Source organism: Mercurialis annua, linkage group LG3 (genome assembly GCF_937616625.2).
Source record: "Mercurialis annua linkage group LG3, ddMerAnnu1.2, whole genome shotgun sequence".
NCBI classification, from domain to species: domain Eukaryota; kingdom Viridiplantae; phylum Streptophyta; class Magnoliopsida; order Malpighiales; family Euphorbiaceae; genus Mercurialis; species Mercurialis annua.
In genome coordinates, this window is record NC_065572.1 from 43,292,393 (window position 1) to 43,364,481 (window position 72,089).

Consider the following 72,089-nt stretch of genomic DNA (forward strand, 5'->3'; position numbering starts at 1 on the left):
GGAACATCTCACATGTTCCCTCGTTAGCGTCGCGTTTCAAACAAAAGAACATTTCATATGTTCTTGATCAAACATCACATATACTCTACACACGTATACAGGCTGCTACTTATAGCTGAATGTTTTCAACGACTGAAAACTGATCAAGACATGACTCGAATCCTATGTTGCTGCAATAGTCTACTAAGAATCCCAACAATTCCTAACACAACTTACTTAACAGTATCAGTAACAGTACTTCGGATGGTCGAGTACTTAAAACGTTGCTCTGATACCACATTTGTCACGACCCGAATTCCACCCTAATCCAAGTCACGACCGGCGTTAGGGAATGGGAATGGTTGTTCCGAAACCCGTAGCAAGCCTAGAACCTCTAGAAATTCTTCGCAAATATTATTACTGGATCGTACCTCGCGTACGATCCGTTTTCAGAAAATACCGTTATTCTTTTCTCGTTTTATGCAAACACATTTCTGAAAATATACATATAAGCAAAATCTAGTTTTCAGAAGTACTGGTTGGATAACCTCGTTATCTCAACGCTCGCTTCCTTCTGAAAACCTGGCGTATAGGCATTGGAAAGCCAGGGACTTATCTTTTGCTTGCCTCAACACATAGGCATCCCTTTTCCAACCATACGCCACTGTTAATATGTTTAATAAAATAAAGCGGACACCTCTGCGTCTCGCAACGGTGGTATTAAACATATTAAAATACACAGCGGACCGGATACACATAGCCGGCGTATATAAAACATATTGTTTTTGAACCTCATAAAAACACATGAGGCCGACTCGGTAACTAGATAAAATATGCCACTAAGCAGCCACCCGAAAGGTATACATGTGCACTAGATCCTATCAGAGTGTCTGAACAGAGGACTAGTGGCACGATTGCTGGCACACTACACTTATACTATTGCAGCATACTAAGAGTACAAAATCCTATGTACTTTACCAAAGAAGAGCTTTCCTGAAGAAAGGATGTGGAAGCTCGACTGACCTCAAAGCTCGTTTCTTGAAAATAGGGAAACAACAACGGAGTCAGAAATATAAATATTTCTGAGTGAGTAAACAGTTTACAGATAAATACCAAAATCGCATTATATATATAAAACAGTTATATATAAAATATGACCAATTACGTCGATCCATATGAAACCCTAGTTCACAAATGTCCTAACAGACACACTCATCTTACGAGCTTATGGACAACAAAATAAAGACCGTGAACTGAATCACTGCCGTCCAATTCTGTATCTCTGGTACCTGGACCGTAATCAGAAACTGCCTTCGCGGCTTATTCCGCGACCGTAACTGTATTACTGCCGTCTCAGGGTTTACCCGTGAAGTCAGGGCATCTAATTTCCCAATGACTTACACGACATGCATACCTCTATACCTCGACAAAAGTACATCTAAAAATCGGTGTTGGTGATCACGCAACCCTATTGTTGCCCAATAGGTAGCTCGTTCCAATGGACCTCTCTTGGCTAGTTTATACTACTGCGATTTATGGATTTAAAATAATTGAATACTGATATTCAAAAGTAAACACGTAAACTCACAGTACTGCTAAGTTACTACTTAGCCCTGCCGTATGTTTGACAGACTCCCTGGAGTCCTGGTCTGACTGCTGGACAGCTAGTCGGATCAAACATACAAAATACACAAGACAATACATCAATATCTATTTCTGGTATAAACATCTAGGTCCTGAAACCTAGGTCCAGACAAATCACACAAACATATAACATATAACACTTATGGTCCTTTTTATTTTTAAAAACCATTTGCATCGTTTTCATCTCGAGAAAACGTTTAATTCTCTCTAGAAGTCATTTTAGGTATAGAAATACCTAATTAAAATCATTTAATAGTATAGACTTGATTGTCAAAACAATTCACAGTCGTATACTAATTATTTAGCAAAGCCGATTGCTAAATCTTTTAAACTGGTTAAACGTCGACTCTAACTCTTTTAAAGTCCTTTTTAAACGTTTAACTTTACTTTTAAAATCTCATTTTAAAAGTCTTTATCTTAGATTTAAAAACATTTCTTTAAAACGTTTTAGATTAGGTCGGAAAACATCTCGGGTTATTAAGCGAAAACCCCTTGGAATCGCCCCCGTCAAAGTCCGACAAAATCCCCACGTATGCGCTCGAGGAACTATCAATGCGGGCGAGCCGCCGGCCTGTGCGGGCGCATCGCACAAACTGGGCAGGCGCGTCGCCCGCTTGTGCGGGCGCACACCGCACAAACTATGCGGGCGCGTCGCCCACTTGTGCGGGCGCACGCCGCACGCCGCCCCGGGAAAATCAATTCCCGGACCGTTCCGACGTGCTTTTTTTAGTTCGAAACGTCCAAAAATGCAAATTTAACGTCCTATAACACATATACACAATCCAATTATAAATCGGACGTTTAAATCGATCGTTCGATACGGTAACCGTTTATAAACGAATATATATTCGAATTATATCGAAATATATTAAAATAAATGTTTAATACGGGATTAATACCTCCATTACTCGAGTAATCGTCGAAGAAACGGAGTTAAAATCGAGAAACGGACGGAATCGCATCGAAACACTATCTCACGTCGCCTGAGAGAGAGAGAGCTTCTACTCTTTCATTTCTTTGGCAAGTGAAGAAATGAATTTGCTGTCTAAATTCATTCCAATTCAAGTTATATATATAAGTTTTGGTTAAAATATTACTTTAACTCAAATTCTTGAATTGTCGTCCGTAACTTAAACGGAAACGACTTTTAAATTTCGTAAAATTTTACCCAAAAATCTAATAAAATCTAATAAGAATAATCCGACTTATATTTTATCTTTAATAAATCTCTGAAGATTTATTAGGTGCAAATCAGTCCCACTTGATTAAACTTTCTACGTCCAAATTTCATGAAACTTTGACGATAGCTTCGTCAAATTATTTCGCGAATAATGACACCAAAATTATTCGCTCGGAACATATAAATTATTTTATTTGAATTTTTACTAACAAATAATACTTAATTAGTTTATAATAAAAAATTAATTGAAGTAAAAGTTCAGGGATCAAAATTGCCCTTTTTCATTACTCGGTTACCACTTCATCACCGCCTCACTATAATTCATTTCCTTTTTTTTTTAAAATTTCTTATTTTATATAATATATATTTATATATTTATATATATCTTTAACTTATATTCGTTAATTACACGTCGAGACTTCCGAGCATCGACATTTTAATTTCGGGGTTTTGTCCGAAATATTAAACTCTCCACTTAGAGTGGTATATTGATATATTAATTATCAATATATTTTTATCTTATGACTCCAGTCGTATTTCTTATATTATTACTCCCATTCATATCCCTTTATTAAAATTTAAATCTACGTTTTAAATTTTAAATTTCTATTATTACAATATACTTTTAGGGATACTTATATATTAAATTTACTTTTAAATTTAATATACGTATTCCCGGCTAATAAAATCCTTACACGTGGCTTATAAGAATACGGGGTATTACAGTTTCGTAACGTTTGTTAACGTTTGGTTAAAATTGCTAAAAAGGTTAAACGCTTGGATTTTTTTCTTGACGTATGTAAACGTTTGGCATATATTGCTAAAAAGGGGAAATCCTTGGATTTGCTTCGTAACGTTTATAAATGTTTGGCTTAAATTGCTAAAAAGGTGAAAAATTTGGATTTGTTTCGAAACCTTTGTAAATATTTGGCTTATATCGTTAAAAAAGTGAAACATTTGGATTTGTTTCATATGTTTGTAAACGTTTGGCTTAAATCGCTAAAAAGGTGAAATGTTGGGATTTATTTCGAAAATTTTGTAAACGTTTGGCTTAAATTTATAAAAAGGTGAAACGCTTGGATTTGTTTTGTAACGTTTATTAACGTTTGACTTAAATTGCTAAAAAGGTGAAACACTTGGATTTGTTTCATAATATTTGTAAACGTTTTGCTTAAATCGCTGAAAAGGTGAAACGTTTGGATTTGTTTCATACGCCTGTAAACGTTTGGCTTAAACCGCTAAAAAGGTAAAATGTTTGGATTTGTTTCATAACGTTTGTAAACGTTTGGCTTAAATTGCTAAAAAGGTAAAACGCTTGGATTTTTTTCGTAACGTTTGTAAACGTTTGGCTTAAATTGCTAAAAAGGTGAAAAATTTAGATTTGTTTCGTAATCTTTGTAAACGTTTGGCTTAAATTACTAAAAAGGTGAAACTTTTGGATTTGTTTCATACGTTTGTAAACGTATAGCTTAAATCGTTAAAAAGGTGAAATGTTTGGATTTGTTCCGTAACGTTTGTAAATGTTTGGCTTAAATTGCTAAAAAGGTGAAACGCTTGGATTTGTTTCGTAACGTGTGTAAACGTTTGGCTTAAATTGCTAAAAAGGAGAAACACTTGGATTTATTTCGTAACGTTTGTAAACGTTTGGCTTAAATTGCTAAAAATGTGAAAACTTTGGATTTGTTTTGTAACCTTTGTAAACGTTTTCCTTAAATCGCAAAAAAGGTGAAACGTTCCGATTTGTTTCATACGTTTGTAAACGTTTGGCTTAAATCACTAAAAAGGGGAAATATTTGGATTTGCTTCGTGACGTTTATAAACGTTTGGCTTAAATTGCTAAAAAGGCGAAACGCTTGGATTTGTTTCGTAACGTTTATAAACGTTAGGCTTAAATTTCTAAACAGGACAAACGCGTGGATTTCTTTCGTAATATTTGTAAACATTTGGCTTAAATTGCTAAAAAGGTGAAACGCATGGTTTTGTTATGCTTGTAAACGTTTGGCTAAAATTGCTAAAATTGTGAAACGTTTGGATTTGTTTCATAACGTTGTACACGTTTTGTTTTGTTTTAAAACGTTTGTAAACTTTTGGCTTAAATTGTTAAAAAGGTGAAACGTTTGGATTTGTTCCATAACGTTAGTAAACATTTTCTTAAATTGCTAAAAATGTGAAAAATTTGGATTTGTTTCGTAACCTTTGTAAACGTTTAGCTTAAATCGTTCTAAAGGTGAAACGTTTGGATTTGTTTCATACATTTGTAAACGTTTGGCTTAAATCGCTAAAAAGGTGAAATGTTTGGATTTGTTTCGTAATGTTTGTAAACGTTTGGCTTAAATCTATTAAAAGGAGAAACATATGGATTTGTTTCGTAACGTTTGTTAACAGCTTGGATTTATTTTGTAATGTTTTTAAACCTTTGGCTTAAATCGCTAAAAAGGTGAAATGCTTGGATTTGTTTCATAACATTTGCAAACATTTGGCTTAAATCGCTAAAAAGGTGAAACGTTTGGATTTGTTTCGTAACGTTTGTTAACGTTTGGCTTAAATTGCTAAAAAGGTGAAACGCTTGAATTTGTTTCGTAACGTTTGTAAACGTTTGACATAAATCGCTAAAATGGTGAAATGTGTGGATTTGTTTCGTAACGTTTGTAAACGTTTTGCTTAAATCGCTAAAAAGGTGAAACGCCTGGATTTGTTTCGTAACCTTTGCAAACGTTTTGCTTAAATCGTTAAAAAGAGGATACATTTGGATTTGTTTCGTAACGTTTGTAAGCGTTTGGCTTAACTTGTTAAAAATGTGACAATTTTTGATTTGTTTCGTAACTTTTGTAAAGGTTTGGCTTAAATCGCGAAAAAGGCAAAACGTTTTGATTCTTTTCATACGCTTGTAAAATTTTGGCTTAAATCGCTAAAAAGGTGAAATGTTTGAATTTGTTGCGTAACGTTTGTAAACGTATGGCTTCAATTGCTAAAAAAGGTAAAAAATATGGATTTGTTTCGTAACCTTTGTAAACGTTTGGCTTAAATCGGTAAAAAGGTGAAACGTTTGGATTTGTTTCGTAATGTTTGTTAACATTTGGCCTAAATCGCTAAAAAGGTGAAACGCTTGGATTTATCTAGTAATGTTGGTAAACGTTTTACTTAAATTGCTAAAAAGGTGAAATGCTTGGATTTGTTTCGTAACGTTTGTAAACTTGGCTTAAATCGCTAAAAAGGTGAAACGTTTTGAATTATTTTGTAACGTTTGTTAACGTTTGGCTTAAATTGCTAAAAAGGTGAAACACTTGGATTTGTTTTGTAACATTGGTAAAAGTTTGGCATAAATAGCTAAAACGGTGGAACGCTTGGATTTGTTTCACAGCGTTTGTATATTTGGCTTAAATCTCTAAAAAGGTGAAACGTTTGGATTTGTTTCGTAACGTATGTAAACGTTTGGCTTAAATCGTTAAAAAGGTGTAACATTTGGATTTGTTTCGTAACCATTGTAAACGTTTGGCTTAAATTGCTAAAAAGCTGAAAGGCATGGATTTGTTTCGTAACATTTTTTCAAGCTTCGCTTAAACTGCTAAAAAGGTGAAACGCTTTGATTGGTTTCGTAACGTTTGTAAACGTTTCGCATAAATTGGTAAAAAAGTGAAAAATTGGATTTGTTTCATAGCCTTTGTAAACGTTTGGTTTAAATCGCTAAAAAAGTGAAACGTTTGGATTTGTTTCATACGTTTGTAAACGTTTGGATTAAATCGCTAAAAAGGTGAAATGTTTGAACTTGTTTCGTAGCGTTTGTAAACGTTTGGCTTAAATTGCTAAAAGGACGAAACACTTGGAGCTGTTTCGTAACGTTTATAAACATTTTACTTAAATTACTAAAAAGGAGAACCGATTGGATTTGTTTCGTAACGTTTGTAAACGTTTGGCTTAAATTGCAAAAAAGGTGAAACGCTTGGTTTTGTTTCGTAACGTTTGTAAACAGTTTGGCTTAAATCGCTAAAAATGGGAAACGTTTGGATTTGTTTCGTAACGTTGTAAACTTTGGTTTTGTTTCGTAACATTTGTAAATGTTTGGCTTAAGTTGCTAAAAAGGTGAAACGCTTGGATTTGTTTCGCAACGTTTGTAAACTTTTGGCATAAGTCGCTAAAAAGGTGTAACGTTTGGTTTTGTTTAGTAACGTTTGTAAACGTTTGACTTAAATTGCTATAAAGGTGAAACGCTTGAATTTGTTTTGTAATGTTTGTAAACTTTTGGCTTTGTTTAGAAATGTTTGTTAACGTTTGGCTTAAATCGTTAAAAAGATGAAACGTTTGAATTTGCTTCGTAACGTTTTAAACGTTTGGATTTGTTTCAAAACGTTTCGGTTTGTTTCGTAACATTTATAAACGTTTGGCTTCAATCACTAAAAATGTGAAATGTTAGGATTTGTTTCGTAACGTTTCTAAACGTTTGGCTTAAATTGCTAAACAAGTGAAACGCTTGGATTTGTTTCGTAAAGTTTGTAAACGTTTGGCTTAAATTGCTAAAAAGGTGAAACGCTTTGATTTGTTTCGTAATGTTTGTAAACATTTGGCCTAAATTGCTAAAAAGGTGAAACGCTTGGTTTTGTTCCGTAACGTTTGTAAACGTTTGGCTTAACTCGCTAAAAATGTGAAACGTTTGGATTTGTTTCGTAACGTCTTAAACGTTTGGTTTTATTTCGTAAGGTTTGTAAACGTTTGGCTTAAATCGCTAAAAATATGAAACGTTTGAATTTATGTCGTAACGTTTGTAAACGTTTGGCATAAGTCGCTAAGATGGTGAAACGGTTTGATTTGTTTCGTAACGTTTGTAAATGTTTGGCCTAAATTTCTAAAAAGGTTAAATGTTTGGAGTTGTTTCATAACGTTTACTAACGTTTGACTTAAATTGCTAAAAAGGTGAAACACTTGGATTTGTTTCGTAATGTTTGTAAACGTTTTGCTTAAATCGCCGAAAAGGTGAAACGTTTGGATTTGTTTCATACGCTTGTAAACGTTTGGCTTAAACCGCTAAAAAGGGGAAATGTTTCGTTTTTTTTCGTAACGTTTGTAAACATTTGGCATAAATTTGTAAAAAGGTGAAACTCTTGTATTTGTTTCGTAACGTTTGTACACGTTTGGCTTAAATTGCTAAAAGGTGAAAACTTTGGATTTGGTTCGTAATCTTTGTAAACGTTTGGCTTAAATCTAAAAAGGTGAAACTTTTGGATTTGTTTCATACGTTTGTAAACGTTTGGCTTAAATCGTTAAAACGGTGAAATGTTTGGATTTGTCTCGTAACGTTTGTAAACGTTTGGCTTAAATTTCTAAAAAGGTGAAACGCTTGGATTTGTTTCGTAACGCGTGTAAACATTTGGCTTAAATTGCTAAAAAGGAGAAACACTTGGATTTATTTCGTAACGTTTGGCTTAAATTGCTAAAAATGTGAAAACTTTGGATTTGTTTCGTAACCTTTGTAAACGTTTTTCTTAAATCGCAAAAAAGGTGAAACGTTTGGATTTGTTTCGTAACGTTTGTAAACGTTTGGTTTAAATTGCTAAAAACGTTAAACGCTTGGATTTTTTTCTTGACGTTTGGCAAAAATTGCTAAAAAGGTGAAACCCTCGGATTTGTTTCGTAACGTTTGTAAACGTTTGGCTTAAATTGCTAAAAAGGTGAAAAACTTGGATTTGTTTCGTAACGTTTGTAAACGTTTGGCTTATATCGCTAAAAAGGTGAAACATTTGGATTTGTTTCATACGTTTGTAAACGTTTGGCTTAAATCGCTAAAAAGGTGAAATTCTTAGATTTGTTTCGTAACGTTTGTAAACGTCTGGCTTAAATTGCTAAAAAGGGGAAACGCTTGGATTTGTTTTGTAACGTTTATTAAAGTTTGATTTAAATTGCTAAAAAGGTGAAACGCTTGGATGTTTTTCATAATGTTTGCAAACGTTTTGCTTAAATCGCTAAAAAGGTGAAATGTTTAGATTTATTTCGTAACGTTTGTAAACGTTTGGCTTAAATCGCTAAAAAGGTGAAACGTTTAGATTTATTTCTTAACGTTTGTTAATGTTTTGCTTAAATTGCTAAAAAGGTGAAACGCTTGAATTTGTTTCGTAACGTTTGTAAACGTTAGGCATAAATCGCTAAAAAGGTGAAATGTGTGGATTTGTTTCGTAACGTTTGTAAACGTTTTACTTAAATCGCTAAAAAGGTGAAACGCCTGGATTGGTTTCGTAACCTTTGTAAACGTTTGGCTTAAATCGCTAAAACGGGAATATATTTGGATTTGTTTCGTAACGTTTGTAAACGTTTGGCTTCAATTGCAAAAAAAGGTGAAAAATTTGGATTTGTTTCGTAACCTTTGTAAACATTTGGCTTAAATCGCTAAAAAGGGGATACATTTGGATTTGTTTCATAACGTTTGTAAATGTTTGGCTTCAATTGCTGAAAAAGGTGAAAAATTTGGATTTGTTTTGTAACCTTACGTTTGGCTTAAATCGCTAAAAAGGTGAAATGTTTGGATTTGTTTCGTAATGTTTGTTTACATTTGGCTTAAATCGCTAAAAAGGTGAAACGCTTTGATTTATCTCGTAATGTTGGTAAACGTTTGGCTTAAATTGCTAAAAAGGTGAAATCCTTGGATTTGTTTCGTAACGTTTGTAAACGTTTGGCTTAAATCGCTAAAAATGTGAAACGTTTTGAATTATTTCGTAACGTTTGTTAACGTTTGACTTAAATTGCTAAAAAGGTGAAACGCTTGGGTTTGTTTTGTAACGTTTGTAAGAGTTTGGCATAAATAGCTAAAAAGGTGAAACACTTGGATTTGTTTCGTAACGTTTGTATACGTTTGGCTTAAATCTCTAAAAAGGTGAAACGTTTGGATTTGTTTCGTAACGTTTGTAAACGTTTGGCTTAAATCGCTAAAAAGGTGTAACATTTGGATTTGTTTCGTAACGTTTGTAAACGTTTGGCTTAAATTGCTCAAAAGCTGAAAGGCTTCGATTTGTTTCGTAATGTTTGTTCACGCTTGGCTTAAACTGCTAAAAAGGTGAAACGCTTTGATTGGTTTCGTAACGTTTGTAAACGTATGGCATAAATTGCTAAAAATGTGAAAAAAATGGATTTGTTTCGTAACCTTTGTAAACGTTTGGCTTAAATCGCTAAAAAAGTGAAACGTTTGGATTTGTTTCATACGTTTGTAAACGTTTGGATTAAATCGCTAAAAAAGTGAAATGTTTGGATTTGTTTCGTAGCGTTTGTAAATGTTTGGCTTAAATTGCTAAAAAGGCGAAACGCTTGCAGTTGTTTCCAAAAGTTTATAAACGTTTAGCTTAAATTACTAAAAAGGAGAAACGATTGGATTTGTTTCGTAACGTTTGTAAACATTTGGCTTAAATTGCAAAAAATGTGAAACGCTTGGTTTTGTTTCGTAATGTTTGTAAACGTTTGGCTTAAATCACTAAAAATGGGAAACGTTTGGATTTGTTTCGTAACGTTGTAAACGTTTGGTTTTGTTTCGTAACGTTTGTAAACGTTTGGCTGAAATTGCTAAAAAGGTGAAACGCTTGTATTTGTTTCGTAACGTTTGTAAACGTTTGGCTTAAGTCGCTAAAAAGGTGTAAAGTTTCGTTTTGTTTAGTAACGTTTGTAAATGTTTGGCTTAAATTGCTATAAAGGTGAAACTCTTGGATTTGTTTTATAATGTTTGTAAACGTTTGGCTTTGTTTAGAAATGTTTGTAAACGTTTGGCTTAAATCGCTAAAAAGGTGAAACGTTTGAATTTGCTTCATAACGTTTTAAACGTTTGGATTTGTTTGGAAACATTTCGATTTGTTTCGTAACATTTGTAAACGTTTGGCTTCAATCACTAAAAATGTGAAACGTTAGGATTTGTTTCGTAACGTTTCTAAACGTTTGGCTTAAATTGCTAAACAAGTGAAACGCTTGGATTTGTTTCGTAAAGTTTGTAAACGTTTGGCTTAAATTGCTAAAAAGGTGAAACGCTTTGATTTGTTTTGTAACGTTTGTAAACATTTGGTTTAAATTGCTAAAAAGGTGAAACGCTTGGTTTTGTTTCGTAACGTTTGTATACGTTTGGCTTAACTCGCTAAAAATGTGAAACGTTTGAATTTCTTTCGTAATGTTTGTAAACGTTTGGCTTAAATCGCTAAAAATGTGAAACGTTTTAATTTATTTCGTAACGTTTGTAAACGTTTGGCATAAATCGCTAAAATGGGGAAACGTTTGGATTTGTTTCGTAACGTTTGTAAACGTTTGGCTTAAATTTCTAAAAAGGTGAAATGTTTGAAATTGTTTCGTAATGTTTATTAACGTTTGACTTAAATTGCTAAAAAGGTGAAACGCTTGGATTTGTTTCGTAATGTTTGTAAACGTTTTGCTTAAATCGCTAAAAAAGTGAAACATTTGAATTTCTTTCATACGCTTGGAAACGTTTGGCTTAAACCGCTAAAAATGTGAAATGTTTGGTTTAAATTGCTAAAAAGGTGAAACGCTTTGATTTGTTTCGTAACTTTTGTAAACATTTGGCCTAAATTGCTAAAAAGGTGAAACGCTTGGTTTTGTTCCGTAACGTTTATAAACGTTTCGCTTAACTCGCTAAAAATGTGAAACGTTTGGATTTGTTTCGTAACGTCTTAAACGTTTGGTTTTGTTTCGTAAGATTTGTAAACGTTTGGCTTAAATCGCTAAAAATATGAAACGTTGGAATTTATGTCGTAACGTTTGTAAACGTTTGGCAATAAGTCGCTAAGATGGTGAAACGGTTGGATTTGTTTCGTAACTTTTGTAAATGTTTGGCTTAAATTTCTAAAAAGGTGAAATGTTTGGATTTGTTTCATAACGTTTACTAACGTTTGACTCAAATTGCTAAAAAGGTGAAACGCTTGGATTTGTTTCGTAATGTTTGTAGACGTTTTGCTTAAATCGCTGAAAAGGTGAAACGTTTGGATTTGTTTCATACGCTTGTAAACGTTTGGCTTAAACCGCTAAAAAGGTGAAATGTTTCGTTTTTTTCGTAACGTTTGTAAACATTTGGCTTAAATTGGTATAAAGGTGAAACTCTTGGATTTGTTTCGTAACGTTTGTAAACGTTTGGCTTAAATTGCTAAAAAGGTGAAAACTTTGGATTTGGTTCGTAATCTTTGTAAACGTTTGGCTTAAATCTAAAAAGGTGAAACTTTTGGATTTGTTTCATACGTTTGTAAACGTTTGGCTTAAATCGTTAAAATGGTGAAATGTTTGGATTTGTTTCGTAACGTTTGTAAACGTTTGGCTTAAATTGCTAAAAAGGTGAAACGCTTGGATTTGTTTCATAACGTTTGTAAACATTTGGCTTAAATTGCAAAAAATGTGAAACGCTTGGTTTTGTTTCGAAATGTTTGTAAACGTTTGGCTTAAATCGCTAAAAATGGGAAACGTTTGGATTTGTTTCGTAACGTTGTAAACGTTTGGTTTTGTTTCGTAACGTTTGTAAACGTTTGGCTTAAATTGCTAAAAAGGTGAAACGCTTGTATTTGTTTCGTAACGTTTGTAAACGTTTGGCTTAAGTCGCTAAAAAGGTGTAAAGTTTCGTTTTGTTTAGTAACGTTTGTAAATGTTTGGCTTAAATTGCTATAAAGGTGAAACGCTTGGATTTGTTTTATAATGTTTGTAAACGTTTGGCTTTGTTTAGAAATGTTTATAAACGTTTGGCTTAAATCGCTAAAAAGGGGAAACGTTTGAATTTGCTTCATAACGTTTTAAACGTTTGGATTTGTTTGGAAACATTTCGATTTGTTTCGTAACATTTGTAAACGTTTGGCTTCAATCACTAAAAATGTGAAACGTTAGGATTTGTTTCGTAACGTTTCTAAACGTTTGGCTTAAATTGCTAAACAAGTGAAACGCTTGGATTTGTTTCGTAAAGTTTGTAAACGTTTGGCTTAAATTGCTAAAAAGGTGAAACGCTTTGATTTGTTTCGTAACGTTTGTAAACATTTGGTTTAAATTGCTAAAAAGGTGAAACGCTTGGTTTTGTTTCGTAACGTTTGTATAAGTTTGGCTTAACTCGCTAAAAATGTGAAACGTTTGAATTTCTTTCGTAATGTTTGTAAACGTTTGGCTTAAATCGCTAAAAATGTGAAACGTTTGAATTTATTTCGTAACGTTTGTAAACGTTAGGCATAAATCGCTAAAATGGGGAAACGTTTGGATTTGTTTCGTAACGTTTGTAAACGTTTGGCTTAACTTTCTAAAAAGGTGAAATGTTTGGAATTGTTTCGTAATGTTTATTAACGTTTGACTTAAATTGCTAAAAAGGTGAAACGCTTGGATTTGTTTCGTAATGTTTGTAAACGTTTTGCTTAAATCGCTAAAAAAGTGAAACATTTGAATTTGTTTCATACGCTTGTAAACGTTTGGCTTAAACCGCTAAAAATGTGAAATGTTTGGTTTAAATTGCTAAAAAGGTGAAACGCATTGATTTGTTTCGTAACGTTTGTAAACATTTGGCCTAAATTGCTAAAAAGGTGAAACGCTTGGTTTTGTTCCGTAACGTTTATAAACATTTGGCTTAACTAGCTAAAAATGTGAAACGTTTGGATTTGTTTCGTAACGTCTTAAACGTTTGGTTTTGTTTCGTAAGGTTTGTAAACGTTTGGCTTAAATCGCTAAAAATATGAAACGTTTGAATTTATGTCGTAACGTTTGTAAACGTTTGGCAATAAGTCGCTAAGATGGTGAAACAGTTGGATTTGTCAATGTTTGGCTTAAATTTCTTAAAAGGTGAAATATTTGGATTTGTTTCATAACGTTTACTAACGTTTGACTTAAATTGCTAAAAAGGTGAAACGCTTGGATTTGTTTCGTAATGTTTGTAAACGTTTTGCTTAAATCGCTGAAAAGGTGAAACGTTTGGATTTGTTTCATACGCTTGTAAACGTTTGGCTTAAACCGCTAAAAAGGTGAAATGTTTCGTTTTTTTTCGTAACGTTTGTAAACATTTGGCTTAAATTGGTAAAAAGGTGAAACTCTTGGATTTGTTTCGTAACGTTTGTAAACGTTTGGCTTAAATTGCTAAAAAGGTGAAAACTTTGGATTTGGTTCGTAATCTTAGTAAACGTTTGGCTTAAATCTAAAAACGTGAAACTTTTGGATTTGTTTCATACGTTTGTAAACGTTTGGCTTAAATCGTTAAAACGGTGAAATGTTTGGATTTGTTTCGTAACGTTTGTAAACGTTTGGCTTAAATTGCTAAAAAGGTGAAACGCTTGGATTTGTTTCGTAACGCGTGTAAACATTTGGCTTAAATTGCTAAAAAGGAGAAACACTTGGATTTATTTCGAAACGTTTTGCTTAAATTGCTAAAAATGTGAAAACTTTGGATTTGTTTCGTAACCTTTGTAAACGTTTTTCTTAAATCGCAAAAAAGGTGAAACGTTTGGATTTGTTTCGTAACGTTTGTAAACGTTTGGTTTAAATTGCTAAAAACGTTAAACGCTTGGATTTTTTTCTTGACGTTTGGCAAAAATTGCTAAAAAGGTGAAACCCTTGGATTTGTTTCGTAACGTTTGTAAAAATTTGCCTTAAATTGCTAAAAAGGTGAAAAATTTGGATTTGTTTCGAAACCTTTGTAAACGTTTGGCTTATATCGCTAAAAAGGTGAAACATTTGGATTTGTTTCATACGTTTGTAAACGTTTGGCTTAAATCGCTAAAAAGGTGAAATGCTTAATTAGATTTGTTTCGTAACGTTTGTAAGCGTTTGGCTTAAATTGCTAAAAAGGGTAAACGCTTGGATTTGTTTTGTAACGTTTATTAAAGTTTGATTTAAATTGCTAAAAAGGTGAAACGCTTGGTATTTTTTCATAATGTTTGCAAACGTTTTGCTTAAATTGCTAAAAAGGTGAAATGTTTAGATTTATTTCGTAACATTTGTAAACGTTTGGCTTAAATCGCTAAAAAGGTGAAACGTTTAGATTTATTTCTTAACGTTTGTTAACGTTTGGCTTAAATTGCTAAAAAGGTGAAACGCTTGAATTTGTTTCGTAACCTTTGTAAACGTTAGGTATAAATCGCTAAAAAGGTGAAATGTGTGGATTTGTTTCGTAACGTTTGTAAACGTTTTGCTTAAATCGCTAAAAAGGTGAAACGCCTGGATTTGTTTCGCAACCTTTGTAAACGTTTGGCTTAAATCGCTAAAAAGGGGATATATTTGGATTTGTTTCGTAACGTTTGTCTTCAATTGCAAAAAAAGGTGAAAATTTTGGATTTGTTTCGTAACCTTTGTAAACGTTTGGCTTAAATCGCTAAAAAGGGGATACATTTGGATTTGTTTCATAACGTTTGTAAACGTTTGGCTTCAATTGCTAAAAAAGGTGAAAAATTTGGATTTGTTTTGTAACCTTTGTAAACGTTTGGCTTAAATCGCTAAAAAGGTGAAATGTTTGGATTTGTTTCGTAATGTTTGTTAACATTTGGCTTAAATCGCTAAAAAGGTGAAACGCTTTGATTTATCTCGTAATGTTGGTAATTGTTTGATTTAAATTGCTAAAAAGGTGAAATCCTTGGATTTGTTTCGTAACGTTTGTAAACGTTTGGCTTAAATCGCTAAAAAGGTGAAACGTTTTGAATTATTTCGTAACGTTTGTTAACGTTTGGCTTAAATTGCTAAAAAGGTGAAACGCTTGGGTTTGTTTTGTAACGTTTGTAAGAGTTTGGCATAAATAGCTAAAAAGGTGAAACACTTGGATTTGTTTCGTAACGTTTGTATACGTTTGGTTTAAATCTCTAAAAAGGTGAAACATTTGGATTTGTTTCGTAACGTTTGTAAACGTTTGGCTTAAATCGCTAAAAAGGTGTAACATTTGGATTTGTTTCGTAACGTTTGTAAACGTTTGGCTTAAATTGCTGAAAAGCTGAAAGGCTTGGATTTGTTTCGTAATGTTTGTTCACGCTTGGCTTAAACTGCTAAAAAGGTGAAACACTTTGATTGATTTCGTAACGTTTGTAAACGTATGGCATAAATTGCTAAAAATGTGAAAAAAATGGATTTGTTTCGTAACCTTTGTAAACGTTTGGCTTAAATCGCTAAAAAAGTGAAACGTTTGGATTTGTTTCATACGTTTGTAAACGTTTGGATTAAATCGTTAAAAAAGTGAAATGTTTGGATTTGTTTCGTAGCGTTTGTAAATGTTTGGCTTAAATTGCTAAAAAGGCGAAACGCTTGGAGTTGTTTCCTAAAGTTTATAAACATTTTGCTTAAATTACTAAAAAGGAGAAACGATTGGATTTGTTTCGTAACGTTTGTAAACATTTGGCTTAAATTGCAAAAAATATGAAACGCTTGGTTTTGTTACGTAATGTTTGTAAATGTTTGGCTTAAATTGCTATAAAGGTGAAACGCTTGGATTTGTTTTATAATGTTTGTAAACGTTTAGCTTCGTTTAGAAATGTTTGTAAACATTTGGCTTAAATCGCTAAAAAGGTGAAACGTTTGAATTTGCTTCATAACGTTTTAAACGTTTGGATTTGTTTGGAAACATTTCGATTTGTTTCGTAACATTTGTAAACGTTTGGCTTCAATCACTAAAAATGTGAAACGTTAGGATTTGTTTCGTAACGTTTCTAAACGTTTGGCTTAAATTGCTAAAAAAGTGAAACGCTTGGATTTGTTTCGTAAAGTTTGTAAACGTTTGGCTTAAATTGCTAAAAAGGTGAAACACTTTGATTTGTTTGGTAACGTTTGTAAACATTTGGTTTAAATTGCTAAAAAGGTGAAACGCTTGGTTTTGTTTCGTAACGTTTGTAAACGTTTGGTTTAACTCGCTAAAAATGTGAAACGTTTGAATTTCTTTCGTAATGTTTGTAAACGTTTGGCTTAAATCGCTAAAAATGTGAAACGTTTGAACTTATTTCGTAACGTTTGTAAACGTTTGGCATAAATCGCTAAAATGAGGAAACGTTTGGATTTGTTTCGTAACGTTTCTAAACGTTTGGCTTAAATTTCTAAAAAGGTGAAATGTTTGGAATTGTTTCGTAATGTTTATTAACGTTTGACTTAAATTGCTAAAAAGGTGAAACGCTTGGATTTGTTTCGTAATGTTTATTAACGTTTTGCTTAAATCGCTAAAAAGGTGAAACATTTGAATTTGTTTCATACGCTTGTAAACGTTTGGCTTAAACCGCTAAAAATGTGAAATGTTTTGTTTAAATTGCCAAAAAGGTGAAACGCTTTGATTTGTTTCGTAACGTTTGTAAATATTTGGCCTAAATTGCTAAAAAGGTGAAACGCTTGGTTTTGTTCCGTAACGTTTGTAAACGTTTGGCTTAACTCGCTAAAAATGTGAAACGTTTGGATTTGTTTCGTAACGTCTTAAACGTTTGGTTTTGTTTCGTAAGGTTTGTAAACGTTTGGCTTAAATCGCTAAAAATATGAAACGTTTGAATTTATGTCGTAACGTTTGTAAACGTTTGGCAATAAGTCGCTAAGATGGTGAAACGGTTGGATTTGTTTCGTAACGTTTGTAAATGTTTGGCTTAAATTTTTAAAAAGGTGAAATGTTTGGATTTGTTTCAAAACGTTTACTAACGTTTGACTTAAATTGCTAAAAAGGTGAAACGCTTGGATTTGTTTCGTAATGTTTGTAAACGTTTTGCTTAAATCGCTAAAAAGGTGAAACATTTGAATTTGTTTCATACACTTGTAAACGTTTGGCTTAAACCGCTAAAAATGTGAAATGTTTGGTTTTGTTTCATAACGTTTGTAAACATTTGGCTTAAATTAGTAAAAAGTTGAAACACCTGGATTTGTTTCGTAACGTTTGTAAACGTATGGCTTAAATCACTAAAAAGGTGAAAATTTTGTATTTGTTACGTAATCTTTGTAAACGTTTGGCTTAAATCTAAAAAGGTGAAACTTTTGGATTTGTTTCATACGTTTGTAAACGTTTGGCTTAAATCGTTGAAACGGTGAAATGTTTGGATTTGTTTCGTAACATTTGTAAATGTTTTGCTTAAATTGCTAAAAAGGTGAAACGCTTGGATTTGTTTCGTAACGCGTGTAAACATTTGGCTTAAATTGCTAAAAAGGAGAAACACTTGGATTTATTTCGTAACGTTTGGCTTAAATTGCTAAAAATGTGAAAACTTTGGATTTGTTTCGTAACCTTTGTAAACGTTTTTCTTAAATCGCAAAAAAGGTGAAACGTTTGGATTTGTTTCGTAACGTTTGTAAACGTTTGGTTTAAATTGCTAAAAACGTTAAACGCTTGGATTTTTTTCTTGACGTTTGGCAAAAACTGCTAAAAAGTTGAAACCCTTGGATTTGTTTCGTAACGTTTGTAAACATTTGCCTTAAATTGCTAAAAAGGTGAAAAATTTGGATTTGTTTCGAAACTTTTGTAAACGTTTGGCTTATATCGCTAAAAAGGTGAAACATTTGGATTTGTTTCATACGTTTGTAAACGTTTGGCTTAAATCACTAAAAAGGTGAAACGGTTGGATTTGTTTCGTAACGTTTGTAAATGTTTGACATAAATTGCTAAAAAGGGGAAACGCTTGGATTTGTTTTGTAACGTTTATTAAAGTTTGATTTAAATTGCTAAAAAGGTGAAATGCTTGGATTTTTTTTATAATGTTTGCAAACGTTTTGCTTAAATCGCTAAAAAGGTGAAACATTTGAATTTGTTTCATACGCTTGTAAACGTTTGGCTTAAACCGCTAAAAATGTGAAATGTTTGGTTTTGTTTCATAACGTTTGTAAACATTTGGCTTAAATTAGTAAAAAGGTGAAACACTTGGATTTGTTTCGTAACGTTTGTAAACGTTTGGCTTAAATCACTAAAAAGGTGAAAATTTTGTATTTGTTACGTAATCTTTGTAAACGTTTGGCTTAAATCTAAAAAGGTGAAACTTTTGGATTTGTTTCATACGTTTGTAAACGTTTGGCTTAAATCGTTGAAACGGTGAAATGTTTGGATTTGTTTCGTAACGTTTGTAAATGTTTTGCTTAAATTGCTAAAAAGGTGAAACGCTTGGATTTGTTTCGTAACGCGTGTAAACATTTGGCTTAAATTGCTAAAAAGGAGAAACACTTGGATTTATTTCGTAACGTTTGGCTTAAATTGCTAAAAATGTGAAAACTTTGGATTTGTTTCGTAACCTTTGTAAACGTTTTTCTTAAATCGCAAAAAAGGTGAAACGTTTGGATTTGTTTCGTAACGTTTGTAAACGTTTGGTTTAAATTGCTAAAAACGTTAAACGCTTGGATTTTTTTCTTGACGTTTGGCAAACACTGCTAAAAAGTTGAAACCCTTGGATTTGTTTCGTAACGTTTGTAAACATTTGCCTTAAATTGCTAAAAAGGTGAAAAATTTGGATTTGTTTCGAAACCTTTGTAAACGTTTGGATTATATCGCTAAAAAGGTGAAACATTTGGATTTGTTTCATACGTTTGTAAACGTTTGGCTTAAATCACTAAAAAGGTGAAACGGTTGGATTTGTTTCGTAACGTTTGTAAATGTTTGGCTTAAATTGCTAAAAAGGGGAAACGCTTGGATTTGTTTTGTAACGTTTATTAAATTTTGATTTAAATTGCTAAAAAGGTGAAATGCTTGGATTTTTTTTATAATGTTTGCAAACGTTTTGCTTAAATCGCTAAAAAGGTGAAACATTTGAATTTGTTTCATACGCTTGTAAACGTTTGGCTTAAACCGCTAAAAATGTGAAATGTTTGGTTTTGTTTCATAACGTTTGTAAACATTTGGCTTAAATTAGTAAAAAGGTGAAACACTTGGATTTGTTTCGTAACGTTTGTAAACGTTTGGCTTAAATCACTAAAAAGGTGAAAATTTTGTATTTGTTACGTAATCTTTGTAAACGTTTGGCTTAAATCTAAAAAGGTGAAACTTTTGGATTTGTTTCATACGTTTGTAAACGTTTGGCTTAAATCGTTGAAACGGTGAAATGTTTGGATTTGTTTCGTAACGTTTGTAAATGTTTTGCTTAAATTGCTAAAAAGGTGAAACGCTTGGATTTGTTTCATAACGCGTGTAAACATTTGGCTTAAATTGCTAAAAAGGAGAAACACTTGGATTTATTTCGTAACGTTTGGCTTAAATTGCTAAAAATGTGAAAACTTTGGATTTGTTTCGTAACCTTTGTAAACGTTTTTCTTAAATCGCAAAAAAGGTGAAACGTTTGGATTTGTTTCGTAACGTTTGTAAACGTTTGGTTTAAATTGCTAAAAACGTTAAACGCTTGGATTTTTTTCTTGACGTTTGGCAAAAACTGCTAAAAAGTTGAAACCCTTGGATTTGTTTCGCAACGTTTGTAAACATTTGCCTTAAATTGCTAAAAAGGTGAAAAATTTGGATTTGTTTCGAAACCTTTGTAAACGTTTGGCTTATATCGCTAAAAAGGTGAAACATTTGGATTTGTTTCAAACGTTTGTAAACGTTTGGCTTAAATCACTAAAAAGGTGAAATGCTTAGATTTGTTTCGTAACGTTTGGCTTAAATTGCTAAAAAGGGGAAACGCTTGGATTTGTTTTGTAACGTTTATTAAAGTTTGATTTAAATTGCTAAAAAGGTGAAATGCTTGGATTTTTTTATAATGTTTGCAAACGTTTTGCCTAAATCGCTAAAAAGGTGAAATGTTTAGATTTATTTCGTAACGTTTGTAAACGTTTGGCTTAAATCGCTAAAAAGGTGAAACGTTTAGATTTATTTCTTAACCTTTGTTAACGTTTGGCTTAAATTGCTAAAAAGATGAAACGCTTGAATTTGTTTCGTAACGTTTGTAAACGTTAGGCATAAATCGCTAAAAAGGTGAAATGTGTGGATTTGTTTCGTAACGTTTGTAAACGTTTTGCTTAAATCGCTAAAAAGGTGAAACGCCTGGATTTGTTTCGTAACCATTGTAAACGTTTGGCTTAAATCGCTAAAAAGGGGATATATTTGGATTTGTTTTGTAACGTTTGTAAACGTTTGGCTTCAATTGCAAAAAAAGGTGAAAATTTTGGATTTGTTTCGTAACCTTTATAAACGTTTGGCTTAAATCGCTAAAAAGGGGATACATTAGGATTTGTTTCATAACGTTTGTAAACGTTTGGCTTCAATTGCTAAAAAAGGTGAAAAATTTGGATTTGTTTTGTAACCTTTGTAAACGTTTGGCTTAAATCGCTAAAAAGGTGAAATGTTTGGATTTGTTTCGTAATGTTTGTTAACATTTGGCTTAAATCGCTAAAAAGGTGAAACGCTTTGATTTATCTCGTAATGTTGGTAATTGTTTGGTTTAAATTGCTAAAAAGGTGAAATCCTTGGATTTGTTTCGTAACGTTTGTAAACGTTTGGCTTAAATCGCTAAAAAGGTGAAACGTTTTGAATTATTTCGTAATGTTTGTTAACGTTTGGCTTAAATTGCTAAAAAGGTGAAACGCTTGGGTTTGTTTTGTAACGTTTGTAAGAGTTTGGAATAAATAGCTAAAAAGGTGAAACACTTGGATTTGTTTCGTAACGTTTGTATACGTTTGGCTTAAATCTCTAAAAAGGTGAAACGTTTGGATTTGTTTCGTAACGTTTGTAAACGTTTGGCTTAAATCGCTAAAAAGGTGTAACATTTGGATTTGTTTCGTAACGTTTGTAAACGTTTGGCTTAAATTGGTCAAAAGCTGAAAGGCTTGGATTTGTTTCGTAATGTTTGTTCACGCTTGGCTTAAACTGCTAAAAAGGTGAAACGCTTTGATTGGTTTCGTAACGTTTGTAAACGTATGGCATAAATTGCTAAAAATGTGAAAAAAATGGATTTGTTTCGTAACCTTTGTAAACGTTTGGCTTAAATTGCTAAAAAAGTGAAACGTTTGAATTTGTTTCATACGTTTGTAAACGTTTGGATTAAATCGCTAAAAAGTGAAATGTTTGGATTTGTTTCGTAGCGTTTGTAAATGTTTGGCTTAAATTGCTAATAAGGCAAAACGCTTGGAGTTGTTTCCTAAAGTTTATAAACGTTTTGCTTAAATTACTAAAAAGGAGAAACGATTGGATTTGTTTCGTAACGTTTGTAAACATTTGGCTTAAATTGCAAAAAATGTGAAACGCTTGGTTTTGTTTCGTAATGTTTGTAAACGTTTGGCTTAAATCGATAAAAATGGGAAACGTTTGGATTTGTTTCGTAACGTTGTAAACGTTTGGTTTTGTTTCGTAACGTTTGTAAACGTTTGGCTTAAATTGCTAAAAAGGTGAAACGCTTGTATTTGTTTCGTAACGTTCGTAAACGTTTGGCTTAAGTCGCTAAAAAGGTGTAAAGTTTCGTTTTGTTTAGTAACGTTTGTAAATGTTTGGCTTAAATTGCTATAAAGGTGAAACGCTTGGACTTGTTTTATAATATTTGTAAACGTTTGGCTTTGTTTATAAATGTTTGTAAACGTTTGGCTTAAATCACTAAAAAGGTGAAACGTTTGAATTTGCTTCATAACGTTTTAAACGTTTGGATTTGTTTAGAAACATTTCGATTTGTTTCGTAACATTTGTAAACATTTGGCTTCAATCACTAAAAATGTGAAACGTTAGGATTTGTTTCGTAACGTTTCTAAACGTTTGGCTTAAATTGCTAAACAAGTGAAACGCTTGGATTTGTTTCGTAAAGTTTGTAAACGTTTGGCTTAAATTGCTAAAAAGGTGAAACGCTTTGATTTGTTTGGTAACGTTTGTAAACATTTGGTTTAAATTGCTAAAAAGGTGAAACGCTTGGTTTTGTTTCGTAACGTTTGTAAACGTTTGGTTTAACTCGCTAAAAATGTGAAACGTTTGAATTTCTTTCGTAATGTTTGTAAACGTTTGGCTTAAATCGCTAAAAATGTGAAACGTTTGAACTTATTTCGTAACGTTTGTAAACGTTTGGCATAAATCGCTAAAATGAGGAAACGTTTGGATTTGTTTCGTAACGTTTCTAAACGTTTGGCTTAAATTTCTAAAAAGGTGAAATGTTTGGAATTGTTTTGTAATGTTTATTAACGTTTGACTTAAATTGCTAAAAAGGTGAAACGCTTGGATTTGTTTCGTAATGTTTATTAACGTTTTGCTTAAATCGCTAAAAAGGTGAAACATTTGAATTTGTTTCATACGCTTGTAAACGTTTGGCTTAAACCGCTAAAAATGTGAAATGTTTGGTTTAAATTGCTAAAAAGGTGAAACGCTTTGATTTGTTTCGTAACGTTTGTAAATATTTGGCCTAAATTGCTAAAAAGGTGAAACGCTTGGTTTTGTTCCGTAACGTTTGTAAACGTTTGGCTTAACTCGCTAAAAATGTGAAACGTTTGGATTTGTTTCGTAACGTCTTAAACGTTTGGTTTTGTTTCGTATGGTTTGTAAACGTTTGGCTTAAATCGCTAAAAATATGAAACGTTTGAATTTATGTCGTAACGTTTGTAAACGTTTGGCAATAAGTCGCTAAGATGGTGAAACGGTTGGATTTGTTTCGTAACGTTTGTAAATGTTTGGCTTAAATTTCTAAAAAGGTGAAATGTTTGGATTTGTTTCAAAACGTTTACTAACGTTTGACTTAAATTGCTGAAAAGGTGAAACGCTTGGATTTGTTTCGTAATGTTTGTAAACGTTTTGCTTAAATCGCTAAAAAGGTGAAACATTTGAATTTGTTTCATACGCTTGTAAACGTTTGGCTTAAACCGCTAAAAATGTGAAATGTTTGGTTTTGTTTCATAACGTTTGTAAACATTTGGCTTAAATTAGTAAAAAGGTGAAACACTTGGATTTGTTTCGTAACGTTTGTAAACGTATGGCTTAAATCACTAAAAAGGTGAAAATTTTGTATTTGTTACGTAATCTTTGTAAACGTTTGGCTTAAATCTAAAAAGGTGAAACTTTTGGATTTGTTTCATACGTTTGTAAACGTTTGGCTTAAATCGTTGAAACGGTGAAATGTTTGGATTTGTTTCGTAACGTTTGTAAATGTTTTGCTTAAATTGCTAAAAAGGTGAAACGCTTGGATTTGTTTCGTAACGCGTGTAAACATTTGGCTTAAATTGCTAAAAAGGAGAAACACTTGGATTTATTTCGTAACGTTTGGCTTAAATTGCTAAAAATGTGAAAACTTTGGATTTGTTTCGTAACCTTTGTAAACGTTTTTCTTAAATCGCAAAAAAGGTGAAACGTTTGGATTTGTTTCGTAACGTTTGTAAACGTTTGGTTTAAATTGCTAAAAACGTTAAACGCTTAGATTTTTTTCTTGACGTTTGGCAAAAACTGCTAAAAAGTTGAAACCCTTGGATTTGTTTCGTAACGTTTGTAAACATTTGCCTTAAATTGCTAAAAAGGTGAAAAATTTGGATTTGTTTCGAAACCTTTGTAAACGTTTGGCTTATATCGCTAAAAAGGTGAAACATTTGGATTTGTTTCATACGTTTGTAAACGTTTGGCTTAAATCACTAAAAAGGTGAAATGCTTAGATTTGTTTCGTAACGTTTGCAAACGTTTGGCTTAAATTGCTAAAAAGGGGAAACGCTTGGATTTGTTTTGTAACGTTTATTAAAGTTTGATTTAAATTGCTCAAAAGGTGAAATGCTTGGATTTTTTTTTATAATGTTTGCAAACGTTTTGCTTAAATCGCTAAAAAGGTGAAATGTTTAGATTTATTTCGTAACGTTTGTAAACGTTTGGCTTAAATCGCTAAAAAGGTGAAACGTTTAGATTTATTTCTTAACCTTTGTTAACGTTTGGCTTAAATTGCTAAAAAGGTGAAACGCTTGAATTTGTTTCGTAACGTTTGTAAACGTTAGGCATAAATTGCTAAAAAGGTGAAATGTGTGGATTTGTTTCGTAACGTTTGTAAACGTTTTGCTTAAATCGCTAAAAAGGTGAAACGCCTGGATTTGTTTCGTAACCATTGTAAACGTTTGGCTTAAATCGCTAAAAAGGGGATATATTTGGATTTGTTTTGTAACGTTTGTAAACGTTTGGCTTCAATTGCAAAAAAAGGTGAAAATTTTGGATTTGTTTCGTAACCTTTGTAAACGTTTGGCTTAAATCGCTAAAAAGGGGATACATTAGGATTTGTTTCATAACGTTTGTAAACGTTTGGCTTCAATTGCTAAAAAAGGTGAAAAATTTGGATTTGTTTTGTGACCTTTGTAAACGTTTGGCTTAAATCGCTAAAAAGGTGAAATGTTTGGATTTGTTTCGTAATGTTTGTTAACATTTGGCTTAAATCGCTAAAAAGGTGAAACGCTTTGATTTATCTCGTAATGTTGGTAATTGTTTGGTTTAAATTGCTAAAAAGGTGAAATCCTTGGATTTGTTTCGTAACCATTGTAAACGTTTGGCTTAAATCGCTAAAAAGGGGATATATTTGGATTTGTTTTGTAACGTTTGTAAACGTTTGGCTTCAATTGCAAAAAAAGGTGAAAATTTTGGATTTGTTTCGTAACCTTTGTAAACGTTTGGCTTAAATCGCTAAAAAGGGGATACATTAGGATTTGTTTCATAACGTTTGTAAACGTTTGGCTTCAATTGCTAAAAAAGGTGAAAAATTTGGATTTGTTTTGTGACCTTTGTAAACGTTTGGCTTAAATCGCTAAAAAGGTGAAATGTTTGGATTTGTTTCGTAATGTTTGTTAACATTTGGCTTAAATCGCTAAAAAGGTGAAACGCTTTGATTTATCTCGTAATGTTGGTAATTGTTTGGTTTAAATTGCTAAAAAGGTGAAATCCTTGGATTTGTTTCGTAACGTTTGTAAACGTTTGGCTTAAATCGCTAAAAAGGTGAAACGTTTTGAATTATTTCGTAATGTTTGTTAACGTTTGGCTTAAATTGCTAAAAAGGTAAAACGCTTGGGTTTGTTTTGTAACGTTTGTAAGAGTTTGGCATAAATAGCTAAAAAGGTGAAACACTTGGATTTGTTTCGTAACGTTTGTATACGTTTGGCTTAAATCTCTAAAAAGGTGAAACGTTTGGATTTGTTTCGTAACGTTTGTAAACGTTTGGCTTAAATCGCTAAAAAGGTGTGACGTTTGGATTTGTTTCGTAACGTTTGTAAACGTTTGGCTTAAATTGGTCAAAAGCTGAAAGGCTTGGATTTGTTTCGTAATGTTTGTTCACGCTTGGCTTAAACTGCTAAAAAGGTGAAACGCTTTGATTGGTTTCGTAACGTTTGTAAACGTATGGCATAAATTGCTAAAAATGTGAAAAAAATGGATTTGTTTCGTAACCTTTGTAAACGTTTGGCTTAAATCGCTAAAAAAGTGAAACGTTTGAATTTGTTTCATACGTTTGTAAACGTTTGGATTAAATCGCTAAAAAGTGAAATGTTTGGATTTGTTTCGTAGCGTTTGTAAATGTTTGGCTTAAATTGCTAATAAGGCGAAACGCTTGGAGTTGTTTCCTAAAGTTTATAAACGTTTTGCTTAAATTACTAAAAAGGAGAAAAGATTGGATTTGTTTCGTAACGTTTGTAAACATTTGGCTTAAATTGCAAAAAATGTGAAACGCTTGGTTTTGTTTCGTAATGTTTGTAAACGTTTGGCTTAAATCGATAAAAATGGGAAACGTTTGGATTTGTTTCGTAACGTTGTAAACGTTTGGTTTTGTTTCGTAACGTTTGTAAACGTTTGGCTTAAATTGCTAAAAAGGTGAAACGCTTGTATTTGTTTCGTAACGTTGGTAAACGTTTGGCTTAAGTCGCTAAAAAGGTGTCAAGTTTCGTTTTGTTTAGTAACGTTTGTAAAAGTTTGGCTTAAATTGCTATAAAGGTGAAACGCTTGGACTTGTTGTATAATGTTTGTAAACGTTTGGCTTTGTTTAGAATTGTTTGTAAACGTTTGGCTTAAATCACTAAAAAGGTGAAACGTTTGAATTTGCTTCATAACGTTTTAAACGTTTGGATTTGTATGGAAACATTTCGATTTGTTTCGTAACATTTGTAAACATTTGGCTTCAATCACTAAAAATGTGAAACGTTAGGATTTGTTTCGTAACGTTTCTAAACGTTTGGCTTAAATTGCTAAACAAGTGAAACGCTTGGATTTGTTTCGTAAAGTTTGTAAACGTTTGGCTTAAATTGCTAAAAAGGTGAAACGCTTTGATTTGTTTGGTAACGTTTGTAAACATTTGGTTTAAATTGCTAAAAAGGTGAAACGCTTGGTTTTGTTTCGTAACGTTTGTAAACGTTTGGTTTAACTCGCTAAAAATGTGAAACGTTTGAATTTTTTTCGTGATGTTTGTAAACGTTTGGCTTAAATCGCTAAAAATGTGAAACGTTTGAACTTATTTCGTAACGTTTGTAAACGTTTGGCATAAATCGCTAAAATGAGGAAACGTTTGGATTTGTTTCGTAACGTTTCTAAACGTTTGGCTTAAATTGCTAAAAAAGTGAAACGTTTGAATTTGTTTCATACGTTTGTAAACGTTTGGATTAAATCGCTAAAAAGTGAAATGTTTGGATTTGTTTCGTAGCGTTTGTAAATGTTTGGCTTAAATTGCTAATAAGGCAAAACGCTTGGAGTTGTTTCCTAAAGTTTATAAACGTTTTGCTTAAATTACTAAAAAGGAGAAACGATTGGATTTGTTTCGTAACGTTTGTAAACATTTGGCTTAAATTGCAAAAAATGTGAAACGCTTGGTTTTGTTTCGTAATGTTTGTAAACGTTTGGCTTAAATCGATAAAAATGGGAAACGTTTGGATTTGTTTCGTAACGTTGTAAACGTTTGGTTTTGTTTCGTAACGTTTGTAAACGTTTGGCTTAAATTGATAAAAAGGTGAAACGCTTGTATTTGTTTCGTAACGTTCGTAAACGTTTGGCTTAAGTCGCTAAAAAGGTGTAAAGTTTCGTTTTGTTTAGTAACGTTTGTAAATGTTTGGCTTAAATTGCTATAAAGGTGAAACGCTTGGACTTGTTTTATAATATTTGTAAACGTTTGGCTTTGTTTAGAAATGTTTGTAAACGTTTGGCTTAAATCACTAAAAAGGTGAAACGTTTGAATTTGCTTCATAACGTTTTAAACATTTGGATTTGTTTAGAAACATTTCGATTTGTTTCGTAACATTTGTAAACATTTGGCTTCAATCACTAAAAATGTGAAACGTTAGGATTTGTTTCGTAACGTTTCTAAGCGTTTGGCTTAAATTGCTAAACAAGTGAAACGCTTGGATTTGTTTCGTAAAGTTTGTAAACGTTTGGCTTAAATTGCTAAAAAGGTGAAACGCTTTGATTTGTTTGGTAACGTTTGTAAACATTTGGTTTAAATTGCTAAAAAGGTGAAACGCTTGGTTTTGTTTCGTAACGTTTGTAAACGTTTGGTTTAACTCGCTAAAAATGTGAAACGTTTGAATTTCTTTCGTAATGTTTGTAAACGTTTGGCTTAAATCGCTAAAAATGTGAAACGTTTGAACTTATTTCGTAACGTTTGTAAACGTTTGGCATAAATCGCTAAAATGAGGAAACGTTTGGATTTGTTTCGTAACGTTTCTAAACGTTTGGCTTAAATTTCTAAACATTTCGATTTGTTTCGTAACTTTTGTAAACATTTGGTTTAAATTGCTAAAAAGGTGAAACGCTTGGTTTTGTTTCGTAACGTTTGTAAACGTTTGGCTTAACTTTCTAAAAATGTGAAACGTTTGAATTTCTTTCGTAATGTTTGTAAACGTTTGGCTTAAATCGCTAAAAATGTGAAACGTTTGAATTTATTTCGTAACGTTTGTAAACGTTTGGCTTAAATCGCTAAAAAGGTGTAACATTTGGATTTGTTTCGTAACGTTTGTAAACGTTTGGCTTAAATTGTTTAAAAGCTGAAAGGCTTGGATTTGTTTCGTAATGTTTGTTCACGCTTGGCTTAAACTGGTAAAAAGGTGAAACGCTTTGATTGGTTTCGTAATGTTTGTACACGTATGGCATAAATTGCTAAAAATGTGAAAAAAATGGATTTGTTTCGTAACCTTTGTAAACGTTTGGCTTAAATCGCTAAAAAAGTGAAACGTTTGAATTTGTTTCATACGTTTGTAAACGTTTGGATTAAATCGCTAAAAAAGTGAAATGTTTGGATTTGTTTCGTAGCGTTTGTAAATGTTTGGCTTAAATTGCTAAAAAGGCGAAACGCTTGGAGTTGTTTCCTTAAGTTTATAAACGTTTTGCTTAAATTACTAAAAAGGAGAAACGATTGGATTTGTTTCGTAACGTTTGTAAACATTTGGCTTAAATTGCAAAAAATGTGAAACGCTTGGTTTTGTTTCGTAATGTTTGTAAACGTTTGGCTTAAATCGATAAAAATGGGAAACGTTTGGATTTGTTTCGTAACGTTGTAAACGTTTGGCTTAAATCGCTAAAAAGGTGAAACGTTTGAATTTGCTTCATAACGTTTTAAACGTTTGGATTTGTTTGGAAACATTTCGATTTGTTTCGTAACATTTGTAAACGTTTGGCTTCAATCACTAAAAATGTGAAACGTTAGGATTTGTTTCGTAACGTTTCTAAACGTTTGGCTTAAATTGCTAAACAAGTGAAACGCTTGGATTTGTTTCGTAAAGTTTGTAAACGTTTGGCTTAAATGGCTAAAAAGGTGAAACGCTTTGATTTGTTTCGTAACGTTTGTAAACATTTGGTTTAAATTGCTAAAAAGGTGAAGCGCTTGGTTTTGTTTCGTAACGTTTGTAAACGTTTGGCTTAACTCGCTAAAAATGTGAAACGTTTGAATTTCTTTCGTAATGTTTGTAAACGTTTGGCTTAAATCGCTAAAAATGTGAACCGTTTGAATTTATTTCGTAACTTTTGTAATCGTTTGGCATAAATCGCTAAAATGGGGAAACGTTTGGATTTGTTTCGTAGCGTTTGTAAACGTTTGGCTTAAATTTCTAAAAAGGTGAAATGTTTGGAATTGTTTCGTAATGTTTATTAACGTTTGACTTAAATTGCTAAAAAGGTGAAACGCTTGGATTTGTTTCGTAATGTTTGTAAACGCTTTGCTTAAATCGCTAAAAAGGTGAAACATTTGAATTTGTTTCATACGCTTGTAAACGTTTGGCTTAAACCGCTAAAATTGAGAAATGTTTGGATTAAATTGATAAAAAGGTAAAACGCTTTGATTTGTTTCGTAACGTTTGTAAACATTTGGCCTAAATTGCTAAAAAGGTGAAACGCTTGGTTTTGTTCCGTAATGTTTGTAAACGTTTGGCTTAACTCGCTAAAAATGTGAAACGTTTGGATTTGTTTCGTAACGTCTTAAACGTTTGGTTTTGTTTCGAAAGGTTTGTAAACGTTTGGCTTAAATCGCTAAAAATATAAAACGTTTGAATTTATGTCGTAACGTTTGTAAACGTTTGGCATAAGTCGCTAAGATGATGGAACGATTGGATTTGTTTCGTAACGTTTGTAAATGTTTGGCTTAAATTTCTAAAAAGGTGAAATGTTTGGATTTGTTTCATAACGTTTACTAACGTTTGACTTAAATTGCTAAAAAGGTGAAACGCTTGGATTTCTTTCGTAATGTTTGTAAACGTTTTGCTTAAATCGCTGAAAAGGTGAAACGTTTGGATTTGTTTCATACGCTTGTAAACGTTTGGCTTAAACCGCTAAAAAGGTGAAATGTTTCGTTTTTTTTCGTAACGTTTGTAAACATTTGGCTTAAATTGGTAAAAAGGTGAAACTCTTGGATTTGTTTCGTAACGTTTGTAAACGTTTGGCTTAAATTGCTAAAAAGGTGAAAACTTTGGATTTGGTTCGTAATCTTTGTAAACGTTTGGCTTAAATCTAAAAAGGTGAAACTTTTGGATTTGTTTCATACGTTTGTAAACGTTTGGCTTAAATCGTTAAAACGGTGAAATGTTTGGATTTGTTTCCTAACGTTTGTAAACGTTTGGCTTAAATTGCTAAAAAGGTGAAACACTTGGATTTGTTTCGTAACGCGTGTAAACATTTGGCTTAAATTGCTAAAAAGGAGACACTTGGATTTATTTCGTAACGTTTGGCTTAAATTGCTAAAAATGTGAAAACTTTGGATTTGTTTCGTAACCTTTGTAAACGTTTTTCTTAAATCGCAAAAAAGGTGAAACGTTTGGATTTGTTTCGTAACGTTTGTAAACGTTTGGTTTAAATTGCTAAAAATGTTAAACGCTTGGATTTTTTTCTTGACGTTTGGCAAAAATTGCTAAAAAGGTGAAACCCTTGGATTTGTTTCGTAACGTTTGTAAACATTTGCCTTAAATTGCTAAAAAGGTGAAAAATTTGGATTTGTTTCGTAACCTTTGTAAACGTTTGGCTTATATCGCTAAAAAGGTGAAACATCTGGATTTGTTTCATACGTTTGTAAACGTTTGGCTTAAATCGCTAAAAAGGTGAAATGCTTAGATTTGTTTCGTAACGTTTGTAAACGTTTGGCTTAAATTGCTAAAAAGGGAAAAAACTTGGATTTGTTTTGTAACGTTTATTAAAGTTTGATTTAAATTGCTAAAAAGGTGAAACGCATGGATTTTTTTCATAATGTTTGCAAACGTTTTGCTTAAATCGCTAAAAAGGTGAAATGTTTAGATTTATTTCGTAACGTTTGTAAACGTTTGGCTTAAATCGCTAAAAAGGTGATACGTTTAGATTTATTTCTTAACGTTTGTTAACGTTTGTCTTAAATTGCTAAAATGGTGAAACGCTTGAATTTGTTTCGTAACGTTTGTAAACGTTAGGCATAAATCGCTAAAAAGGTGAAATGTGTGGATTTGTTTCGTAACGTTTGTAAACGTTTTGCTTAAATCGCTAAAAAGGTGAAACGCCTGGATTTGTTTCGTAACCATTGTAAACGTTTGGCTTAAATCGCTAAAAAGGGGATATATTTGGATTTGTTTCGTAACGTTTGTAAACGTTTGGCTTCAATTGCAAAAAAAGGTGAAAATTTTGGATTTGTTTCGTAACCTTTGTAAACGTTTGGCTTAAATCGCTAAAAAGGGGATACATTTGGATTTGTTTCATAACGTTTGTAAACGTTTGGCTTCAATTGCTAAAAAAGGTGAAAAATTTGGATTTGTTTTGTAACCTTTGTAAACGTTTGGCTTAAATCGCTAAAAAGGTGAAATGTTTGGATTTGTTTCGTAATGTTTGTTAACATTTGGCTTAAATCGCTAAAAAGGTTAAACGCTTTGATTTATCTCGTAATGTTGGTAATTGTTTGGTTTAAATTGCTAAAAAGGTGAAATCCTTGGATTTGTTTCGTAACGTTTGTAAACGTTTGGCTTAAATCGCTAAAAAGGTGAAACGTTTTGAATTATTTCGTAACGTTTGTTAACGTTTGGCTTAAATTGATAAAAAGGTGAAACGCTTGGGTTTGTTTCGTAACGTTTGTAGGAGTTTGGCATAAATAGCTAAAAAGGTGAAACACTTGGATTTGTTTCGTAACGTTTGTATACGTTTGGCTTAAATCTCTAAAAAGGTGAAACGTTTGGATTTGTTTCGTAACGTTTGTAAACGTTTGGCTTAAATCGCTAAAAAGGTGTAACGTTTGGATTTGTTTCGTAACGTTTGTAAACGTTTGGCTTAAATTGGTCAAAAGCTGAAAGGCTTGGATTTGTTTCGTAATGTTTGTTCAAGCTTGGCTTAAACTGCTAAAAAGGTGAAACGCTTTGATTGGTTTCGTAGCGTTTGTAAACGTATGGCATAAATTGCTAAAAATGTGAAAAAAAATGGATTTGTTTCGTAACCTTTGTAAACGTTTGGCTTAAATCGCTAAAAAAGTGAAACGTTTGAATTTGTTTCTTACGTTTGTAAACGTTTGGATTAAATCGCTAAAAAGTGAAATGTTTGGATTTGTTTCGTAGCGTTTGTAAATGTTTGGCTTAAATTGCTAATAAGGCGAAACGCTTGGAGTTGTTTCCTAAAGTTTATAAACGTTTTGCTTAAATTACTAAAAAGGAGAAACGATTGGATTTGTTTCGTAACGTTTGTAAACATTTGGCTTAAATTGCAAAAAATGTGAAACGCTTGGTTTTGTTTCGTAATGTTTGTAAACGTTTGGCTTAAATCGATAAAAATGGGAAACGTTTGCATTTGTTTCGTAACGTTGTAAACGTTTGGCTTAAATCGCTAAAAAGGTGAAACGTTTGAATTTGCTTCATAACATTTTAAACGTTTGGATTTGTTTGGAAACATTTCGATTTGTTTCGTAACATTTTTAAACGTTTGGCTTCAATCACTAAAAATGTGAAACGTTAGGATTTGTTTCGTAACGTTTCTAAACGTTTGGCTTAAATTGCTAAACAAGTGAAACGCTTGGATTTGTTTCGTAAAGTTTGTAAACGTTTGGCTTAAATGGCTAAAAAGGTGAAACGCTTTGATTTGTTTCGTAACGTTTGTAAACATTTGGTTGAAATTGCTAAAAAGGTGAAACGCTTGGTTTTGTTTCGTAACGTTTGTAAACGTTTGGCTTAACTCGCTAAAAATGTGAAACGTTTGAATTTCTTTCGTAATGTTTGTAAACGTTTGGCTTAAATCGCTAAAAATGTGAACCGTTTGAATTTATTTCGTAACTTTTGTAAACGTTTGGCATAAATCGCTAAAATGGGGAAACGTTTGGATTTGTTTCGAAACGTTTGGATTAGTTTCGTAGCGTTTGTAAACGTTTGGCTTAAATTTCTAAAAAGGTGAAATGTTTGGAATTGTTTCGTAATGTTTATTAACGTTTGACTTAAATTGCTAAAAAGGTGAAACGCTTGGATTTGTTTCGTAATGTTTGTAAACGTTTTGCTTAAATCGCTAAAAAGTTGAAACATTTGAATTTGTTTCATACGCTTGTAAACGTTTGGCTTAAACCGCTAAAAATGAGAAATGTTTGGTTTAAATTGATAAAAAGGTAAAACGCTTTGATTTGTTTCGTAACGTTTGTAAACATTTGGCCTAAATTGCTAAAAAGGTGAAACGCTTGGTTTTGTTCCGTAATGTTTGTAAACGTTTGGCTTAACTCGCTAAAAATGTGAAACGTTTGGATTTGTTTCGTAACATCTTAAACGTTTGGTTTTGTTTCGTAAGGTTTGTAAACGTTTGGCTTAAATCGCTAAAAATATAAAACGTTTGAATTTATGTCGTAACGTTTGTAAACGTTTGGCATAAGTCGCTAAGATGATGGAACGGTTGGATTTGTTTCGTAACGTTTGTAAATGTTTGGCTTAAATTTCTAAAAAGGTGAAATGTTTGGATTTGTTTCATAACGTTTACTAACGTTTGACTTAAATTGCTAAAAAGGTGAAACGCTTGGATTTCTTTCGTAATGTTTGTAAACGTTTTGCTTAAATCGCTGAAAAGGTGAAACGTTTGGATTTGTTTCATACGCTTGTAAACGTTTGGCTTAAACCGCTAAAAAGGTGAAATGTTTCGTTTTTTTTCGTAACGTTTGTAAACATTTGGCTTAAATTGGTAAAAAGGTGAAACTCTTGGATTTGTTTCGTAACGTTTGTAAACGTTTGGCTTAAATTGCTAAAAAGGTGAAAACTTTGGATTTGGTTCGTAATCTTTGTAAACGTTTGGCTTAAATCTAAAAAGGTGAAACTTTTGGATTTGTTTCATACGTTTGTAAACGTTTGGCTTAAATCGTTAAAACGGTGAAATGTTTGGATTTGTTTCGTAACGTTTGTAAACGTTTGGCTTAAATTGCTAAAAAGGTGAAACACTTGGATTTGTTTCGTAACGCGTGTAAACATTTGGCTTAAATTACTAAAAAGGAGACACTTGGATTTATTTCGTAACGTTTGGCTTAAATTGCTAAAAATGTGAAAACTTTGGATTTGTTTCGTAACCTTTGTAAACGTTTTTCTTAAATCGCAAAAAAGGTGAAACGTTTGGATTTGTTTCGTAACGTTTGTAAACGTTTGGTTTAAATTGCTAAAAACGTTAAACGCTTGGATTTTTTTCTTGACGTTTGGCAAAAATTGCTAAAAAGGTGAAACCCTTGGATTTGTTTCGTAACGTTTGTAAACATTTGCCTTAAATTGCTAAAAAGGTGAAAAATTTGGATTTGTTTCGTAACCTTTGTAAACGTTTGGCTTATATCGCTAAAAAGGTGAAACATCTGGATTTGTTTCATACGTTTGTAAACGTTTGGCTTAAATCGCTAAAAAGGTGAAATGCTTAGATTTGTTTCGTAACGTTTGTAAACGTTTGGCTTAAATTGCTAAAAAGGGAAAAAACTTGGATTTGTTTTGTAACGTTTATTAAAGTTTGATTTAAATTGCTAAAAAGGTGAAACGCAAGGATTTTTTTCATAATGTTTGCAAACGTTTTGCTTAAATCGCTAAAAAGGTGAAATGTTTAGATTTATTTCGTAACGTTTGTAAACGTTTGGCTTAAATCGCTAAAAAGGTGATACGTTTAGATTTATTTCTTAACGTTTGTTAACGTTTGTCTTAAATTGCTAAAATGGTGAAACGCTTGAATTTGTTTCGTAACGTTTGTAAACGTTAGGCATAAATCGCTAAAAAGGTGAAATGTGTGGATTTGTTTCGTAACGTTTGTAAACGTTTTGCTTAAATCGCTAAAAAGGTGAAACGCCTGGATTTGTTTCGTAACCATTGTAAACGTTTGGCTTAAATCGCTAAAAAGGGGATATATTTGGATTTGTTTCGTAACGTTTGTAAACGTTTGGCTTCAATTGCAAAAAAAGGTGAAAATTTTGGATTTGTTTCGTAACCTTTGTAAACGTTTGGCTTAAATCGCTAAAAAGGGGATACATTTGGATTTGTTTCATAACGTTTGTAAACGTTTGGCTTCAATTGCTAAAAAAGGTGAAAAATTTGGATTTGTTTTGTAACCTTTGTAAACGTTTGGCTTAAATCGCTAAAAAGGTGAAATGTTTGGATTTGTTTCGTAATGTTTGTTAACATTTGGCTTAAATCGCTAAAAAGGTTAAACGCTTTGATTTATCTCGTAATGTTGGTAAACGTTTGGTTTAAATTGCTACAAAGGTGAAATCCTTGGATTTGTTTCGTAACGTTTGTAAACGTTTCACTTAAATCGCTAAAAAGGTGAAACGTTTTGAATTATTTCGTAACGTTTGTTAACGTTTGGCTTAAATTGATAAAAAGGTGAAACGCTTGGGTTTGTTTTGTAACGTTTGTAGGAGTTTGGCATAAATAGCTAAAAAGGTGAAACACTTGGATTTGTTTCGTAACGTTTGTATACGTTTGGCTTAAATCTCTAAAAAGGTGAAATGTTTGGATTTGTTTCGTAACGTTTGTAAACGTTTGGCTTAAATCGCTAAAAAGGTGTAACGTTTGGATTTGTTTCGTAACGTTTGTAAACGTTTGGCTTAAATTGGTCAAAAGCTGAAAGGCTTGGATTTGTTTCGTAATGTTTGTTCACGCTTGGCTTAAACTGCTAAAAAGGTGAAACGCTTTGATTGGTTTCGTAACGTTTGTAAACGTATGGCATAAATTGCTAAAAATGTGAAAAAAAATGGATTTGTTTCGTAACCTTTGTAAACGTTTGGCTTAAATCGCTAAAAAAGTGAAACGTTTGAATTTGTTTCTTACGTTTGTAAACGTTTGGATTAAATCGCTAAAAAGTGAAATGTTTGGATTTGTTTCGTAGCGTTTGTAAATGTTTGGCTTAAATTGCTAATAAGGCGAAACGCTTGGAGTTGTTTCCTAAAGTTTATAAACGTTTTGCTTAAATTACTAAAAAGGAGAAACGATTGGATTTGTTTCGTAACGTTTGTAAACATTTGGCTTAAATTGCAAAAAATGTGAAACGCTTGGTTTTGTTTCGTAATGTTTGTAAACGTTTGGCTTAAATCGATAAAAATGGGAAACGTTTGGATTTGTTTCGTAACGTTGTAAACGTTTGGTTTTGTTTCGTAACGTTTGTAAACGTTTGGCTTAAATTGCTAAAAAGGTGAAACGCTTGTATTTGTTTCGTAACGTTTGTAAACGTTTGGCTTAAGTCGCTAAAAAGGTGTAAAGTTTCGTTTTGTTTAGTAACGTTTGTAAATGTTTGGCTTAAATTGCTATAAAGGTGAAACGCTTGGACTTGTTTTATAATGTTTGTAAACGTTTGGCTTTGTTTAGAAATGTTTGTAAACGTTTGGCTTAAATCGCTAAAAAGGTGAAACGTTTGAATTTGCTTCATAACGTTTTAAACGTTTGGATTTGTTTGGAAACATTTCGATTTGTTTCGTAACATTTGTAAACATTTGGCTTCAATCACTAAAAATGTGAACCGTTAGGATTTGTTTCGTAACGTTTCTAAACGTTTGGCTTAAATTGCTAAACAAGTGAAACGCTTGGATTTGTTTTGTAAAGTTTGTAAACGTTTGGCTTAAATTGCTAAAAAGGTGAAACGCTTTGATTTGTTTCGTAACTTTTGTAAACATTTGGTTTAAATTGCTAAAAGGGTGAAACGCTTGGTTTTGTTTCGTAACGTTTGTAAACGTTTGGCTTAACTTTCTAAAAATGTGAAAAGTTTGAATTTCTTTCGTAATGTTTGTAAACGTTTGGCTTAAATCGCTAAAAATGTGAAACGTTTGAATTTATTTCGTAACGTTTGTAAACGTTTGGCTTAAATCGCTAAAAAGGTGTAACATTTGGATTTGTTTCGTAACGTTTGTAAACGTTTGGCTTAAATTGTTTAAAAGCTGAAAGGCTTGGATTTGTTTCGTAATGTTTGTTCACGCTTGGCTTAAACTGCTAAAAAGGTGAAACGCTTTGATTGGTTTCATAACGTTTGTACACGTATGGCATAAATTGCTAAAAATGTGAAAAAAATGGATTTGTTTCGTAGCCTTTGTAAACGTTTTGCTTAAATCGCTAAAAAAGTGAAACGTTTGAATTTGTTTCATACGTTTGTAAACGTTTGGATTAAATCGCTAAAAAGTGAAATGTTTGGATTTGTTTCGTAGCGTTTGTAAATGTTTGGCTTAAATTGCTAATAAGGCGAAACGCTTGGAGTTGTTTCCTAAAGTTTATAAACGTTTTGCTTAAATTACTAATAAGGAGAAACGATTGGATTTGTTTCGTAACGTTTGTAAACATTTGGCTTAAATTGCAAAAAATGTGAAACGCTTGGTTTTGTTTCGTAATGTTTGTAAACGTTTGGCTTAAATCGATAAAAATGGGAAAAAATGGATTTGTTACGTAACCTTTGTAAACGTTTGGCTTAAATCGTTAAAAAAGTGAAACGTTTGGATTTGTTTCATACGTTTGTAAACGTTTGGATTAAATCGCTAAAAAAGTGAAATGTTTGGATTTGTTTCGTAGCGTTTGTAAATGTTTGGCTTAAATTACTAAAAAGGAGAAACGATTGGATTTGTTTCGTAACGTTTGTAAACATTTGGCTTAAATTGCAAAAAATGTGAAACGCTTGGTTTTGTTTCGTAATGTTTGTAAACGTTTGGCTTAAATCGCTAAAAATGGGAAACGTTTGGATTTGTTTCGTAACGTTGTAAACTTTTGGTTTTGTTTCGTAACGTTTGTAAACGTTTGGCTTAAATTGCTAAAAAGGTGAAACGCTTGTATTTGTTTCGTAACGTTTGCAAACGTTTGGCTTAAGTCGCTAAAAGGTGTAAAGTTTCGTTTTGTTTAGTAACGTTTTTAAATGTTTGGCTTAAATTGCTATAAAGGTGAAACGCTTGGATTTGTTTTAAAATGTTTGTAAACGTTTGGCTTTGTTTAGAAATGTTTGTAAACGTTTGGCTTAAATCGCTAAAAAGGTGAAACGTTTGAATTTGCTTCATAACGTTTTAAACATTTGGATTTTTTTGGAAACATTTTGATTTGTTTCGTAACATTTGTAAACGTTTGGCTTCAATCACTAAAAATGTGAAACGTTAGGATTTGTTTCGTAACGTTTCTAAACATTTGGCTTAAATTGCTAAACAAGTGAAACGCTTGGATTTGTTTCGTAAAGTTTGTAAACGCTTGGCTTAAATTGCTAAAAAGGTGAAACGCTTTGATTTGTTTCGTAACGTTTGTAAACATTTGGTTTAAATTGCTAAAAAGGTGAAACGCTTGGTTTTGTTTCGTAACTTTGTAAACGTTTGGCTTAACTCGCTAAAAATGTGAAACGTTTGAATTTCTTTCGTAATGTTTGTAAACGTTTGGCTTAAATCGCTAAAAATGTGAAACGTTTGAATTTATTTCGTACCGTTTGTAAACGTTTGGCATAAATCGCTAAAATGGGGAAACGTTTGGATTTGTTTCGTAACGTTTGTAAACGTTTGGCTTAAATTTCTAAAAAGGTGAAATGTTTGGAATTGTTTCGTAATGTTTATTAACGTTTGACTTAAATTGATAAAAAGGTGAAACGCTTGGATTTGTTTCGTAATGTTTGTAAACGTTTTGCTTAAATCGCTAAAAAGGTGAAAGATTTGAATTTGTTTCATACGCTTGTAAACGTTTGGCTTAAACCGCTAAAAATGTGAAATGTTTGGTTTTGTTTCGTAACGTTTGTAAACATTTGGCTTAAATTGGTAAAAAGGTGAAACGCTTGGATTTGTTTCGTTACGTTTGTAAACGTTTGGCTTAAATCACTAAAAAGGTGAAAATTTTGGATTTGTTACGTAATCTTTGTAAACGTTTGGCTTAAATCTAAAAAGGTGAAACTTTTGGATTTGTTTCATACGTTTGTAAACGTTTGGCTTAAATCGTTAAAAAGATGAAATGTTTGGATTTGTTTCGTAACGTTTGTAAACGTTTGGCTTAAATTGCTAAAAAGGTGAAACGATTGGATTTAATTCGTAACATGTTTAAACGTTTGGCTTAAATTGCTAAAAAGGAGAAACACTTGGATTTATTTTGTAACATTTGTAAACGTTTGGCTTAAATTGCTAAAAATGTGAAAACTTTGGATTTGTTTCGTAAGCTTTGTAAACGTTTTCCTTAAATCGCAAAAAAGGTGAAATGTTTGGATTTGTTTCGTAACGTTTGTTAACGCTTGGTTTAAATTGCTAAAAAAGTTAAACGCTTGGATTTTTTTCTTGACGTTTGTAAACGATTGGCAAAAATTGCTAAAAACGTGAAACCCTTGGATTTGTTTCGTAACGTTTGTAAACGTTTGGCTTAAATTTCTAAAAAGGTGAAAAATTTGGATTTGTTTCGAAATTTTTGTAAACGTTTGGCATATATCGCTAAAAAGGTGAAACATTTGAATTTGTTTCATACGCTTGTAAACGTTTGGCTTAAACCGCTATAAATGTGAAATGTTTGGTTTTGTTTCGTAACGTTTGTAAACATTTGGCTTAAATTGGTAAAAAGGTGAAACGCTTGGATTTGTTTCGTTACGTTTTTAAACGTTTGGCTTAAATCACTAAAAAGGTGAAAATTTTGGATTTGTTACGTAATCTTTGTAAACGTTTGGCTTAAATCTAAAAAGGTGAAACTTTTGGATTTGTTTCATACGTTTGTAAACGTTTGGCTTATATCGTTAAAAAGATGAAATGTTTGGATTTGTTTCGTAACGTTTGTAAACGTTTGGCTTAAATTGCTAAAAAGGTGAAACGATTGGATTTATTTCGTAACGTGTGTAAACGTTTGGCTTAAATTGCTAAAAATGTGAAAACTTTGGATTTGTTTCGTAAGCTTTGTAAACGTTTTCCTTAAATCGCAAAAAAGGTGAAATGTTTGGATTTGTTTCGTAACGTTTGTTAACGCTTGGTTTAAATTGCTAAAAAAGTTAAACGCTTGGATTTTTTTCTTGACGTTTGTAAACGATTGGCAAAAATTGCTAAAAAGGTGAAACCCTTGGATTTGTTTCGTAACGTTTGTAAACGTTTGGCTTAAATTTCTAAAAAGGTGAAAAATTTGGATTTGTTTCGAAATTTTTGTAAACGTTTGGCATATATCGCTAAAAAGGTGAAACATTTGAATTTGTTTCATACGCTTGTAAACGTTTGGCTTAAACCGCTATAAATGTGAAATGTTTGGTTTTGTTTCGTAACGTTTGTAAACATTTGGCTTAAATTGGTAAAAAGGTGAAACGCTTGGATTTGTTTCGTTACGTTTTTAAACGTTTGGCTTAAATCACTAAAAAGGTGAAAATTTTGGATTTGTTACGTAATCTTTGTAAACGTTTGGCTTAAATCTAAAAAGGTGAAACTTTTGGATTTGTTTCATACGTTTGTAAACGTTTGGCTTATATCGTTAAAAAGATGAAATGTTTGGATTTGTTTCGTAACGTTTGTAAACGTTTGGCTTAAATTGCTAAAAAGGTGAAACGATTGGATTTATTTCGTAACGTGTGTAAACGTTTGGCTTAAATTGCTAAAAAGGAGAAACACTTGGATTTATTTCGTAACATTTGTAAACGTTTGGCTTAAATTGCTAAAAATGTGAAAACTTTGGATTTGTTTCGTAACCTTTGTAAACGTTTTCCTTAAATCGCAAAAAAGGTGAAATGTTTGGATTTGTTTCGTAACGTTTGTTAACGCTTGGTTTAAATTGCTAAAAAAGTTAAACGCTTGGATTTTTTTCTTGACGTTTGTAAACGATTGGCAAAAATTGCTAAAAAGGTGAAACCCTTGGATTTGTTTCGTAACGTTTGTAAACGTTTGGCTTAAATTTCTAAAAAGGTGAAAAATTTGGATTTGTTTCTAAATTTTTGTAAACGTTTGGCATATATCGCTAAAAAGGTGAAACATTTGAATTTGTTTCATACGCTTGTAAACGTTTGGCTTAAACCGCTATAAATGTGAAATGTTTGGTTTTGTTTCGTAACGTTTGTAAACGTTTGGCTTAAATTGGTAAAAAGGGGAAACGCTTGGATTTGTTTCGTAACGTTTGTTAACGTTTGATTTAAATGGCTAAAAAGGTGAAACGCTTGGATTTTTTTCATATTGTTTGCAAACGTTTGGCTTAAATCGCTAAAAAGGTGAAACTTTTGGATTTATTTCGTAATGTTTGTAAACGTTTGGCTTAAATTGCTAAATAGGGGAAATGTTTGGATTTGTTTCGTAACGTTTGTAAACATTTGGCTTAAATTGCTAAAAAGGTGAAACGATTGGATTTATTTCGTAACGTGTGTAAACGTTTGGCTTAAATTGCTAAAAAGGAGAAACACTTGGATTTATTTCGTAACATTTGTAAACGTTTGGCTTAAATTGCTAAAAATGTGAAAACTTTGGATTTGTTTCGTAACCTTTGTAAACGTTTTCCTTAAATCGCAAAAAAGGTGAAATGTTTGGATTAGTTTCGTAACGTTTGTTAACGCTTGGTTTAAATTGCTAAAAAAGTTAAACGCTTGGATTTTTTTCTTGACGTTTGTAAACGATTGGCAAAAATTGCTAAAAAGGTGAAACCCTTGGATTTGTTTCGTAACGTTTGTAAACGTTTGGCTTAAATTTCTAAAAAGGTGAAAAATTTGGATTTGTTTCGAAATTTTTGTAAACGTTTGGCATATATCGCTAAAAAGGTGAAACATTTGGATTTGTTTCATACGTTTGTAAACGTTTGGCTTAAATCGCTAAAAAAGTGAAATGTTTAGATTTGTTTCGTAACGTTTGTAAACGTTTGGCTTAAATTGCTAAAAAGGGGAAACGCTTGGATTTGTTTCGTAACGTTTATTAACGTTTGATTTAAATGGCTAAAAAGGTGAAACGCTTGGATTTTTTTCATATTGTTTGCAAACGTTTTGCTTAAATCGCTAAAAAGGTGAAACGTTTGGATTTATTTCGTAATGTTTGTAAACGTTTGGCTTAAATTGCTAAATAGGGGAAACGTTTGGATTTGTTTCGTAATGTTTGTAAACATTTGGCTTAAATCGCTAAAAAGGTGAAACATTTGGATTTGTTTCGTAACGTTTGTTAACGTTTGGTTAAAATTGCTAAAAAGGTTAAACGCTTGCATTTTTTATCTTGACGTTTGTAAACGTTTGGCATAAATTGCTAAAAAGGTGAAATCCTTGGATTTGCTTCGTAACGTTTATAAACGTTTGGCTTAAATTGCTAAAAAGGTAAAAAAATTGGATTTGTTTCGAAACCTTTATAAACGTTTGGCTTATATCGCTAAAAAGGTGAAACATTTGGATTTGTTTCATATGTTTGTATACGTTTGGCTTAAATCACTAAAAAGGTGAAATGTTTGGATTTGTTTCGCAACGTTTGTAAATTTTTGGCTTAAATTTCTAAAAAGGTGAAACGCTTGGATTTATTTCGTAGCGTTTATTAACGTTTGACTTAAATTGCTAAAAAGGTGAAACACTTGGATTTGTTTCGTAATGTTTGTAAACGTTTTGCTTAAATTGCTAAAAAGGTGAAACGTTTGGATTTGTTTCATACGCTTGTAAACGTTTGGCTTAAACCGCTAAAAAGGTGAAATATTTGGATATGTTTCGTAACATTTGTAAACGTTTGGCTTAAATTGCTAAAAAGGTGAAACGCTTGAATTTGTTTCATAACGTTTGTAAACGTTTGGCTTAAATTGCTAACAAGGTGAAAAATTTGGATTTGTTTCGTGTCACGACCCAAATCATTGAGCCGAGACCGGCGCTAGGGAATGGGAGTGGTAGCTCCGAAACCCGTAGCAAGCCTAAAACCACTATTAATTTTTCGCATTTAAAATTATAATATCATATTTAAACCTTTTTAGAAAACTCTTTTACATAATATAATTGTAGATATTAAAATATCATATTACAGTTTACATTCAAAACTAACTATTTGAAATCCAAATGTCTATCTAATACTGACATCTACTGACTACTGCAGCTCTAGGAACTCATGCTTGTGCAAGTACAATGACTTCTAGCACAATGGAGATGGTTTGTCTGATCCGACTCTGCTTACCTGCAAACATCAGAGTGAGGGGTCAGTATTTGGGAAAATACTGAGTGAGTTTGCAAGTTACTTATAGTATTATTAAAATATAGCGTTACACGCTGAATACATATATAAATTTATGATATAAGCAAACATTATTAATTTTAAAAGTGTGAGTCCAACTCACTAGATACGGGGACTTCCAGACTACACCGTAGCCGAGTGCTCACTCGTATCAAAATTATAAAGTGTGAGTCAAACTCACTGGTGGCCCAGCCACTGGTGGGCCCAGCCCACTAGATACGGGGACTTCCAGGCTACACCGTAGCCGAGTTCACTCTCGTATCGAATTCATATCATATCATACATAAACATATTTTAATTCTTAATCATAAAGTCAGATACTCTAGACTGACTCACCAATGATCATGCAGCCTATTGACACCCAATAGGTAGTTGGTCTCTTCGGACCGCACATTAGACACTTATCTCCAAAACAACAAGTACAACAACATTCATATAATCAAATCTATTAAAGAAAACAGCTCATACGAGCAAGTCATATAGATACGAGATATTTAATAACAATACTCATAGTATAAGAAAATAACTTTCATAACAATAATACGCGAAAGTAAATTGCCACTCACAGTGACCGCTATTCCTTATATCCGAACGTAAGCTCCAGGAGACTGGTCCGTCAATCCTCGTCGAGCTTCTTGGTTCGTCATACTCGTAGCTCGATAGTCCTTCACATCTATCATAGGATTCTATCGTTAAAGCATATACTTAGAGAATCCTATTCTTAAAACCTGCACTAGATACTTAACACGACAAAAGCACGAAACATAACCGCAGTGCTCCAAACGTATCTTTCTATGTAGATATCTATTCATATCTTGATTACTTATCATGCTAATGTTCATTGCTATAATGTCTTATTGATATTCATTTTAAGACATTAGTCAGAGTTCTACACCCGTATCATGTCATCGGAAGCCAATTTTCGCTCCCGAAAGTCCCCCGGAGGTTCCGGTCAAGGTGGGGCACGTCGTGCTAGCTTGGCACGTCGTGCCCTTCAATTTTCATGAAGGGAACGTCGTGCCCTTCCTTGTGCACGTCGTGCACCCCTGGTGGTGCACGTCGTGCACCCTTGTGGTGCACGTCGTGCACTTCTGGTAGTGCACGTCGTGCCCACTTCGGGTACGATGTTTCCGACGTGCTCTAGACCATTTCTGAGGCCCCAAATCATCCAAAACTCATACCAAGTCGCATCTAACTCATATAAACACTTAACTTATCACTTTACACCTCAAACGTATCAAGAGTAACTCGATTTACATCCGAACGATTCAAACGTAACTTTTCAAACGAAACAGCCACTAACTCAGCAAATTTCACCATCAAAACGAAACTCATACCTTGATTTGAGGCTGTAAAATGATATAGGATCCTTTCCTTGTTCCGTGTCCGCGAGAATCGCTCAATTCCGAGTCCGAACGAATGAGTTATGTCGATTTTAATTTTGATCGCGTCGCGAAACTATGTCGCACGTCGTGAGATATAGTCGCACGTCGTGCGACACCCCTAAACAGGTCCAAACATCATCTCGACATGCTCCCGACATCCCTAACTCATTCCGACATGGTTCTACATCAATATAACACAATATTCAACTCAATAATCATCAAAAACGTCAAAACCGACGTGGTTACGGTTGATACGATTCAATCGCAACAAAACAGCCTATATATCTTCCATTTCAGCAACAAAAACCTGAAAGTTACCTTGCTTAAAAGCTTGAGGAAGATAGAGGGTCGAATTCTCGATCCAACGGCGCGAGAATCACTCGATTCGGACGAGAAACGGCGAAACGGCGGCGGATCGAATCGATCGTCACATTTCTTCATTTCCTTCATTTGATTCTTTTTTTCTTCTTCTGGACTCTTCATTTCTCTTCTTAATTCTTATATACATATTGGTAAAAAGGTCATTTTGATCCCTCACTTCTTTAACTCAAACCATTTCTCTTTTAAACTTCCTAATTTAACCAAATGGTTAAATTATCCTTTTAACTCAACTTTATACGTATTATTTATATCCAAATAAATAATACTATCCCAAAATTATTATTTCCGTCAATAGTCTTTTAACTACTATACCCGAGGCTTAATTGGCTAATTTACATTTTAGCCTTTGAAACTTTTCAAAAGTTACAATTTAGCCCAAACGCATCCGCGTCCAAATTTTAAAAGGTCTCCGATTGACCCGAAACTTTTACCACATATACTATAAAACATTTCGCGGATCTTGGCGAAATAATTTCCATTTTAAATCGTAGTGGCTAAATTACCACTTTAGTCCCTGTACCTTATTTCGAGCTTTTCTTGACATTTTTCCTTCTAATTCCAATTCTAACTTTAGAATTGAAATATAGTATTAAGTTTCTCGAAAATTATTTCCAATATCGCCACCCTGGCGAAACAGGACTGGACACGTAGTCCAATTAAATACTTCAATATTTTGGGGTATTACATTTCGTAATCTATGTAAACGTTTGGCTTAAATTACTAAAAAGGTGAAAGTTTTGGATTTGTTTCACACGTTTCTAAACGTATGGCTTAAATCGTTAAAAAGATGAAATTTTTGGGTTTGTTTCGTAACGTTTGTAAATGTTTGGCTTAAATTGCTAAAAAGGAGAAACACTTGGAATTGTTTCGTAACGTTTGTAAACGTTTGGCTTAAATTGCTAAAAATGTGAAAACTTTGGATTTGTTTCGTAACCTTTGTAAACGTTTTCCTTAAATCGCAAAAAAGGAGAAACGTTTGGATCTGTTTCATACGTTTGTAAACGTTTGGCTTAAATCGCTAAAAAGGGGAAATGTTTGGATTTGTTTCGTAACGTTTATGAACGTTTGGCTTAAATTGCTAAAAATGCAAAACACTTGGATTTGTTACGTAATGTTTATAAACGTTTGGCTTAAATTTCTAAACAGGAGAAACGCTTGGATTTGTTTCGTAATATTTGTAAACGTTTGGCTTAAATTGCTAAAAAGGTGAAACGCATGGTTTTGTTATGATTGTAAACGTTTGGCTTAAATTGCTAAAAATGCGAAACGTTTTGATTTATTTCATAATGTTGTACACGTTTTGTTTTGTTTCATAACGTTTGTAAATGTTTGGCTTAAATTGCTAAAAAGGTGAAACGTTTGGATTTGTTCCATAACGTTAGTAAACGTTTTCTTAAATTGCTAAAAAAGTGAAAAATTTGGATTTGTTTCGTATCCTTTGTAAAAGTTTAGCTTAAATTGTTAAAAAGGTGAAACGTTTGGATTTGTTTCATACATTTGTAAACGTTTGGCTTAAATCGCTAAAAAGGTGAAATGTTTGGATTTGTTTCGTAACGTTTGTAAACGTTTGGCTTAAATCTATAAAAAGGAGAAACGTTTGGATTTTTTTCGTAACGTTTGTTAACGTTTGACTTAAATCGCTAAAAAGGTTAAAAGCTTGGATTTATTTTGTAATGTTTGTAAACATTTGGCTTAAATCGCTAAAAAGGTGAAATGCTTGGATTTGTTTCATAACATTTGTAAACATTTGGCTTAAATAGCTAAAAAGGTGAAATGTTTCGATTTGTTTCGTAACGCTTTTTAACGTTTGGCTTATATTACTAAAAAGATGAAACGCTTGAATTTGTTTCGTAACGTTTGCAAACGTTTGGCATAAATCGCTAAAAAGGTGAAACGCCTTGATTTGTTTCGTAACCTTTGCAAACATTTGGCTTAAATCGCTAAAAAGGGGATACATTTGGATTTGTTTCGTAGCGTTTGTAAGCGTTTGGCTTAACTTGTTAAAAATGTAACAATTTTGGATTTGTTTCGTAACCTTTGTAAAGGTTTGACTTAAATCGCTAAAAAGACAAAACGTTTTGATTCGTTTCATACGCTTGTAAACGTTTGGCTTGTAAACGTTTGGCTTCAATTGCTAACAAAGGTAAAAAATTTAGATTTGTTTCGTAACCTTTGTAAACGTTTGGCTTAAATCACTAAAAAGGTGAAATGTTTGAATTTGTTTCGTAATGTTTGTTAACATTTGTCTTAAATCGCTAAAAAGGTGAAACGCTTGGATTTATTTCGTAATGTTGGTAAACGTTTGGCTTAAATTGCTAAAAAGGTGAAATGCTTGGATTTGTTTCGTAGCGTTTGTACACGTTTGGATTAAATCGCTAAAAAGGTGAAACGTTTTGAATTATTTCGTAACGTTTGTTAACGTTTGGCTTAAATTGTTAAAAAGGTGAAACGCTTGGATTCGTTTCGTAACGTTTGTAAAAGTTTGGCATAAATAGCTAAAAAGGTGAAACGCTTGGATTTGTTTCATAACGTTTGTAAACGTTTGGCTTAAATCGCTAAAAAGGTGAAACGTTTGGATTTGTTTCCTAACGTTTGTAAACGTTTGGCTTAAATCGCTAAAAAGGTGTAACATTTGGATTTGTTTTGTAACGTTTGTAAACGTTTGGCTTAAATTTCTAAAACGCTGAAAGGCTTGGATTTGTTTCGTAACATTTGTACACGCTTGGCTTAAACTGCTAAAAAGGTGAAACGCTTTGATTGGTTTCGTAACGTTTGTAAACGTTTGGCATAAATTGCTCAAAATGTGAAAAAATTGGATTTGTTTCGTAAACGTTTGGCTTAAATCGCTAAAAAAGTAAAACATTTGGATTTGTTGCATATGTTTGTAAACGTTTGGATTAAATCGCTAAAAATGTGAAATGTTTGGATTTGTTTCGTAGCGTTTGTAAACGTTTGTCTTAAATTGCTAAAAAAGGCGAAACGCTTGGAGTTGTTTCATAACATTTATAAACATTTTGCTTAAATTACTAAAAAGGAGTAACGATTGGATTTGTTTCATAACGTTTGTAAACGTTTGGCTTAAATTGGAAAAAAGGTGAAACGCTTGGTTTTGTTTCGTAATGTTTGTAAACTTTTGGCTTAATTCGCTAAAAATGGGAAACGTTTGGATTTGTTTCGTAAAGTTGTAAACGTTTGGTTTTGTTTCGTAACGTTTGTAAATGTTTGGCATAAATTGCTAAAAAGGTGAAACGCTTGGATTTGGTTTGTAATGTTTGTAAACTTTTGGCTTAAGTCGCTAAAAGGTGTAACGTTTGATTTTGTTTAATAACGTTTGTAAACGTTTGGCTTAAATTGCTATAAAGGTGAAACGGTTGGATTTGTTTTGTAATGTTTGTAAACGTTTGGCTTAAATCGCTAAAAAGGTGAAACATTTGAATTTGTTTCATAACGTTTTATACGTTATGATTTGTTTCGAAACATTTCGATTTGTTTCGTAACATTGGTAAACGTTTGGCTTCAATCACTAAAAATGTGAAACGTTAGGATTTGTTTCGTAACGATTCTAAACGTTTGGCTTAAATTGCTAAACAGGTGAAACACTTGGATTTGTTTTGTAAAGTTTGTAAACGTTTGGCTTAAATTTCTAAAAAGGTGAAACGCTTTGATTTGTTTCGTAACGTTTGTAATTATTTGGCTTAAATTTCTAAAAAGGTGAAACGCTTGGTTTTGTTTCATAACGTTTGTAAACGTTTGGCTTAACTCGCTAAAAATGTGAAACGTTTGGATTTGTTTCGTAACATCTTAAACGTTTGGTTTTGTTTCGTAACGTTTGTAAACGTTTGGCTCAAATCGCTAAAAAGGTGAAACGTTTGAATTTCTTTCGTAATGTTTGTAAACGTTTGGCTTAAATCGGTAAAAATGTGAAACGTTTGAATTTATTTCGTAACGTTTGTAAACGTTTGGCATAAATCGCTAAGATGGTGAAACGTTTGGATTTGTTTCGTATCGTTTGTAAACGTTTGGCTTAAATTGTAAAAAGGTGAAACGTTTGGATTTGTTTCGTAACCTTTCTAAACGTTTGGCTTAAAACGCTAAAAAGGTGAAACGCTTTGATTTGCTTCGTAACGTTTTTAACGTTTGACTTAAATCGCCAAAAAGGTGAAACGTTTGGATTAATTTCGTAACGTTTGTTAACATTTGGCTTAAATCGGTAAAAAGGTGAAACGCTTAGACTTGTTTCGTAACGTTTGTAAACGTTTGGCTTAAATTGCTAAAAAGGTGAAACTCTCAGATTTGTTTCGTAACGTTTGTAAACGTTTGGATTAAATCGCTAAAAAGGTGAAATGCTTGGATTTGCTTCGTAACGTTTGTTAACGTTTGGCTTAAATCGCTGAAAAGGTGAAACGCTTACATTTGTTACGTAACGTTTGTAAACGTTTGGCATAAATTGCTAAAAAGGTGAAACACTTGGATTTGTTTCGTAACATTTGTAAACGTTTGGCATAAATTGCTAAAAAGATGAAATACTTGGATTTGCTTCGTAACGTTTGAACATGTTTGGCTTAAATTGCTAGAAAGATGAAAATTTTGGATTTGTTTCGCAACCTTTGTAAAGGTTTGGCTTAAATCGCTAAAAAAGGGAAACGTTTGGATTTGTTTCTTACGTCTGTAAACGTTTGGCTTAAAAAGGTAAAATGTTTGGATTTCTTTCGTAATGTTTATAAACGTTTGGCATAAATTGCTAAAAAGGTGGAACGCTTGGATTTGTTTCGTAACGTTTGTAAACGTTTGTCATAAATTGCTAAAAAGGTGAAATGCTTGGATTTGCTTCGTAACGTTTGTACACGTTTGGCTTAAATTGCTAAAAAGGTAAAAAAATTGGATTTTTTTCGCAAACTTTGTACACGTTTGGCTTAAATCGTTAAAAAGGTGAAACGTTTGGATTTGTTTCTTGTGTTTATAAACGTTTGGCTTAATTCGTTAAAAAGGTGAAATGTTTGGATTTCTTTCGTAACGTTTGTAAACGTTTGGCTTAAATTACTAAAAAGGTAAAACGCTTGGATTTCTTTTGTAACCTTTATAAACGTTTCGCTTAAATTGCAAAAAAGGTGAAACGCTTGGTTTTGTTTCGTAACGTGTGTCTTAAATGGCTTAAAAGGTGAAACGCTTGGCTTTGTTTCGTAATGTTTGTAAACATTTTGCTTAAATCGATAAAAATATGAAATTCGGTTTGTTTCGTAACGTTTTGAACGTTTGGTTTTTTTTTCGTAATGTAAACATTTGGCTTAAATCGCTAAAAAGGTGAAATGTTTGGATTTGTTTCGCAACGTTAGTAAACGTTTGGCTTATATCGCTAAAAAGGTAAAACAATTGGATTTATTTTGTAACGTTTGTAAATGTTTAGCTAAAATTGCTAAAAAGGTGAAACGCTTGGATTTGTTTCGTAACGTTTGCAAACGTTTGGCTTAAATTGCTAAAAAGGTGGAGACGCTTGGAATTGTTTCGTACGTTTCTAAACGTTTGGCTTAAATTGCTAAAAAGGGGCTTAATTATTTAAAAACCACCCACCTTGAACTTTTTTTTCGTTTATACCTTGACCTAGAAAAAAATTCATTTATACCCTGACATATGTGTTTATGTTTCACTTCTACCCCGAAGCACTAAATTAACCTCTTTTCATTTAAAAAAAAGTTTAAAATAGTCCTTCATTTAGGGAAAAATTCATTTCTAATTAAACTCTAATTAGCTTAAGTTAAAAATGAAGAACTATTTTAAACTTTTTTCTTAATAAAAAGAGGTTAATTTAGTGCCTCAGGGTAGAGGTGAAACATAAATACATACGTCATGGTATAAATGAATTTTTTTCTAGGTCGGGGTATAAACGAAAAAAAAGTTCAAGGTGAGTGGTTTTTAAGTAATTAAGCCCTAAAAAGGTGCAACGCTTGGTTTTGTTTCGTAACATTTGTAAACGTTTGGCTTAAATTACTAAATATGGGAAACGTTTCGATTTGTTTCGTAACGTTTGCCTTCAATCGCTAAAAAGGTGCAACGTTTGGATTTGTTTCGAAATGTTTGTAAACGTTTGGCTTAAATCGCGAAAAAGGGGAAACGTTTGGATTTGTTTCGAAACGTTTTTAAAAGTTTGGCTTAAACTTCTAAAAAGGTGAAACATTTGGATTTGTTTCATAACCATTGTAAATGTTCAACTTAAATCGCTAAAAAGGTAAAACATTTAGACTTGGTTCATAGCGTTTGTAAACGTTTGGCATAGATTGCTAAAAAGGTGAAATGCTTGGATTTGTTTTGTAACGTTTGTAAATGTTTGGCTTAAATTGCTAAAAAGGGGAAAATTTTGGATTAGTTTCGTAACCTTGGTAAACATTGGGCTTAAATCGCTAAAAAGGTGAAATGTTTGGATTTGTTTCTTACGTGTGTAAACGTTTGGCTTAAAACGCTAAAAAGATGAAATGTTTGGATTTGTTTCGTAACGTTTGTAAACGTTTAGCTTACATTGCTAAAAAGTTGAAACGTTTGGATTTCTTTCCTAGCGTTTATAAACGTTTGGCTTAAATCGCTAAAAAGGTGAAACGTTTGAATTTGTTTTGTAGCGTTTGTACACGTTTGGCTTAAATTGCTAAAAAGGTGGAGACGCTTGGAATTGTTTCGTAACGTTTGTAAACGTTTGGCTTAAATTGCTAAAAAGGTGAAACGCTTGGTTTTGTTTCGTAATGTTTGTAAACGTTTGGCTTTAATTACTAAAAATTTGAAACGTTTGGATTTGTTTCGTAACGTTTGGCTTGAATCACTGAAAAGGTGAAACGTTTGGATTTGTTTCGTAACGTTTGAAAATGTTTTGCATAAATCGCTAAAAAGGTGAAATGTTTGGATTTGTTTCGTAACGTTTTAAACGTTTGGCTTAAATCGCTAAAATGGGGAAACGTTTGATTTTTTTCATAACGTTTGTAAACGTTTGGCTAAAATCGCTAAAAAGATGAAACGTTTGGTTTTGTTTTGTAACGTTTGTAAATGTTCGGCTTAAATCGCTAAAAAGGTGAAACATTTGGATTTCTTTCGTAACGTTTGTAAATGTTTGGCTTAAATTGCTACAAAGGTGACACGCTTGGATTTATTTCGTAACGTTTGTTAACGTTTGGCCTAAATTGCTAAAAAGGTGAAACGCTTGAATTTGTTTAGTAAAGTTTGTAAACGTTTGGCTTAAATTGCTAAAAAGGTGAAACATTCAGATTCGTTTCATAACCTTTGTAAACGTTTGGTTTAAATCACTAAAAAGGTGAAACGTTTGGATTTTTATCGTAATGTGTGTAAACGCTTGTCTTAAATTGCCAAAAAGGTGAAACGCTCTGATTTGTTTTGTAACGTTTGTAGACGTTTGACATAAATTGCTACAAAGGGGAAACACTTAGATTTGTTTCATACCATTTGTAAACGTTTGGCTTAAATCGCTAAAAAGGTGAAATGCTTGGATTTGTTTCGTAAAGATTGTAAATATTTGGCTTAAATTGCTAATAAGGTGAAACGCTTGGATTTGTATCGTTAAGTTTGTAAACGTTTGGCTTAAATTGCTAAAAAGGTGAAACGCTTGGTTTTTATTTCGTAATATTTGTTAACATTTGGCTTAAATTGCTAAAAATGTGAAATATTTGGATTTGTTTCGTAACATTTGCAAACGTTTGGTTTCGATCGCAAAAAAGGTGAAACGTTTGGATTTGTTTTGTAACGTTTGGCATAATTCGGTAAAAAGGTGAAACGTTTGGATTTGTTTCGAATCGTTGTAAACGTTTGGCTCAAATCACTAAAAAGGAGAAACGTTTGGATTTGTTTCGTAACGTTTGTAAACCTTTGTCTTAATTTTCTAAGAAGGTGAAAGGTTTGATTTTGTTTCTTAAAGTTTGTAAACGTTAAGCTTAAATCGCTAAAAAGTTGAAACGGTTGGATTTAATTCGTAATGTTTGTACACATTTGGCTTAAATTGCTAAAAAGGTGGAACGTTTGGACTTGTTTCATAATGTTTGTAGCATAAATTGCTAAAAAGGTGAAACGCTTAGATTTGTTTCCTAACATTTGTAAATGTTTGGCTTAACTTGCTAAAAAGGTGAAAATTTTGGATTAGTTTCGTAACCTTTGTAAACGTTTGGCTTAAATCGCTAAAAAGGTAAAATGTTTGGATTTGTTTCTTACGTTAGTAAACGTTTGGCTTATAACGCTAAAAAGATGAAATGTTTGGATTTGTTTCGTAACGTTTGTAAACGTTTGGCCAACATTGCTAAAAAGGTGAAACACTTGGATTTGTATCATAACGTTTATAAATGTTTGACTTAAATTGCTAAAAAGGTGAAACGCTTAGATTTGTTTCTTAACGTGTGGCTTAGATTGCTAAAAAGGTAAAACGTTTGGTTTTGTTTCGTAATGTTTGTAAACATTTGGCTTAAATCGCTTAAAATATGAAACGTTTGGTTTGTTTCTTAATGTTTTAAACGTTTGGTTTTATTTCGTAACGTTTGTAAATCGCTCTAAAGGTGAAACGTTTGGATTTGTTTCATACATTTGTAAACGTTTGGCTTAAATCGCTAAAAAGGTGAAATGTTTGGATTTGTTTCGTAACGTTTTAAATGTTTGGCTTAAATCTATAAAATGGTGAAACGTTTGAATTTTTTTCATAACGTTTGTAAACATTTGGCTAAAATCGCTAAAAAAGTGAAACATTTGCTTTTTTTTTTGTAACGTTTGTAAACGTTCGGCTTAAATCGCTAAAAAGGTGAAACGTTTGGATTTTTTTTGTAACATTTGTAAACGTTTTGGCTTAAATTGCTACAAAGGTGAAAAGCTTGGATTTATTTCGTAACATTTGTACACGTTTCGCTTAAATTGCTAAAAAGGTGAAACGCTTGGATTTGTTTCGTAAAGTTTGTAAACGTTTGGCTTAAATTACTAAAAAGGTGAAACATTTAGATTCATTTCATAACCTTTGTAAACGTTTGGTTTAAATCACTAAAAAGGTGAAACGTTTGGATTTTTATCGTAACGTGTGTAAACGCTTGGCTTAAATTGCCAAAAAGGTGAAACGCTCTGATTTGTTTCGTAACGTTTGTAGACGTTTGACTTAAATTGCTACAAAGGGGAAACACTTGGATTTGTTTCATACCATTTGTAAACGTTTGGCTTAAATAGCTAAAAAGGTGAAATGCTTGGATTTGTTTCGTAAAGATTGTAAATGTTTGGCTTAAATTGCTAATAAGGTGAAACGCTTGGATTTGTATCATTAAGTTTGTAAACGTTTGGCCTAAATTGCTAAAAAGGTGAAACGCTTGGTTTTTATTTCGTAATGTTTGTAAATGTTTGGCTTAAATTGCTAAAAATGTGAAATATTTGCATTTGTTTCGTAATGTTTGTAAACGTCTGGCTTCAATCGCAAAAAGGTGAAACGTTTGGATTTGTTTTGTAACGTTTGTAAACGTTTGGCTTAAATTTCTAAAAAGGTAAAAGGTTTGATTTTGTTTCTTAACGTTTGTAAACGTTCAGCTTAAATCGCTAAAAATTTTAAACGTTTGGATTTGTTTCGTAATGTTTGTAAACATTTGGCTTAAATTGCTAAAATGGTGAAACGTTTGGATTTTTTTCGTAACGTTTGTAAACATTTGGCTTAAATTCCTAAAAATGTGAAACACTTGGATTTGTTTCAGAACGTTTGTAAACGTTTTGCTTAAATTGCTAAAAAGGTGAAACGCTTGAAACATTTGTAAATGTTTGGCTTAAATTGCTACAAAGGTGAAACACTTGGTTTTGTTTCGTAACGTTTGTAAAGGTTTGGCTTAAATCGCTAAAAATGTGAAACATTTGGATTTGTTTCGTAACATTTTAAGCGTTTTGTTTTGTTTCGTAATGTTTGTAAACGTTTTCCTTCAATCGCTAAAAAGGAGAAACGTTTGGATTTGCTTCGTAATGTTTGTAAACGTTTGGCTTAAAGTGCTAAAAAGAGGAAACGTTTGTATTTGTTTAGTAAAGTTTGTAAACGTTTGGCTTAATTCGCAAAGAAGGTGAAACGTTTGGATTTGTTTCATAGCGTTTGTAAACGTTTGGCTTAAATCGATAAAAAGGTGAAACATTTGGATTTTTTTTGTAAAGTTTGTAGATATTAGGCTTAAATAGCTAAACTAGTGAAATGTTTGGATTTGTTTCGTAACGTTTGGCTTAAATCGCTAAAACGGTGAAACGTTTGGATTTGTTTCGGAACGTTTGTAAACGTTTGGCTTATATTTCTAAATAGGTGAAACGCTTAACGTTTGGCTTAAATTTCTAAAAAGGTGAATCGCTTGGATTTGTTTCGTAACGTGAGTAAACGTTTTGCTTAAATTACTAAAAAGGTTAAATGTTTGGATTTGATTAGTAACGTTTGTAAACGTTTGGCTGAAATCGCTAATAAGGTTAAACGTTTGGATTTGTTTTGTAACGTTTGTAAATGTTTGGCTTAAATCTGCTAAAAAGGGGAAACGTTTGGATTTGTTTCGTAACATTTGTAAACGTTTGACTTCAATCAATAAAAAAGTGAAACGTTTGGATTTGTTTCGTAACGTTTGTAAACGTTTGGCTTAAACTTCTTAAAAGGTGAAACGATTGGATTTGTTTCGTAAAGTTTGTAAACGTTTGGCATAAATTGCTAAAAAGGTGAAACATTTGGATTTGTTTCATAACCTTTGTAAACGTTTGTCTTAAATTGCTAAATATGTGAAACGTTTGGATTTGTTTCGTAACGTTTGTAAACGTCTCGTTTCACTCGCTAAAAGGGTGAAACGTTTGGATTTGTTTCGTAACGTTTGTAAACGTTTGGCAGAATTTGCTAAAAAGGTGAAACGTTTGGATTTGTTTCGAAACGTTTTAAACGTTTGGCTTAAATCCCTAAAAAGGGGAAACATTTGGATTTGTTTCGTAACGTTTGTAAACGTCTGGCTTAAATTTTCTAAAAAGGTGACATGTTTGGTTTTTTTTTCGCAATGTTTGTAAACGTTCGGCTTAAATCGCTAAAAAGGTTAAGCGTTTTTATTTGTTTCGTAACGTTTGTAAACGTTTGGATAAAATCGCTAAAAAGGTAAAACGTTTGGTTTTGTTTTGTAACGTTTGTAAATGTTCGGCTTAAATCCCTAAAAAGGTGAAACGTTTGGATTTCTTTCGTAACGGTTGTAAACGTTTGGCTTAGATTGCTACAAAGGTGAAACGCTTGGATTTATTTCGTAACTTTTGTAAACATTTGGCTTAAATTGCTAAAAAGGTGAAACGCTTGGATTTGTTTCGTAACGTTTGCAAACGTTTGGCTTAAATTGCTACAAAGGTGAAACATTTGGATTTGTTTCATAACCTTTGTAAACGTTTGGTTTAAATCACTAAAATGGTGAAACGTTTGGATTTTTATCATAATGTGTCTAAACGTTTGGCTTAAATTGCTAAAAAGGTGAAACGCTTGGATTTGTTACATAACGTTTGTAAATGTTTGGCTTAAATTGCTAAAAAGGTGAAACGCTTGGATTTGTTTTATACCATTTGTAAACGTTTGGCTTAAATCGTAAAAAATGTGAAATGTCGTTAATAGTATGTGCCCTAGGGCCATTTTGTATTTATTCTTGTATAAACAAATTCCATTGGCAATGATATATGTGTTTTATTAGAACTAAGTGTCTCATCAACTAAGTGTTTATTTATTACATATTGTCCTTATCACATTGTGATAGAATATATTCTTAAGGTGTTAAGAGTATGAGTGACAGATTCTATTATACAAGTGATCTAAATAACCGTTCACGATCGATGGGCTCCTACGAATAAGGGCATCGCATTATCCCGGAAAGTTCGCCACCTCTATTTATTCTCTTGATTAGTAAAGAGTTACTAATTAAAGGAAGTAGTGAGTCTCATACTACTTGATGGGGATCAGAATAAACATGTGGACACTTAAGGTGTTGAGTGAGTCGAACAAGTGACGCTAGATGACTTATACATGGTAATTTATTAAAGTCAATTTAATGTCATCTAGTTCATAATTGTACATATGTCCTTAGTCTTGCGGTGACACTATCTTGTATATAGGTGATTAGAGTTTGATACTCCTTAACCCTAGATCTTTCATGAGCTAGGGCCGCGGGATGTGTTGGCTTTAATTAGTTGTATATGGAGATAGGGGTTTAACCTAGAAAGGATTCATCACTCTGGATGAACGGAGACAAGATTCTATGCTATCTCGAATTGGTCTTGATGGATGATAAAACCTGCGCAGGTGTATATGACTTATATAGAAAGTTGTTTCTAGTGGAAGTCATATTTATCAAGAATTAGAACTGAGAGATGAGGTCATATAATCAAGAAAAACAGTGTTTGACTTAACCGTGACACTAGTCGAGATTGGAATCTTAGATGAAGAGAATTTTGAGTGTACGGTAATTATGAACATTGGTTCATAAAGAATGCATCGAAACATTCATCACTCTCGATTTACGAGAATTAATAATTAAATGGGATTTAATTATTTAATATAAGAAAGGCGTTTCTTATTACTCTTGTTGCCATATAGATGTGAACCTAGTTAGTCACACACAATAGAGTGTGCAACCGATTGAGTTTACGAAAGATCGATTTCATATAGATACTAGCATATCTCGGAAATTAATCTAAGATGAAAAACAAGATCAAATTAGGGACTAATTTGTAAGAGTTATAAATTAGTAGGAACCTAATTGTACTATGTCCATGTTAATTAGGTACTAATTTATAAGAGTTATAAATTAGTAGGAACCTAATTATAATTTAACCAAGTTTTATGATTAAAAGACTTAAGTAATTAATTAGTGTAATTAATGTTACTTAAATCACTAATCATAAGCTAGTGGAATGATGATGTCATGGTGATGATGTAATGAGATAAGCTTATGTCATATATGTGATATCGTATAATGACATCACCTTGCTAATTTCATTACACCACACAACACATATCTCACTACAAAGTTGTAGAGAGAGAAAGCACTTGAAGGAGTTAAAGGAGTCATCAATCACGAGAAAACCTTGGCGACGTTTTTCATACATCCGAGCAAGGTCGTGATCACGGCAAGAGGTTGAGCTTAAGGCTGCTCGGCAAGAGGAACTCTTTCAGGATTACTTCAAGGCGAGAATTCAATCGGACGCATACTCGTGTGGACGAGTTTTTGGTCGCCGTACTTTCGGGACTACATGAATCGTTGGCGAATCGACATAGGTATTCTTCTTACGATTCCTAGATGCGTGCTTTAATTACTAAATGATACGACGATCCATTTGTTGTTGATATGATCAACTTTAGGATTCGGATTGTTGAAATTTCGATTTGAATTGAAATATATGATCCGGACCCGCGCGTCCCGCTGCGTCAACAGTTGTATCGGAGCCACCGTATCATCGAGTATTAATGCTCTACTATTGAATACATGTATAAATAATCTAGGACTTAGGAATTATTATTGGGCATGTATTTATAATTTCAAGGGCTTAATTTTTTTTTCTTTCCCAAAACGAACAATCGCTATTGTGATATTAACCTCATTTAATTAAATTCTGTCTAGGAAATTGGTACTTAAGTGGTCCGCTCGTGACCCTCCAATCTATCCTGGTAATTTTTCTAATCTGATCATTTAACACAAGACGTGATTAGCTTGTGCATTATGTTGTCATCAACGGAATATGCGAAAAAAGCGAAACCCGAAACAAAAAAAAAAGCCAAAACAAAAAATATTATTTTTTTTCATAAAAACCAAAAATGATGAAAAACGGGTTTTACACCCGGAAAAAAGTTTTTGGCTTGAAAAAAAAATTATTTTTTTTCCGTAAAAAACCGATATGGTGAAAAAGGGGTTTTACACCTGGGAAAAAGTTTCCGACTCGAAAAAAAAACCGTAAAAAAAACCGTAAAAAAATAAAGTAATTTTTTTTAGGATCAGCAATCGGTTGAAGTTTTCGGAGGTTCTAGGATGATTCCTCGATACCTAAAGAAAGTAGATATTACATAGTAAATGATTAGAGAATCATTTCCGAGATATGTAATGATTAGAGAATCATTTCCGAGATATGTAATGATTAGAGAATCATGTGTGATTGCATGATTTATTTTAACTTTAATATGTATGGGATGCATGCTAAAATGTGTTGTGTGTTTAGTGAGACCAGAATAACTTAAAACCCTAAGAAATATTCCTAAAAGTTGAAAGATTAAGTTTATATTGATTAATCATTAAATTGTTTATCAATGGCTCTCCATTGGAGCAATAAACTAACACGCTTTAAGTTCTCATCTTCTCGGCTATGTATACATAGGGGTAAGATGATATCGTCAAAAGATATTGTTGAGTTTATTGTTAAGCATGAGATGTTACGGGTGTAGTCGATATAATATACGGCGAGAAAGGCAATTAGGCGTACCTCAGTCGTATATTATTTAAATCGATACATCTTAGTTGATTCAATGGGTTAGACTTAACTAATGTGGAAACCTAAGAATATCATTAAGTACTTGAGGGTGAAAGCATTAGGAGCCGGAATTGATTGAACCTCCTATGAGATATGATGAATAAGTAGTTGTTCACTTATATATCATTTTGATCCTAAGAATAGCATTAAGTACTTGAGGGAAAGATAAATGAATATAAGAAATTAATCACCTGTTGAAATCTTTTCCAACGAAAATTTACGTTTTCTATTTTGGAAGTGTAGGATTCGAAAAAAAATAGTGGGAGGCCATTTTGATAAAGACCAAATCATTATGGTTAAATATACAAGACAATAATACTAATTAGAGATCTTTGCTATCCATAGGTTGATAAGATAAGATGAAATCGAAACTGTTAAGTAGCATTCTCGACAATAATCGATTAGTGGGTCCTAACTTTGTTGATTGGTTAAGAAATCTCAAAATAGTTCTTGCAAGTGAACACATAGCATATGTTCTTGATGCAAATGCTTCAGGACCATTGCCGATTGAGGCACCTCTTGAGGAACATGAGGCATCGCGCAAGTGGAAGTTAGATGACGAACAAGTCAAGTGCTACATGTTGGCATCTATGAATAACGAGTTGCAAAAGCAACACGAGAAATATCCGGGAGCCCGCGAAATATTGTTTCACTTACAAGAGTTGTATGGTGAATCAAGTCGTTCTACTAGGTATGAGATATCTAAGCAATTATTTCGAGCGAAGCTCTCCAAGGGAAAGGATGTTGGAGAACATCTGAACAGATGATTCGATGTATCGAACGTCTAGAGGGTCTAGATTTCATCATGGACTTCATTCTCCAAACGGATATGATCCTCAAATCCCTTCCGGATTCATATGGTAATTTCATCACGAATTACTATATGAATCGGATAGAATGTACACTTGCCGAGTTATCAAGCATGTTGATAACCGCTCAAAAGAACAATGTTATGGGAAAGGAAGGAAGTTTCTCTTCTGGTTGCTTCTTCTAGAAAGACTAAGAAGAATGTTTTGAAGGCCCAAAAGGAAGCGCACCTCGGAGAGCAAAGGAAAGTGTTTCTTTTGCGAGGGCGAGGGACATTGGAAATGAAATTGCCCCAAGTATAAGGAATTTAAGGGCAAGAACAAGAAGAATGAAAATACCGGTGAAGGTATGTCTATTTCTTGTTCTTTCAATTCCAATAACGATAGCTCGTCCAAAGCTTGGGTATTAGATTCCGGAGCTAGTTCTCACATTTGTTCATCCTTACAGGATCTAGCAAATGAGAGGAAGTTGGACAAGGATGAAGTGATCTTGAAGCTTGGAAATTACGCAAGTGTTGCGGCTAAAGCTATTGGATCGTCTTCTATTTTGTTGTATAAGCATGTTTTGTATTTGAACAATGTTTTGTACTTACCAAACGCTTATAGAAATATCATGTCTATTTCTTGTATGACAAGATTAGCATATGATTTTCTATTTACAAAGGATGTTTATGAAATTATCTATAATAATGAAATCGTTAGTTATGGTTATGTACAAAATGGTCTTTATTGTATAAATGAAGATGTTCGTAATACAAATAATGTTTTAGAAATAAATACCGTAAGTAATCAAACCTCGAAACAACTTTGGCACTTACGATTAGGACATATTGCGGAAGATAGACTTAACAAGTTTGATAAGATGGGAATATTGAGCAATCTTGATTTTGCATCAATTTCGACTTGTGAGTCGTGTCTTAAAGGCAAGATGACCCGATCACCCTTTCTTGGACAAAGTTGTAGAGCCAAAGATGTTTTGGAAATCATACATAGTGATGTATGTGGACCATTTAAGGAAATGGCACGAGGTGGTTATTTATACTTCATTACCTTCACCGATGATTTATCACGGTATGAATATGTTGTTCTTATGAAGAACAAGAGTGAAGCTTTTGAAAAATTCAAAGATTTCAAAAATGAAGTAGAAAACCAAATTGGAAAAAGTATTAATATCCTTCGATCTGATCGAGGAGGTGAATACTTGAGGAATTTGCTACATTCTTAAAAGAATGAGGTATTATTTCCCAACAGAATCCTACGGGAGCACCACAATTGAATGGTGTATCAGAACGGAGGAATCGTACATTGTTAGACATGGTACGGTCAATGATGAGCTATACTGATTTACCCATTTCATTATGGGGTCATGCACTTCTTAGCGCAAATTATATTCTAAATCGAGTTCCAACTAAATCCACTCCAAGAATACCGTATAAGATATGATATAGTAAGGAAGCAAGTCTTAAACATATTAACATTTGGGGATGTTCGGCATATATTAAAAAGTTGATAACCGACAAGTTGGAACCTAGATCAATCATGGGAAGGTTCGTTGGTTATCCTAAAGACAGTTTAGGATATTATTTCTATATTCCATCCGAACAAACAATTAAGATTAGTCGGGATGCCCAATTTCTTGAAAAGGAGTTTATTCAAGAAGGGGGCAAAGGAAGAAATATATAATTAGATGAGGAATCATATAAAGACCAACAATATGATACAATGGAGATTGATCAAACCCATAGTGAACCAGAATTAGTAAAATCTATAGAAACATCTCGAAGATCAAGTAGAGTATCTCATCCACCAGAGAGATATGGTTTTTTTCATGATATACAAGAGTTGTTCATTCATGGAGAAAATGATCAAATAGTTGATCCCTCTACTTATGAGGAAGCTATATGTGATATAGATTCTTCAAGATGGCTTGAAGCTATGAAATCCGAAATGGATTCCATGTATAGTAACCCAATATGGGAGCTAGTTGATCCACCCGAAGGTATTATACCAATAGGGAACAAATGGATCTTCAATCGTAAAATTGTTGCTGATGGAAAAGTGGAAACTTTTAAAGCTAGGCTTGTTGCGAAAGGGTTTTGGCAGAGGCAAGGAGTCGATTATGAAGAGACTTTCTCGCTGGTAGCTATGCTTAAGTCCATCCGAATTCTTCTTGCCATAGCTGCACATTTAGATTATGAGGTTTGGCAAATGGATGTCAAGACCGCATTTGGAACAACCTAAGGGTATATTGAGGAGGAAATCTATATGGAACAACCTAAGGGTTTTGAATCCGAAAAAGGTTCCAAGGTGTGTAAGCTAAAACGATCCATATATGGATTGAAGCAAGCTTCGAGAAGTTGGAATCGTCGTTTTGATGAAGCCGTAAAGAATTACGAGTTTATAAAAAACGAAGATGAACCATGTGTTTACAAGAAGGTTAGTGGGAGTGCAGCTACTTTCCTAGTCTTGTACGTAGATGATATTTTACTAATAGGAAATGATGTCGGTATGTTAACCTTTGTAAAGCTTTGGTTGTCTAAAACTTTCTCCATGAAAAACCTCGGAGAAGCGACTTACATTCTCGGTATTAAACTCTATAGAGATAGATCTAAGAGAATGACTGGTCTCTCCCAAAGGCTCTACTTAGAAAATATATTGAACAAGTTCAATATGGAAAATTCTAAGAGAGGATTGATTCCTGTTAGGCATGGAATTCACCTTTCAAAGGAAATGTCTCCAAAGACTTCTGAAGAAAGAGTTGAAATAGCAAAGATACCATATGCTTCGGCAATTGGTAGTCTTATGTACGCTATGTTGTGTACGAGGCCAGATATTGCCTATGCAGTTAGTTTGACTAGCACATATCAATCAAATCCAAGTTCAGAACACTAGATGACGGTTAAGAATATCTTTAAGTACTTGAGAAGAACTAAAGATATGGTCTTAACATATGGAAGAGGTGATTATAAAATAGATGGCTTTACAGATTCTAATTTTCAATCAGATATAGACGATCGTAAGTCTATATCTGGATTCGTATTCACGTGTAATGGAGGAGCAGTGAGTTGGAAGAGTTACAAACAAGAAACCACTGCAGATTCCACTACAGAAGCCGAGTATATTGCGGCATCAGATACTGCAAAGGAAGCTGTTTGGATTAGGAAGTTTGTTTCTGAACTTGGTGTGGTTCCTACCATTGAGTCCGCAGTTCCTCTTTTCTGCGACAACAATGGTGCTATAGCCCAGGCAAAGGAACCCCGGTCTCACCAAAAATCCAAACACATAGAAAGGCGATATCATATTATTCAAGAAATTATTGGAAAAGGAGAAGTGTCTCTCCAAAGGATAGCATCAGCCGATAACACGGCTGACCCACCGACAAAGCCTATGATCCAGAGTCAATTAGATTTACATCTTGAGAAGATGAGGCTTAGATATAGTAGCCAATGGAACTAGTGCAAGTGGGATATTGTTAGTAGTATGTGCCCTAGGGCCACTTTGTATTTATTCTTGTGTAAACAAATCCCATTGGCAATGATATATATGTTTTATTTGAACTAAGTGTCTCATCAACTAAGTGTTTATTTATTACATATTGTCCTTATCACATTGTGATAGAATCTATTGTTAAGGTGTTAAGAATATGAATGACAAATTCTATTATACAAGTGATCTAAATAACTGTTCGCGATTGATGGGATCCTACGAATAAGGGCATCGCATTATCCCGGAAAGATCGTCACCTCTGTTTATTCTCTTGATTAGTAAAGAGTTACTAATTAAAGAAAGTAGTGAGTCTCATACTACTTGATGGGGATCAGAATAAACATGTGGACACTCAAGGTGTTGAGTGAGTCGAACAAGTGACGCTAGATGACTTATAAATGGTAATTCATTAAAGTAAATTTAATGTCATCTAGTTCATAATTGTACATATGTCCTTTGACTTGCGGTGACACTATCTTGTATATAGGTGATTAGAGTTTGATAACCCTAGATCTTTCATGAGCTAGGGCTGCGGGATGTGTTGGCTCTAGTTAGTTGTTTATGAAGATAGGGGTTTAACCTAGAAAGGATTCATCACTCTGGATGAACGGAGAGAAGATTCTATGCTATCTCGAATTGTTCTTGATGGATGATAAAACCTGCGCAGGTGTATATGACTTATATAGAAAGTTGTTTCTAGTGGAAGTCATATTTATCAAGAATTAGAACTAAGAGATGAGGTCATATAATCAAGACAAACAGTGTTTGACTAAACCGTGACACTAGTCGAGATTGGAATCTTAGATGAAGGGAATTTTGAGTGTACGGTAATTATGAACATTGGTTTATAAAGAATGCATCGAAACATTCATCTCTATTTGGGGGTCGTGATATGTTGCTAGACGTCACTCCCGATCTACGAGAATTAATAATTAAATGGGATTTAATTATTTAATATATGAAAGGCGTTTCTTATGACTCTCGTTGCCATATAGATGTGAACCTAGTTAGTCACACACAATAGTGTGTGCAACCGATTGAGTTTATGAAAGATTGATTTCATATAGATACTACCATATCTCGGAAATTAATCTAAGATGAAAAACAAGTACAATTAGGGACTAATTTGTAAGAGTTATTAATTAGTAGGAACCTAATTGTACTATGTCCATGTTAATTAGGGACTAATTAATAAGAGTTATAAATTAGTAGGAACCTAATTAAATTTTAACCAAGTTTTATGATTAAAAGGCTTAAGTAATTAATTAGTGTCATTAATGTTACTTAAATCACTAATCATAAGCTAATGGAATGATGATGTCATGGTGATGATTTAATGAGATAAGCTTATGTCATATATGTGATATCATATGATGACATCACCTATGTGATGTCACCACATGAAAGGTGTCATGTGGTGGCAACACCTTTGCTTGGTGTTTTTGACACCTAGCATGCAAGGTGTTGCATTCTTAAGACATGCTCTAGCCTATAAATAGAGCTTGTCCTTGCTCATTTTATTACACCACACAACACACATCTCACTACAAAGTTGTAGAGAGAGAAAGCACTTGAAGGAGTTCAAGGAGTCATCAATCACGGCAAAAACTTGGCGACGTTTTTCATACATCCAAGCAAGGTCGTGATCACGGCGAGAGGTTGAGCTTCGGGCTGCTCGGCAAGAGGAACTCTTGCAGGATTAGTTCAAGGCGAGAATTCAATCGGACGCATACTCGTGTGGATGAGCTTGAGGTCGCCATACTTTCGGGATTACAAGAATCGTTGGAGAATCGACATAGGTATTCTTCTTATGATTCCTAGATGCGTGCTTTAATTACTAAATGATACGACGATCCATTTGTTGTTGATATGATCAACCATAGGATTTAGATTGTTGGAATTTTGATTTTGAATTGAAATATACAATCCTGACGCGCGCGTCCCGCTGAGCCAAGAAATGTTTGGATTTGTTTCGTAACGTTTGGAAATGTTTGGCTTAAATTGTTAAAAAGGTGAAACACTTGGATTTGTATCGTTAAGTTTGTAAACGTTTGGCTTAAATTTCTAAAAAGGTGAAACGCTTGGTTTTTATTTCATAATGTTTGTAAACGTTTGGCTTAAATTGCTAAAAATGTGAAATGTTTGGATTTGTTTCGTAACGTTTGTAAACGTTTGGCTTCAATCGCTAAAAAGGTGAAACGTTTGGATTTGTTTCGTAACGTTTGTAAACGTTTGGAATAATTCGGTAAAAAGGTGAAACGTTTGGATTTGTTTCGAATCATTTTAAACGTTTGGCTTAAATCGCTAAAAAGGAGAAACGTTTGGATTTGTTTCGTAACGTTTGTAAACGTTTGACTTCAATTTCTAAAAAGGTGAAAGTTTTGATTTTGTTTCTTAGCCTTTGTAAACGTTCGTCTTAAATCGCTAAAAAGTTGAAACGTTTGAATTTGTTTCGTAATGTTTGTAAACATTTGGCTTAAATTGCTAAAAAAGTGAAACGTTTGGATTTGTTTTGTAACGTTTGTAAATATTTGGTTTAAATTCCAAAAAATGTGAAACACTTGGATTTGTTTCGTAACGTTTGTAAACGTTTGGTTTAAATTGCTATAAAGCTGAAATGCTTGGATTTATTTCATACCGTTTGTAAATGTTTGGCTTAAATCGCTAAAAATATGAACTGTTTGGATTTGTTTCGTAACGTTTGTAAATGTTTGAATTAAATTGCTAAAAAAGAGAAACGCTTGGATTTGTATCGTTAAGTCTGTAAACATTTGGCTTAAATTGCTAAAAAGGTGAAACGCTTGGTTTTTATTTCGTAATGTTTGTAAACGTTTGGCAAAAATTGCTAAAAATGTGAAACGTTTGGATTTGTTTCGTAACGTTTGTAAACGTCTGGTTTCAATCGCTAAAAAGGTGAAACGTTTGGATTTGTTTCGTAAAATTTGTAAACGTTTGGCATAATTTGCTAAAAAAGATGAAACGTTTGGATTTTTTTCGAAACGTTTTAAACGTTTGACTTAAATAGTTAAAAACGGGAAACGTTTGGATTTGTTTTGTAACATTTGTAAACGTTTGGCTTAAATAAGCGAAATGTTTGGTTTTGTTTCGTAATGTTTGTAAATATTCGGCTTAAATCGCTAAAATGGTTAAACGTTTGTATTTGTTTCGTAACGTTTGTAAACGTTTGGCTTAAATTACTAAAAAGGTGAAACGCTTGGATTTGTTTTGTAACGTTTGTAAACGTTTGGCTTAAATTACTAAAAAGGTAAACCCTTGGATTTGTTTCAAAACGTTTGTATGTGTTTGGCTTAAATTGCTAAAAAGGTGAAACGCTTGGATTTGTTTCGTAACGTTTGTAAACGTTTGGCTTAATTTGCTAAAAAGGTGAAACCCTTGATTTTGTTTCGTAACATTTGTAAAGGTTTGCCTGAAATCGCTAAAAATGTTAAACGTTTGGATTTGTTTCATAACGTTTTAAATGTTAGGTTTTCTTTTGAAACGTTAGTAAACGTTTGACTTATATCGCTAAAAAGGCAAAATGTTTGGATTTGTTTTGTAACGTTTGTAAACATTTGGCTTGAATTGCTAAAAAGGCGAAACGTTTGGATTTCTTTATTAACGTTTGTAAACGTTTGGCTTAAATCGCTAAAAAGGTGAAACGTTTGGATTTGTTTCGTAACATTTGTAAACGTTTGGCTGAAATCGCTAGAAAGGTTAAACATTTCTATTTGTTTTGCAACGTTTGTAAACGTTTGGCTTAAATTGCTAAAAAGGTCAAACGTTTGGATTTGTTTCATAACGTTTGAAAAACGTTTTGCTTAAATCGCTAAAAAGGAAAAAGTTTGCATTTGTTTCGTAACGTTTGTAAACGTTTGGCTTAAATTGCTAAAAAGTTGAAATATTTGGATTTATTTCATAACCTTTGTAAATGTTTGGCTTAAATCGCCAAAAAGATGGAACGTTTGGATTTGTTTCGTAACGTTTGTAAACGTTTGGCTTATATCGCTGAAAAGGTTAAACGTTTGGATTTGTTTCGTAACGTTTGTAAAAGTTTGGCTTATATCGCTGAAAAGGTTAAACGTTTGGATTTGTTTCGTAACGTTTGTAAATGTTTGGCTTAAATTGCTAAAAAGAGGTTATGAAACAAAACCAAACGTTTAAAACGTTACAAAATAAATCCAAATCGTTTAAAATGTTTATATATGTTTGGCTTAAATCGTTAAAAAGGTGAAACATTTTGATTTGTTTCATATCGTTTGTAAACATTTGGCTTAAATTGAAACGTTTGGATTTACATAACGTTTGTAAACGTTTGGATTTACATAACGTTTGTAAACATTTGGCTTAAATTGTTAAAAAGGTGAAACGTTTGGATTTGTCTCGTAACTATTGTAAACGTTTGGCGTAAATTGCTAAAAAGGTAAAACGTTTGGATTTGTTTTGCAACGTTTGTAAACGTCTGGCTTAAATCGCTTAAAAGGGGAAATGTTTGAATTTGTTTATAAACGTTTGGCTTAAACTACTAAAAATGGGAAACGTTTGGATTTCTTTCGTAATGTTTGTAAATGTTTTGCTTAAATCACTAAAAAGGTTAAACGTTTGGATTTGTCTCGTAACGTTTGTAAACGTTTGGCATAAATCGCTAAAAATGTGAAACATGTTAATTTATTTCGTAACTTTTGTAAACGTTTGACATAAATTGCTAAAAGGATGAAACGTTTGTATTTGTTTCGTAACGTTTGTTAACATTTGGCATAAATTGCTAAAAAGGTGAAATGTTTTGATTTGCTTCGTAACATTTTAAACGTTTAGCTTAAATCGCTAAAATGGGGAAACATTTGGATTTGTTTCGTAACGTTTGTAAGGGAAAATGTTTGGATTTGTTTCGTAACGTTGAAAAATGATTGGCTTAAATCGCTAAAAAGGTGAAACTTTAGGATTTGTTTCGTAACGTTTGTAAACGTTTCGCTTAAATTGCATAAAAGGTGAAACGCTTGGATTTGTTTCGTAACGTTTGTAAATGTTTGGCTTAGATTGCTAAAAAGGTGAATCGCTTGGATTTGTTTGGGAACGTTTGTATATGTTTGGCTAAAATTGCTAAAAAGGTGAAACTCTTGGATTTGTTTCGTGATGTTTGTAAACGGCTTAATTTGCTAAAAAGATCAAACGTTTGGTTTTGTTTCGTAATATTTGTAAAGGTTTGGCTTAAATCGCTAAAAATGTGAAATGTTTAGATTTGTTTCATAACGTTTAAAACGTTTAGTTTTGTTTAGTAACGTTTGGCTTAAATCACTAAAAAGATGAAACATTTGGATTTGTTTTGTAACGTTTGTAAAAGTTTGGCTTGAATTGCTAAAAAGGCGGAACGTTTGGATTTTTTTCGTAACGGTTGTAAACTTTTGGCTTAAATCGTTAAAAAGGTGAAACGTTTGAATTTGTTTTGTAACGTTTGTAAACGTTTGGCTGAAATCGGTAAAAAGGTTAAACGTTTGTAAACATTTGTCTTTAATTGCTAAAAAGGTCAACGTTTGGACTTTTGTTTCGTAACCTTTGAAAAACGTTTGGCTTATATCGCTAAAAAGGTGAAACGTTTGCATTTGTTTCGTAACGTTTGTAAACGTTTGGCTTAAATTGCTAAAAAGGTGAAACGATTGGATTTGTTTCGTAACGTTTGTAAATGTTTGGCTTAAATTGCTAAAAAGGTGAAACACTTGGATTTGTTTCCTAACGTTTGGCTTAAATTGCTGAAAAGTTGAAATATTTGGATTTGTTTCATATCCTTTGTAAACGTTCGGCTAAAATTGCTAAAAATGTGAAACGTATGGATTTGTTTCGTAACCTTTTTTAACGTTTGAATTTGTTTTTTAACGTTTGTAAATGTGTGGCATAATTCGCTAAAAAGGTGAAACGTTTGGATTTGTTTCGAAACCTTTTAAACGTTTGGCTTAAATCGCTAAAAAGGGGAAACGTTTGGATTTGTTATGTAACGTTTGTAAACGTTCGGCTTAAATTGCTAAATAGGGGAAACGTTTGGTTTTGTTTCGCAAAGTTTGTAACCGTTCGGCTCAAATCGCTAAAAAGGTGAAGCGTTTGGAATTGTTTTGTAACTTTTGTAAACATTTGGCTTAAATTGCTAAAAATGTGAAACGCTTGGATTTGTTTTGAAAGATTTGTAAAGGTTTGGCTTCAATAACTAAAAAGGTGAAACGCTTGGATTTGTTTTGTCACGTTTCTAAACGTTTGGCTTAAATTGCTAAAAGGTGAAATGCTTTTTTATGTTTCGTAACATTTGTAAAGGTTTGGCTTAAATCGCTAAAAATGTGAAACGTTTGGATTTGTTTCGTAACGTTTTAAACGTTTAGCTTTGTTTCGTAATGTTTGTAAACGTTTGGCTTAAATCGCTAAAAAGGGGAGACATTTGGATTTGTTTCGTAACTTTTGTAAATGATTTGCTTAAATTGCTAAAAAAGCGAAATGTTTGGATTCGTTTCGTAATGTTTGTAACGTTTGGCTTAAATCGCTAAAAATGTGAAACTTACGGATTTGCTTCGTAACGTTTGGCTTAAATTGATAAAAAGTTGAAACATTTAGATTTGTTTTGTAACATTTGTAAACGTTTGGCTTAAATCGCTAAAAAGGTGAAACATTTAGATTTGTTTCATAACGTTTGGCTTAAATCCCTAAAAAGGTGAAACGTTTGGATTTGTTTCGTAACGTTTGGCTTAAATTTCTATTAAAAGGTTAAACGTTTGGATTTGTTTCGTAACGTTTGGATTTGTTTCGTAACGTTTGTAAACGTTTGGCTTAAATTTCTTAAAAGGTGGATCGCTTGGATTTGTTTCGTAACATTTATAAATGTTTGGCTTAAATTCCTAAGAACGTGAAACATTTGGATTTGTTTCATAACCTATGTAAACGTTTGGTTTAAATCGCTAAAACGATATAACGTTTGGATTTGTCTCGTAACGTTTGTAAACGTTTGGCTTAAATTTATAAAAAGGTGAAACGTCTGGATTTGTTTCGTAAACGTTTTTAAACGTTTGGCTTCAATTGCTAAAAAGGTGAAACGTTTGAATTTGTTTTGTAATGTTTGTATAGGTTTGGCATAAATCCGTAAAAAGGTGAAATCTTTGGATTTGTTTCGTAACATTTTAAACGTTTGGATTAAATAGCTAAAATGGGGAAACATTTGGATTTGTTTTGTAACGTTCGTAAACGTTTGCCTCAAATTGCTAAAAAGGTGAAATGTTTGGATTTGTTTCGTACCGTTTAAAAACGTTTGGCTTAAATTACTAGAAGGGTGAAACGCTTGGATTTGTTTCGTAGCATTTGTAAATATTTGGCTTAAATTACTCAAAAGGTGAAACACTTGGATTTGTTTCGAAACGTTTGTAAATGTTTGGCTTAAATTGCTAAAAAGGTGAAACGCTTGGATCTGTTTTGTAACATTTGTAAACGTTTGGTTTAATTTGCTAAAAAGGAGAAACGCTTGATTTTGTTTCGTAACATTTGTGAAGGTTTGGTTCAAATTGCGAAAAATGTGAAACGTTTGGATTTGTTTCATAACGTTATAAACGTTTGGTTTTGTTTCGTAACGTTTGTAAACGTTTGGCTTCAATCCCTAAAAAGGAGACACGTTTGGATTTATTTTGTAACGTTTGTAAACGTTTGGCTTGAATTGCTAAAAAGGCGAAACGTTTTGATTTCTTTCGTAACGTTTGTAAACGTTTGGTTTAAATCGCTAAAAAGGTGAAACGTTTGGATTTGTTTCGAAACATTTTAAACGTTTGGCTTAAATTGCTAAAACGGGGAAACGTTTGGATTTGTTTTTTAACATTTGTAAACGTTTGGCTTAAATTGCTAAATAGGTGAAACGTTTGGTTTTGTTTCGTAAAGTTTGTAACCGTTCGGCTTAAATCGCTAAAAAGGTGAAGCA